This window comes from Thalassophryne amazonica, chromosome 7 (genome assembly GCF_902500255.1).
Source record: "Thalassophryne amazonica chromosome 7, fThaAma1.1, whole genome shotgun sequence".
NCBI lineage: Eukaryota > Metazoa > Chordata > Actinopteri > Batrachoidiformes > Batrachoididae > Thalassophryne > Thalassophryne amazonica.
Window position 1 is genome coordinate 96,390,987 of NC_047109.1, and position 72,089 is coordinate 96,463,075.

The 72,089-nt window shown below is 41.5% G+C and overlaps 1 protein-coding gene across 1 annotated transcript; it reads right to left on the reverse strand.

Annotated features, from left to right (window-relative positions):
* Positions 1-19,550: 19,550 nt before the first annotated feature.
* Positions 19,551-45,420, reverse strand: tcea3 (transcription elongation factor A (SII), 3). The gene is made up of 21 exons (XM_034173678.1): positions 45,194-45,420; positions 44,527-44,589; positions 39,623-39,728; positions 39,427-39,532; positions 30,171-30,692; positions 29,974-30,087; positions 29,713-29,808; positions 29,571-29,627; positions 27,355-27,456; positions 27,149-27,208; positions 25,484-25,543; positions 24,989-25,060; positions 24,788-24,850; positions 24,638-24,700; positions 24,462-24,536; positions 22,147-22,307; positions 21,990-22,047; positions 21,646-21,799; positions 21,414-21,560; positions 20,052-20,123; positions 19,551-19,960 (listed from the first exon to the last, which is right to left on the reverse strand). The coding sequence occupies exons 1-21, from the start codon at positions 45,260-45,262 to the stop codon at positions 19,952-19,954; spliced, it is 2,229 nt and encodes a 742-aa protein (XP_034029569.1). The 5' UTR covers positions 45,263-45,420; the 3' UTR covers positions 19,551-19,951.
* Positions 45,421-72,089: the final 26,669 nt, after the last annotated feature.

Here is a 72,089-nt window from a genome sequence, read left to right on the forward strand (position 1 = left end):
CATATGTAAAAACTGGCTCATCTTACCCCAGTCACGCCCATCTGTGATTTTGATTTGTGTGGTGTCATTTTGAAGTTTCTTCGTTGCTTGTTTTGAGTTTAGTCAGTAAGTACTTTATCTAAAGTCTGGGTCTTTAGTGAAGCTTAGGGCTAGTGGCCGACGATCACCTTATTATTTCTTTTGGTTTCCTTGTTGCTAAATGCTGATAAATTATACTGTATTTGTTGTCTTTCTGCTGCCTGATTCTGTTTTTTCTCTCTGTTTAAGGTGCGGCTCCATCCAGAGATGGGAGTGGGTGTTTTCTTCTGTGAGCCTCCCGTCTTGTGCACCAGCATGGACTCCCAAAATCTCCCCAAATTTCCTGTATATCCTGTATTGTCTCTGTATGTCGGTAGCATGGCCCAAGCAGAGATTCACCCCTTTGAGTCTGGCCTGCTTGAGGTTTCTTCCTCAAATCATCAGAGGGAGTTTTTCCTTACCACTGTCCCCTGTGTGCTTACTCTAGGGGTTGGTAAGGTTAGACCTTACTTGTGTGAAGCGCCTTGAGGCAACTTTGTTGTGAAATGAAAATAAATTGAAACTGAAGTCATGAAATGTGCTAATTAAAATGAGAAAAGACTAAGATGAAAAAGAAGGGGGTAATATAAGATGATATAGGAGCAGAAACAAGAGTGGAAACAGAGAAACGGAAAAAACATAACAGAAGATTGGTGGAGGACTTCTGTGACTGGAAAGACTAAAAAAAAAAAAGAGTGAAATGTGGTTGTCAGGGAAACGACAATTTTGACCCCATATGAATTCTTTCTGAAAGAACAGAGAAGGCTGAATTCACCATTGCACATTGGATGATGTCTTAAACATAACCTACATCCTTAAGATATGCATTTATATGGGTGGGGGGTGGGGGGGGCACAATAATGGTATTAGGGAGGAAAAAACATGTAATACAGATATATCTCTGCTTATATTCATTAAAAAACGGCAGTCATTCCTAACATTTCATTATCAAACACTTACAGGAAGTAAATGTGCTTGAGTATAATGCCATATACCAACACAGTGCAGAGTAGCTACCTAAACTCTGTAAGGGAGATAGAGTATCTCGTCAATAGTTTTACATCCTCATTGAAGACAACTTTGGATGCTGTAGCTCCTCTAAAAAAGAGAGCTTTAAATCAGAAGTGCCTGACTCCGTGGTATAACTCACAAACTCGTAGCTTAAAGCAGATAACCCGTAAGTTGGAGAGGAAATGGCGTCTCACTAATTTAGAAGATCTTCACTTAGCCTGGAAAAAGAGTCTGTTGCTCTATAAAAAAAAGCCCTCCGTAAAGCTAGGACATCTTTCTACTCATCACTAATTGAAGAAAATAAGAACAACCCCAGGTTTCTTTTCAGCACTGTAGCCAGGCTGACAAAGAGTCAGAGCTCTATTGAGCTGAGTATTCCATTAACTTTAACTAGTAATGACTTCATGACTTTCTTTGCTAACAAAATTTTAACTATTAGAGAAAAATTTACTCATAACCATCCCAAAGACGTATCGTTATCTTTGGCTGCTTTCAGTGATGCCTGTATTTGGTTAGACTCTTTCTCTCCGATTGTTCCCAGCTATCTTAGCTAATTATAGGCCAATCTCCAACCTTCCTTTTCTCTCAAAAATTCTTGAAAGGGTAGTTGTAAAACAGCTAACTGATCATCTGCAGAGGAATGGTCTATTTGAAGAGTTTCAGTCAGGTTTTAGAATTCATCATAGTACAGAAACAGCATTAGTGAAGGTTACAAATGATCTTCTTATGGCCTCAGACAGTGGACTCATCTCTGTGCTTGTTCTGTTAGACCTCAGTGCTGCTTTTGATACTGTTGACCATAAAATTTTATTACAGAGATTAGAGCATGCCATAGGTATTAAAGGCACTGCGCTGCGGTGGTTTGAATCATATTTGTCTAATAGATTACAATTTGTTCATGTAAATGGGGAATCTTCTTCACAGACTAAAGTTAATTATGGAGTTCCACAAGGTTCTGTGCTAGGACCAATTTTATTCACTTTATACATGCTTCCCTTAGGCAGTATTATTAGACGGTATTGCTTAAATTTTCATTGTTACGCAGATGATACCCAGCTTTATCTATCCATGAAGCCAGAGGACACACACCAATTAGCTAAACTGCAGGATTGTCTTACAGACATAAAGACATGGATGACCTCTAATTTCCTGCTTTTAAACTCAGATAAAACTGAAGTTATTGTACTTGGCCCCACAAATCTTAGAAACATGGTGTCTAACCAGATCCTTACTCTGGATGGCATTACCCTGACCTCTAGTAATACTGTGAGAAATCTTGGAGTCATTTTTGATCAGGATATGTCATTCAAAGCGCATATTAAACAAATATGTAGGACTGCTTTTTTGCATTTACGCAATATCTCTAAAATCAGAAAGGTCTTGTCTCAGAGTGATGCTGAAAAACTAATTCATGCATTATTTCCTCTAGGCTGGACTATTGTAATTCATTATTATCAGGTTGTCCTAAAAGTTCCCTAAAAAGCCTTCAGTTAATTCAAAATGCTGCAGCTAGAGTACTGACGGGGACTAGAAGGAGAGAGCATATCTCACCCATATTGGCCTCTCTTCATTGGCTTCCTGTTAATTCTAGAATAGAATTTAAAATTCTTCTTCTTACTTATAAGGTTTTGAATAATCAGGTCCCATCTTATCTTAGGGACCTCGTAGTACCATATCACCCCAATAGAGCGCTTCGCTCTCAGACTGCAGGCTTACTTGTAGTTCCTAGGGTTTGTAAGAGTAGAATGGGAGGCAGAGCCTTCAGCTTTCAGGCTCCTCTCCTGTGGAACCAGCTCCCAATTCAGATCAGGGAGACAGACACCCTCTCTACTTTTAAGATTAGGCTTAAAACTTTCCTTTTTGCTAAAGCTTATAGTTAGGGCTGGATCAGGTGACCCTGAACCATCCCTTAGTTATGCTGCTATAGACGTAGACTGCTGGGGGGTTCCCATGATGCACTGTTTCTTTCTCTTTTTGCTCTGTATGCACCACTCTGCATTAATCATTAGTGATCGATCTCTGCTCCTCTCCACAGCATGTCTTTTTCCTGGTTCTCTCCCTCAGCCCCAACCAGTCCCAGCAGAAGACTGCCCCTCCCTGAGCCTGGTTCTGCTGGAGGTTTCTTCCTGTTAAAAGGGAGTTTTTCCTTCCCACTGTAGCCAAGTGCTTGCTCACAGGGGGTCGTTTTGACCGTTGGGGTTTTACATAATTATTGTATGGCCTTGCCTTACAATATAAAGCGCCTTGGGGCAACTGTTTGTTGTGATTTGGCGCTATATAAAAAAATTGATTGATTGATTGATTGATTGAGTCTTGATGTTTTACATTTTAAACATGAATCTTATTTAAAATAACTATAAATACAACCAACGTATGTCACGCTGCCTTCACTCAGATTGGCAGTTACCATGTTGCATTGCTCAACATTTGTTAAAATAAACTCCTCATCTATTTTGGCCCTGCCAAGCTGTTGGCATAGTGACCACTTGTCTCTTGTTGTCGTAAAATGCAGACTTTGTTTGAAAATGAATGGCAGCGTTTCCTTTTCCTGTGTCTCTTATGGGGTGATTAGGGTGCTGGCCATGCTTGACAGTACTGTAAACAATACTGTCACAGCGCTGTCTGTTGGGAAAATTATTTAATTACACCATATCCAACAATCAGTGTTTTTCTGCATTTTTTAAAGAAGCGATTTGATCATCCTGCCTGAAAATCAAATATTCATCTAAAACCTCAAAATAATCATTCTCATGTGCATAGTTTCCAAGTTGGAAAATAAATAATTTAAGAAGCTGAGTTTTCCCACACACATTTCCTACAATTTTACCAGAGTGCCTCATGTGGTGTCAGAAATCTGGTCACTTGGCCCTCAGTATACTTCTGTGCCATCCAGTCATAATGCCTGTCAGTGCAGATGGCTCTGCGTCCTGGTTCATGCTGATTTTATCTTTGAAAAGCCCTTTCAGTCTATATTTTGTACTATATTTCAGCTCATAAAAAAGCCACTTCTAACAGGACTTTGACCTTGAAAATGTTTTCCAAGGTAAAAATGTGCAGAATTGGAAACTAGTGTTGGTGGAGGTTTGCGCTCTACGAGTTGTAGTTATTAATTACACCTGTGCTTTTCCTGCTCTTGGATGTAAAACTCTGCAAATAAATAGATGGTTGATTCTAGAAGAAATCTGTAACACAATAAATTATTATTGGAGCTGCTGTAGCACTGATGGCTGTGATTTAAGCTGGTCTGTATATCGACAGCAGTTACAGTCAGACAGTGACCTTAACCGGGCGTGGTGGAGACAACACACACAATTCAAAATCTACTTACACCTTCAGAGTAAAATGCCATCGGGGTCTGAATCTGTTCATGCAGAGAGCTTCAGAAAGTGATCGTCAGATGTGAGTTATAGCTTGTGACGGCCGCTGTGTTGGCATTTTAGGATTTTTAAAGGCCACTCTGCCATTCAGGCTGAACACTGTTTGCCTATTAAGAGTGACCAGGCGGTAACCTGATGACCTGCTGCCTGGCTCAGCAGCCGTCCACCGACAGTTAGCATTCTGACATGTTCCACTGCTCGTGCTTTCATGGCTCATCGCCAATAAAGCACCACCTCAATAATTCAGCCATCTTTAAGGTCACTTTGGATGCAGCTGTCACACAGCTATTAATTACATTAATTACATTAAAAACTATTATTACAACTATTATTACTCCACCCAGACTTTTTCAGCTAAATAACATCCAAATACCCAATACAACAATACACAATTAAAGGACATTTAGTTGCATTATGGCGCCGTATAGCAGGACTTTAAAAAAGGTGATCTGGAACTGGGCAACCGTCTGTACCTTTTCTGCTCCCTGCTTTTGGGTTCGTCCTTCATCCACGCCGAACCATAACACAAACCCCATTAGGTTTGTTTACCTCTTGTGCTCAGTGAGCTGTGAAGAGGTGAGGAGGAAAAAGTATTCCATGATCTGTGATACATCAGGTTAATGAGGCCAGATTAACAAATGTAAATGTGAACAATATCAGCTATAATCTAACTGCAGCTACAGTATATTTACCTCCACCAACAAACTTGGAGGAGGTTATGTTACTGCTCCTGTTTGTTTGTTTGTTTGTTGTTTGTGAACAGCCTGGAGCCCACACTTTTTCATATATTGTTATGAAATTTTTATTGAAGATTCATATCCTGATAGGCAAGAACTGATTCTATTTTCAAGGTCATAGGTCAAAGGGCAAAGTCAGGAAAAAATTTATAAATTGGCAAAAATCCCTGTATTTACTGTTGTGTGCAAACGTTTGGGCACCTCTGATAATTTTCATGATTTTCCTTAAAAATCATTGGTTGTCTGGATCAGAAATTTCAGTTAAATATATCATATAGCAGACAAACACACTATTTGAGGAGTGAAATGAAGTTTATAGGATTTACAGAAAATGTGCAATAATTATTTAAACAAAATTGGGCAGGGGCATATATTTGGGCACCCTTGTCATTTTATTGATTTGAATACATTTAACACTAATTATTGGGACACAAAATTGGTTTGGTAAGTTCAATGACCCTTGACCTCCTTACACAGGTGAATCCAATCATGAGAAAGGGTATTTAAGGTGGAGATTTGTAAATGTTTCCTCTCTTTGCATCTCTTCTCATGAGTGGCAACATAGGAGCCTCTAAACAACTCTCAAATGACCTGAAACAAAGATTGTTCAATATCATGGTTTAGAGGAAGGATACAAAAAGCTATCTCAGAGATTTCAGCTGTCAGTTTCCACTGTGAGGAACATAGTGCCGAAATGGATGACCGCAGGCACAGTACTAGTTAAGGCCCAAAGTGGCAGGCCAAGAAAAATCTCAGATAAGTTGAAGAGAAGGATGGTGAGAACAGTCAGTCAACCCACAGACCTGCTCCAAAGACCTACAACATGATCTTGCTGCAGATACAGTCTCTGTGCATCATTCAACTATACAGCGCACTTTGCACAAAGAGATGCTGTATGATGCTGTAATGCAGAGGAAGCCTTTTCTGCGTACACACCACAAACAGAGTCGCTTGAGGTATGCTAAAGCACATTTGGACAAGCCAGCTTCATTTTGGAATAAGGTGCTGTGGACTGATGACACTAAAATTGAGTTATTTGGACATAACAAGGGGTGGTATGCATGGTTGAAAAAGAACACAGCATTCCAGGAAAAACACTTAAAATCTGGAGGTGGTTCATCATGCTGTGTCTGTGTGGCCAGTGCAGATACTGGGAATATTGTTAAACTTGAGGGTCACATGGATTCCAGTCAATATCAGCAGATTCTTGAGAACAATGTTCACGAATCAGTGACAAAGTTGAAGTTGCACTGGGGCTGGATCTTTCAACAAGACAATGACCCTAAACACTGCTCAAAATCTACTAAGGCAATAGTAGCAGTAGTAGCCTACTTGTTCCATGCAGAGGAACAAGTACAATGCTCTGGAATGGTCATCTCTGTCCACAGACCTGAATATTATTGAAAATCTGTGGTGTGATTTTAAGTGTGTTGTCCATGCTCGGAAACCAATAAACCTGAGATGTTTTGTAAAGAAGAATGGTTCAAAATACCTTCAACCAGAATCCAGACTCTTATTGGAAGCTATAGGAAGCGTTTAGAGGCTGTTATTTCTGCAAAAGAAGGATCTACTAAATATTGATGTATTTTTTCTGCACACTTTCTGTAAATCCTATAAACTTCATTAAATATCACTGAAATTGCTGATCCAAACAACCAATGATTTATAAAAGAAAATCATGGAAATCATCAGGGGTGCCCAAATTTTTACATACAACTGTAAGTGGGAATAAACACAGTTTGACCAATTACAGACCAATCTCACTGCTGCCTCAGTTCTCAAAAATTATGGAAAAATTATTATCCCCTAGACTTGTAAGCTTCATCAACAAACATCAATTAATAAATGAAAGCCAGTATGGCTTTAGGTCAAATAGAACCACCTCTATGGCAATAGTTGACGCAGTAGAAGGCATAACAAATGCACTGGATCAAAATAAGCTTGCTGTTGGTATCTTTATCAATTTTAAAAAAGCATTTGACACAATCAATCACTCTATTTTAATAAGCAAATTAGAGAATTACAGGATCAGAGGATTAGCTGGGAACTGGATCAGAAACTACCTGACTGGTAGAGTACAGTTTGTGAAGATGGGTGACTATTCATCTGAACTTCTTAGCATTACCTGTGGTGTCCCCCAGGGGTCAGTATTAGGTCCAATCCTGTTCAATCTGTACATAAATGATATATTTAATGTATCACAGTCATTAAAATTAATTCTCTTTGCTGATGACACCAATATTTTTTATAGTAGCTCAGATTACAATGAGCTTATGGATACGGTGAATGTGGAAATAAATAAACTAAAAAAAATGGATGGATACAAACAAATTAATTTTAAATCTAAACAAAACAAAAGTAATGACTTTTGGTAATTGCAAAAGCAATCCATACTTTCAAGTTATTATTAATGGTGTACAAATTGAAAATGTATTTGAGAATAACCTCCTGACTGAAAGGAAAAATACCTCTGGAGTCTGCGAGAGTGGGGGTGGAAGATGACTCATCGGCGGACCACATGGTAACGAACTTTGCAATGGAAACGACAATGATTCAAATGTTCAGCATGGCAGGTGACGGAGTAGCAGCTCTGGCAGGACACAAGCTACAAAGCTCCATCTGTGGCTGGAAAAAGATAACATCAGAGAAGGGACTCAAGATCCATCAGGGAAGGAAAAAATGCTTGAGAGAGCTTGGCGAGGGGCCTCGCATTGACCACTACTTCCTTAGAGGTGGGGCAAATCAGTTGATTGAAGCCCAGCGGCAGGATAATCACCACAGACCACAGGGTATCAGAACCCCAGACGAAGCTCAACCAAGCATGGATCCACCTACAGAGGTGAGCCCGGAGCCCATCCAGCCACAGACGGCAGTAGAGAGGAAGATGGAAGGGTGAAAGCCTCAAATCTTGTGGCCTAAATCTAGCCAGAAAAAGGAGTGGGAAACCATCAACATAGACATAGTCCATCTACTAGAGGGGCTGAAAGGAGGTGTAGAGAAGAAGCTGGACAAGATTGGAGAAATCATCTACAGCTATGGGGCAGAGAGATTTGGGGTGAAAAGCAAGCACCATAAGGTACCGAAGGAACCAGCTCATGCCAAGTCCAGGAGGCAAAGAGAGATTGAAAGGCTTGTGAAGGAAAGAAGGTGCCTGAGAAAACAATGGAAGAGGGCCGTGGAAGAGGAGAGGAAAGGACTTGAAGCACTGCAAGGTGACATCAAGCAGCGGCTGGCAACGCTGAGAAGAGCTGAATGCCTGAGAAAGCAGCACAAGAAGAAGGAGAGAATGAGGAGTGCCTTCTATAGAGATCCCTACAAGTTCGTGAAAGCCCTTTTTGTCAATGAGAAATCTGAAACGCTCAAAGCACCCATGAGGGAACTAGAGGAGCACCTGAGGAAGACCTACTCCAACAACCAGAGGCGCGTGCCAGCCAGCATTCCGGGTGACATGCCACCAATCCAACCAGCTGAACACCAGATGGAAACAAGGCCCCCTACATGGAGCGAAATTGAGAGCACAGTAAAGCGGGCAAGAGCAGCATCAGCCCCTGGGCCCAATGGCGTTCCATATAGGCTCTATAAGAACACGTCGGGAGTCTTGAGGTACCTCTGGAAGCTGATGAGATTGGCATGGGAAAAAGGAATCATACCAAAGGCATGCGAAGGACGGGAGGGATCCTGATTCCCAAAGAGAAGAATTCCTCAACCACCGAACAATTCCGCCAGATTAGTCTCCTGAATGTGGAAGGAAAGATATTCTTCAGTGTTGTGGCTCAGAGGCTCTCAGCTTTCCTGCAGAAGAACAACTTTGTTGACACCTCAGTGCAGAAAGCAGGGATAAGTGGATCCTCAGGCTGTCTGGAACACACAAATATTCATCTGGCACCAGATACAAACGGTGAGGAAGGAGAAGAAAGACCTGCATGTGGTCTTCCTAGATCTCGCCAATGCCTTTGGATCCGTGCCTCATGAGATGTTGTGGGCAGTGTTTAACTTCTTCCAAGTACCAGAAGCCATCACAAGGCTGGTCAGATCTCAAAGACTCAGAGCAGGTGGAGCAATTCAAGCAGGATACCATCAGTGGCCTCAAGCAAATCAACAGCACTGCTCTCCCTGGAAAGCTGAAACTGTGGTGCTTTCAGTTTGGACTGCTGCCCCGTCTCATGTGGCCAATTTCCATCTATGAGGTCACTTTATCCCATGCCAACCAGCTGGAGAGACTGGTGAACGCGCAGGTGAGGAAGTGGCTTGGACTGCCCAAATGCCTTAGCAGCATAGGCCTGTACGGTAATGGATCCCTCTCCCTCCCAGTCTCAAGCCTTGTGGAGGAATATAAGTGTGCCAAAGCAAGGCTGGAAATGACCCTCACTGAATCCCAGGATCCATTTGTCACAGGTGCGGCTCCAACACTAACAACAGGAAGAAAATGGAAACCATTGGCAGCAGCTGCAGTGGCAAAGGCCGCCCTCAGGCACCAGGATATAGTAGGGCATGTCCAGCATGGCAGGAGTGGTTTTGGCATGCAAGTAACAACACCCACATGGCAAAATGCCAATCCAAGTGAACAGCGGCACATGGTAGTGGAGGAGGTGCGCCATCAGGAGGAATGTGAAGGTGTGGCCTGTGGAGGTGGGTTTCAGAGGCTTTGTGTCCAGAAGTACAACAGGACTGCTGAAGGAAGTTGGCATCAGAGGGCAGGCCCAACGGAGGGCAATAAAAGAACTGTCCGCGGCAGCTGAGCAAAGCAGCCACTGGTTGTGGCTCAAGCGCAGGGACACAATGTGGGCTGCCAGATGACCATGTGGTGCCGCCGTGCGACACACACCCAGGTCTGATCAGCCTGTGGTGGGCCAACCCTGGCAGAGGGTGTCTTGTGAGGAAATGGCTGAAACACCCGATGATGCCAGGGTACACAACTGATGATGTGTTGCACAGGTGGCGCCGCATGGTCATCAATGTCAAATCCCACTCCACCGTCACCTATCATGAACATGGAGGGACTTAAACACCTAGTCCTATAAGAAAGTCTAGGTGTAATTATGGATAGTAAATTATCGTGGAAAGTTCATATCAGTCATATAAAAAACAAAATTGCCAAGAGCCTCTCAATTATAAATAAAGTTAAACGATATCTTGATCATGACGCTCTGCATATGTTATACTATTCCTTGGTGCTCCCCTACTTTACATACTGTGTTGAAGTATGGGGCAACAATTTCAAATGCTCATTAAAACCATTATTTTTACTGCAAAAAAGGGCAGTGCGAATCATTCACAAAGTTAGCTACGTAGAACATACTCATGATCTCTTTATTCAGTCCAAGTTATTAAAATTGTATGACCTTGTAAAATATAATACACTCATCTTGCTCTTTAAATCTTTTAATAATCAACTACCGAACAACTTGCAAAAATGTTTTGCTCTTAAAGAGAACATTCATAATTTGAGAGGCTATGGAGATTTTGTTCTGCCTAATGTTAGAACTATTCGAAAAAGTTTTTGTGTGACAGTTTGTGGGGTGAAATTGTGGAATGCTCTGGATTTACAGCAGAGGCTCTGCCGAAACATTCACAAATTCAAGTCCTCATATAAAAATGCGGTTTGGTCTGTATACAGAGAGAATGGAATTTAATGTACTGTTCTTTATCAGTGTTGTGCTATACCTTACGATTCCTTATAATTGTTGGTATGTGATATACAACCCCTGGCAAAAATTATGGAATCACCGGCCTCAGAGGATGTTCATTCAGTTGTTTAATTTTGTAGAAAAAAAGCAGATCACAGACATGACACAAAACTAAAGTCATTTGAAATGGCAACTTTCTGGCTTTAAGAAACACTGTAAGAAATCAAGAAAAAAAGATTGTGGCAGTCAGTAACGGTTACTTTTTTAGACCAAGCAGAGGAAAAAAATATGGAATCAATTCTGAGGAAAAAATTATGGAATCACCCTGTAAATTTTCATCCCCAAAACTAACACCTGCATCATATCAGATCTGCTCGTTAGTCTGCATCTAAAAAGGAGTGATCACACCTTGGAGAACTGTTGCACCAAGTGGACTGACATGAATCATGGCTCCAACACGAGAGATGTCAATTGAAACAAAGGAGAGGATTAAAAGAGGGTAAATCATCACGCAATGTTTCAAAAGATGTTGGTTGTTCACAGTCAGCTGTGTCTAAACTCTGGACCAAATACAAACAACATGGGAAGGTTGTTAAAGGCAAACATACTGGTAGACCAAGGAAGACATCAAAGCGTCAAGACAGAAAACTTAAAGCAATATGTCTCAAAAATCGAAAAATGAACAACAAAACAAATGAGGAACGAATGGGAGGAAACTGGAGTCAACGTCTGTGACCGAACTGTAAGAAACCACCTAAAGGAAATGGGATTTACATACAGAAAAGCTAAACAAAAGCCATTATTAACACCTAAACAGAAAAAAAACAAGGTTACAATGGGCTAAGGAAAAGCAATCATGGACTGTGGATGACTGGATGAAAGTCATATTCAGTGATGAATCTCGAATCTGCATTGGGCAAGGTGATGATGCTTTTGTTTGGTGCCGTTCCAATGAGATTTAGAAAGATGACTGCCTGAAGAGAACATGTAAATTTCCACAGTCATTGATGATATGGGGCTGCATGTCAGGTAAAGGCACTGGGGAGATGGCTGTCATTACATCATCAATAAATGCACAAGTTTACGTTGATATTTTAGACAATTGAAAGGATGTTTGGGGATGATGAAATCATTTTTCAAGATGATAATGCATCTTGCCATAGAGCAAAAACTGTGAAAACATTCCTTGCAAAAAGACACATAGGGTCAAAGTCATGGCATAGGGTCAATGTCAACGAGCAGATCTGATTTGATGCAGGTGTTAGTTTGGGGGATGAAAATTTACAGGGTGATTCCATAATTTATTCCTCAGAATTGAGTGATTCCATAATTTATTCCTCAGAATTGAGTGATTCCATATTTTTTTCCTCTGCTTGGTCTAAAAAAGTAACCGTTACTGACTGTCACAATCTTTTTTCTTGATTTCTTATAGTGTTTCTTAAAGCCAGAAAGTTGCCATTTGAAATAACTTTAGTTTTGTGTCATGTCTGTGATCTGCTTTTTTCTACAAAATTAAACAACTGAATGAACATCATCCGAGGCCGGTGATGCCATCATTTTTGCCAGGGGTTGTACTTATGTACATGTGATTTCCTAGTTTTTTTTTTCCAATAAATTTGCAAAAATCTAAAAAAAAACAAACCTTTTTTTCCACATTGTCATTGTGGGGTATTGTGTGTAGAAATTTGTGGAAAAAAATGAATTTCATCCATTTTGGAATAAGACTGTAACATAACAAAATGTGGAAAAAGTGAAGCGCTGTGAATACTTTCCGGATGCACTGTATGTGTACGGATCATTGCATTCTTTTATTACATTTGCGTTTTCCTTCTCATCTTAACTTTTTCTAATTTGAGGTTGTATTTTATATGACACTGTATTAAAAACACAGTTATGTAACAGGGGCGGTGGCCAAGTGGTTAGTGTGCTTGGGTTCAGTGTAGAAGGTTCTTGGTTCAAACTCCATGCTTGGTTTGTGCGCTGTGGGACCTAATATGTAGACAGGTGTGTGTCTTTCCAAATCATGTCCCATCACCCCAGGTGGACTCCAATTAAGCTGTAGAAACATCTCAAGGAAGATCAGTGGAAACAAGAGGCACCTGAGCTTAAGTTTACAAACCCTACCCCTGCTGCATTTCTCCATGTAATGTGGATTTGCATCAGGAAGAGCATCCGGCGTGAACTTGTGCCAATTCAACATGCAAATCTACCAAATTAGGATCTGATGTGGTGACCCCAAGTGAAAACGAGGGAGCAGCCAAAGGGACTTGCTGTTAAAAAAGACAATCTTTTCCCCTATTACAAGTAAAGCTCATAAGAATAGAGAAATTATATTCCAGTTTTAATGCCAGTGTTCCACCCGACAGTGTGGAAACAAATGCATGAGAATGTCAACCACAGATGATATTTAAATTATACATAATTATTTTAACCTGTAATCTATAATCAATTATAACAAAATAAATATTTATGAAATCTAAAGTAAAACTAAATAAATTATGCAAATGTTTTTCTTGGCTGTGCAGTTTCATGTCATATTCTGTAACATCATATCATATAACGTAACCAGATAAAATAACCAAAGACTTTACCGGAAATATGTTATTGCAGAAATAGCACCAAAGTTTCAAACGCTATAAGGGAAAGCAGCTCCTTTGTTTTTCTACTATACCAGAATCTGAAGTGTAGCCCTCAGTGAATGCAAAGTGGCTTATTAACTCTGCTGTGAATGTGAAATGTTCCTCTGGGAGGAAATAAGTAGAACGACTCACCAAACACCACAGCCTAGGTTTCTAAACCTCCCACTCCAGTCCAACCTTTAACAAGCACCTGCTATAAGATTCAGCCGGACAAGTTGCCTGCTGAACTTAATTACGAATATCCTGCGCTGCTGGAAGTATCCTTGTTCACTTTGTATTTTGGATAATGGTAGTTACTTTTGAGTACTCGCACAGAGATTCATTTCTATTAAAGATAAAGCAGTGCCACTTCTCAAAAATTCTATTGCTGTGTCTTATAGTGTTTGCCCCTCATCGTCGCCTGAACAACATCCTGTGACTCTTGTACATTTCTGTGTTAATTAGCTCTGAGAGTATGCTCTTCTACCAGTTATCTGTCTTAACCCTAGCGCTAATCCTGGCAACTGCACCACATTCATTATATAGTGCATAGTGTGTTAATGATAGTCAATTCGGAAAGTATTCACAGCCGTTCAATTTTTCCACATTTTGTTATGTTACAGCCTTATTCCAAAATGGAGCTTGAGAGGTGCTGCGAAGAGGTATGGGCAAAACTGCCCAAAGATAGGTACGCCAAGCTTGTGGCATCATATTCCTTATATTGTAAGGCCTTGCCTTACAATATAAAGCGCCTTGGGGCAACTGTTTGTTGTGATTTGGCGCTATATAAAAAAATTGATTGATTGATTGATTGATATTCAAGAAGACTTGAGGCTGTAAATGTTGCCAAAGGTGCATAAATAAATATCGAGCAACGGGTGTGAATACTTATGTACATGTGATTTTTTTAATAATTAGCAAAATCCCCCCCCATTTTTTCACATTGTCATTATGGGGTATTGTGTGTATAATTTTGAGAAAAAAATTAATTTCATGCATTTTGGAATAAGGCTATAACACAGCAAGATGTGGAACAAGTGAAGCGTTGTGCATACTTTCTGGATGCACTTCATACTGAATTCTGTGTGAACTGACAGTGTGAACCAAAAATATTCATTCAATAACATGCCCATATATAGAAGGGGTTCAGTGGGTTCAAACGACCCCCCCCCCCCCCCCCCCCGAGAATTCTGCTGATTTTTTTCTGCTGATTTTTTTCTGATCTGGATATCAACGTTATGTATTTTCTTTTCATTGATAATAAGCAATAAGCACTAACTGTTACACAGCTATTATCACACACCCTCAAGTTTCAATTTCCTCTGCCAGAGTAATCCCTTAAGTGATGAAAGGGGAAACTGCTAGATAAACGTTTCCCATGGGGGGTTGAGAATTTTTGCTCCCTGGTCCCTATCCTCCTCTGATATCAAACAGATTAGTAGGCTTGTAAATACCCATGTAGACACACAATTACACTTGTCTGGTTTGTAAAAACATGTTTGTATGTATAAGCTGAGAAATAAAGCTTCTCCTTCCTGTTGCAAATACTGTAAAGGTGCAAATATTCACGTGGGATTTATTATGTAAATTTCGCGAGTTAAACAAGGTCGCTAAATTAAATACCGCGATTTTAATACATAACGTACATATACGTACATATTCATAATGTAAACACGAATATTAATACCGCTAAATACGAGGTCTGCTAGAAAACTATCCGACCTTTTTATTTTTTTCAAAAACTATATGGATTTGAATCATGTGCGCTTGCATCAGACAAGCTTGAACCTTCGTGCGCATGCATGAGTTTTTTCACGCCTGTCGGTTGCATCATTCACAACCGACAGGCAGCTATGAAGTTTGCATTAATGTTATCTTTGTTCTTCCTGGGTGGTTCTTATGGCAACTGATCCAATCCCAAGCAAGGACTATTTGTATCTACGTAAAAATGTATTTCCTAAAATGATACATTTTGGGTTTCAAATGAAATTTATGTAGCTTTTTACCCCTCAAAATCCTCAAAAAGCTTCTGCTTCGGGGGGCTTCACCCCCCTGAGCCCCCCACGACGGCATTGCCCCTTGACCCACCGGGGGCCCTGCGGCCCACTGGACCCCCATCTCAAGGATTTGAACCCCCCCTTTCACATTCCTGTATACGGCCCTGAATAATATTCATGGTTTGTGCCACCTGCTTTTCATGCCTCCAACACATAAAAAAACTGGAGCACCGCACTCGTAGTGCGCAAACCTCCACCAACACTAGTTTCCACTTCTACAAAATTTTAATTTGCAAAAAAAAATTGCAAGGTCAAAGTCCTGTTAGAAGTGGCTTTTCACAACCTAAATTAGATGTGATCAAATATCAAGAGTATGTATTTAGTTCAGGCACTTGAATCAAGGTTTTTTTTGTGTGTGTTATCAGGTTGGTTTTGTTTTTTTTTTCCCAACTTCTTCAGTTTCTGAATTAAGTATAATTTTCGCAGAACATTGTTATGTCTGCTATGCACAATTTGTCATTGCTTTTTGGCACTTGGTTTCTGACTGATAACTGGAAGACAGACAAACAGGCATAAAAGTGGAACCTCCATCCAGTTTTGGTGGTGGAGGTAAATTCATAACAGAAAAATGAGAGTGATTGAGGCACTTTTGATTGAGATATAATGCAAAATGTACATCAAATGGGCTTTTCAATATTAAATTCAAATGTCCACAAAATCCACAAACTGGATCAAATCCAGATCAGAGTTTATCAGGTGATAGTGAGTGTGAATTTGCACCTCACTTTCAAATCTGAGAGTGCTTGGGGCACTCTTGATTAAGATGTAATGTAAAACATGCATTAAATGGGGTTTTCAAAGTCAAATTTAAATGGCCACAAAATCTGTAATTTGTATCAGATCCGGATCAAACTTTGTCTGTCGATAAAGGATGTCATCCTGCATAACCTTTGACCTTGAAAACTGAATCAGTTCTTGCCTATCAGGATATGAATCTCAAGTAAAAATTTCATAACGATATATGAAAAATTGTGTGCAAACAAACAAACAGGGATGAAAACATAACCTACGCTCAAGTTCTTTGACGAAGGTAAAATTTGGGTTGGGGCACGTTATTGTAAATATAAACATTAAATTGTCATTTTTCAGACATTTTTCTTGAGACTAGTCAAGGGATGGATACGTGAACATTTTCAAGTCACTGAATATGTCTTACATCGATCATTAAGAAATAAAAACAGAATGGTCCTGTGTATTAAATCTGTGTCAAGCAGGAGGTTCTCAAAAACTGAGAAAACATTCTTTTATTGTTATCAACTTTATAGTTTAATTATAAATCAGCAATATAATCAGTCACATAATCGTCACATGTGTGCGTGTGTTTCGCGTGCCCCCCCACGCATGATGTGTGTGTGTGTGTGTGTGGTTCCCTGCCCCCGGGCAGGCAAGGCGCCTCTCATCAGATCACAGAGTGACACCTTGGTCTGTGTGCTGAATGGACGGGGGTGTGGCTGGCTGTCAACAGCTGTTGAGACATCTCTGGTCCTGGATGTCACAGCTACAAAACATGTACATTTTGATGGACACGTGTGTGCTTGCTGTCCTCACATGGAAATGCAGAAAAACATATATCGCTTTTGCGACGGGCTGGAGAAATGGACCGTCAGTTCATGTGGCCACGCAGCAGGTGATCTGAATGTCACGTCTATCAGGCCGGACATATGCGCAGGCCCGGCCTGACACGCATGTCCTGTGAATGGCGCTGGACTATATGACGAGCCAACAGCGCGACAAATATGCCACTTTCAGTCACATATCAGCAGAAATACACCGTAACAAATGTCGTTTGGTCAGTCATCACGGCCCTTTTTTCTCTTTTTTTAAACAATACATTTATTTGCTTGTTGATTTTAGCCATTTCACATTCCTGTTCTAAGACAGTGGTTGTAGCACAGTGGTAAAGTTTCCATCTGGTAATCAGAGCTTTTGTAAATTGCAGGTTTGAATCTCGTGAGTGGCATTTATTTTTTATTGAACCAGGGTTATTTAACCGCGGGGTTCTCTGTATTGCGTCCCCTTTTATTTATTATTTATATCAACCCAGTGATATTCACTAATTATACAGCTGGTTTTATTTTGCTCCACATCAGTGGCGCAATGTGGTGCACCACGTTCCAGCTGCTTGCACTGTGCTGTGCTCGCACAGCACCATCGCGTGCACAAAACGGTCGCAACGGGTTCATTCACACCTGCCCACCGGCTCTATGTTATCATGGTTCACTCATATGAGCTGTTCTGCCATGTTCTACCTTCCCGAGGTTAGAAACTAGTGTTTGTTTTTCTGCAACATTTCTCTGAAAATTATTGAGCCATTTACCGAAGGGGGAGGTTTCTGTCCTCTGTGAGTTTGACAGGTGGCCTGTCCCAGTCAAACTCCTCACCTGACACTGTCCCCGGAGCCGGACACACTCAGCAGGACCAGGCGCTTGACACCAGAAGTGACAGCTGCTCAGATCACCTCCTCAGACTATAGTGGACCCCCCCCCCCCCCCCCCCCCAAAAAAAAAAAATTTTTGCGGTGATAGGGTTTGCGATCAAGTTTCCTGTAGTAATTGACCCATAAACTGAAACACATAAACTACGTAAATTGAAAAAACATATATATATTATGAATCACGTTTTGTGAGACCCGCATTCACATTTTGTGATTTATTTTTTCAGTATTCACATTTTGCAATTAACGGTTTGTGGATAATTCACAATTTGCAGCTGATTCACATTTTAGGGGTTAACACACCTGCCGCGAGAGGATCGAATGGGCTCTCACAGACCACTCTGTCTTTCGGCCGCTGGTGTGTGCGAATAGTTGTAGCAACAGGTGTACGAGGCGTTAGAGGCAGCTCTGATTTTTCATGACTGGCATGCAATTCTTCCTTCATGCGCTAGTCAGCTTCAATCGTGTTATGTGTGAAGGGGCCCTAACCACCGACAAACTCCTTCAGAGTTGTCTGAGTGTCTTGGTGGCTTCTCTCATTTGTCTCTTTACAGCATGGTCACTCAGTTTTTAAGAACTGCTTTCTTGACCAACCCCCCCATTCAATATTGTCCAAACCTTTTTTGATTTTGGGTTGTAGAGACCATTTATAATGATCAGGTTGATCTAGAGTCTGAGGTGGAGGATGTTGAGGAAAGTGCTCAGCATCCAGGACAGCACCTCCCACCCCCTGCATGCCACACTGACGTCCTGTCAGGGCACCTTCAGCCACATACTAAGACCATCAAGCTGCACCACAAAACATCACAGGAGGTCTTTCCTACCTGTGGCAATCAGACTGTATAATTCCTCCTCCCTCTGCAGGATGAATACATAATGAGCAGAGTTATTCAGTTACTCAGAGTTACGTGCAATATTGTCAAACATCTTGTGCAAATGTCTTTAAAAAATTGTTCATTGTTTACTGTCACCGTTTCAGTACTGTGGCAAAATAATTTCCTTTGGGATAAATGAAGTTGATCTTATTCTTATTTTGATGATAATCAGTTTTTGTGTTTTGCCTTCATTCATAGTTCTACTTGCTGAAGACATCCTTGAGGAATCCCAGAGGAATTAATTTGATTGATTTAGAGGCAGCTCTATCCCGATTTTAGGCTGATGTTTGACACAACATATACGCAGTAGTACATCTTGTCATTTTTTACCTCTCTATTTGTTGAACACATGGATAATATTTGTCAGATTCCCACTGAACATTTTTATCCACAAACTAAATGCTGAAAAAACATGGAATAGAGACACATCACCCGTCACTGCAGACAAATATATATTTCTGTGACTACAGTGATTCAATGACAACAATACTAATTTTTCAACCGTTTTAATCGTGCAAACCTTCACCAGCAGTGTGCTCACTACCTGGCACTAATGCGCACACAATGTGTGCTTGATACCCGCGGGTAGGGATTAACGTGCATGTGGAGTGATGCATTGTTGCCATCTGGTGAATATTTGCAGACTTGCATCAGAAAAATTATACCCTTCATTCAACTGTCATTAGAAACATATTTGGAATTTTTAGCTGAAAGCAGAAAAACAGAAATTCAAATTGTTATACTACATAGTCTAAAGTTATACTGAATAATCAGACCGTCAAGAAATGCTTTTATTTCTGACATATGTTTTGTTTAAGCTGACAGTGAAGATTTATTCAGTTTTATTAGCATTAGATACATATATACACACACAGCTGTAATATGATACATTCACATGACTGAAATCTTTCCATCACGAGAACTCCAATATCATATTAAATCATTTTCCAGCTGGGTTAATTTGAATTATTCAGTCAAACTCATCTTTACTTTCAAACCTTAAAAAGCAAATCCTGACTATTGGCATGCAATAGCAAACTTCTTCAAGTAAAAATTTAATAGTATTATTTTTTGAAATCACAAACTGCAATAATTTATAAAGCCCACCCCCAATTATAGAAAATATTCAGGTCAAAATACTGTTTCACCTGGAAGTCTTTAGCAGAACTGAAATTGAGAAGAAGAAAAAAAAGATATTTAGACATTTAAAAAAAAAAAAGATAAATAATGTTTAATGGTATTGAGAAGCAGCACTCACTTTCCAGCGGTTACCGCACTCATTGCACAGGACAAATGTCGTCATTGGCTCATCAGCACTGCGAGTCTGCACCTAAAAATACAAGCCGGACACTTTGTGATGTAACCCTAAAGACCTCTGACATTATTCAAGCAACATGCAGACTGTCGCACTTAATGAAAAGGCGTCATACTATCTTTCCTTCAGCTGTAAAGATGCTACTGTGATTTATATGCTGTGAGTAAGGATAAAAATAAACTAGCATGTTTCCCGTGGGGATCCACGGGCTTTAGATTGGGTAGTGTTTCTAAAATAGGTAGCTGACATTTTTCAAGGGTGGTAATAAATTAAGCAAAGTTTCTGTAATGAGCTGGAGTGTTGTGTGAGTCCAGAATTTTTTAAAAAACCTTTAGACCTCAACAATTTTCTTTTTTTCCCCTGTTGATTCCATAATTTTTAAAAATGCTAATTTATTGTCTTAATGTATTTATAAAATGTTTAGGTTCTTGTTATCATATACACACTATTATTATTATCATCATCATCATCATCATCATCATTATTATTTTATTATATTTTATTATTACTTCTATTTTGTCATTTGATTTTTAAGTAGACCACAATGGAAATAAGTGTTCATTTTCTTGTGTAATTCATGTATTTGTAACATATTTACAATCTATTTAGAATTTGCTTTCATTGCAAAAATTTACTGTTGCAAAATTTTAAAAGCTGCATGTTGAATATTCTTAAATTTTAAGAAACGTTTCTTTATATGAATTACTCACACATTAAATGTACACAGATACGCTTGTTCTTGTCAAGATGCAAACCTTTATGGCTCAAGATTCTTGCATAAGTTTCAACATGTTGCAATTAGATGTGCAAACATTAAATTATAACAACACACTTAAGAAACAATAGAAATGAATAACAATAATGGTAAAATCCACCCCCACCTCCCACCTTTTTTGTACCGTAGAAAAAGGACTGGCCATTTTTGCCTTTTTTTTTTTTTTTAGAAGGAAATTACTTTATTCTTTTGATGCTCCACAGAAAAACCATGGGTCTAATTTGCTTGATTAAAATTTCAGATGATCTGACGAGAACACCAGGAAGAGAAGCAGTCTGAAGTTTTGACCCAATTTCAGCAATTTCTGCTTTCTGTTCAAACTGTGGATGGAAATTCACAAAAAAAAGCCTGATCACTGGAATAAGGAATAAACTATTGATATGTATATGGACAGGACACTTCATCTGCATTATCGCAGTCCACTCAGGTAGACATGGGTTCAGTTTTTACTTATTTATTTTACATGCACAAGTTGAGCAAATCTGCAAGTCTTTGATTAAAGACCCAGTGTGTGTGTGCATGTCTCATACCTGATTGTAGGTGCAGTTCTTCTTCTTGCACTTGCTGCACTGCAGCAGGTCGGTGGTGGTGCCGCCCGTTTTGGCCATCTGATGTTCCCTGATGGCCTCCTGCGTGAGAACATTCCTCAGCTGTTTCAGCTCATCGCTCGCCATTTCCTACATGAATAAATGTGAGTAGAGGGAGAAGAGAAGGTAATGAAGTGAGGAGATGGAGGAGAGAACATGCTACCTTGCACCATACCTCTGCGGTCATAGAGGCGATGCGGCTCAAGTCGATGCTTCCAGCAAGCACGTTTCTGCGAAGCCCGGGGTTCTTGGGGTCCTTCAGGTTGCTGATGCGACTTCGGACTCTATTTTTATATTTCATGTCCGTGGCTTTGATTTCCTGGTAGATAAGTGCGAGCACTGAGCTAAGGAGAATTCATTCTGTTGTGATATTCTGTATTGGCCTGAACATATTTTCTTATGCATTTCTGAGGGGACAAAAAATAGTCTCATATTTGGGTTGTATGTTAAATGTTAAATTCTGTTAAATTATCTCTTGAGTTATCTTTGAATTAACTTCAGATTACTGACTGAAGGATATAATCTTCGATCTCTGCAGCCATCCCATCACAGTTGGCTCCAAATTCTTTATAGTCATCTGAAGAAGAAAAAGAAAAAAAAAGAAGAATCATGTTTCATGCAGGTTACTTTGCGTGGTCGTTTGTCAGCCATCAGTGTGTTTTACTGTCAGCCTCACTGTCTGTGCGCAGCGCAGCAGCCAGCATCTCAATGCACTTGTCCCTGATGGAGTCTCCTGTGGACAGGTGAGGGGACAGGGGACCACTGGAGGGACTGAATGTGGGGGACATGGGGCTGGTTGGAGTGGTGGGGGTTTTAGGGGCTTCACTTTTAACCTTTCTGCAGGAAGGAAGAAATAAGAAAGGGTTACCACCTGTGCACTTGGTATGGTCACCCTCAGTGGGTCACTGCCTTGCTCATGGACACCATGGGTATGAAATAGAGAGGATATTCCCGACCTATGCCTAAGGTTTGGTTAAAAAAAAAAAAAGGTCTGTCCTTTTTGGAATAAAAGCCACTAAACTGTACACAGAGATTCAATACAAAAAAAAAATAAAAAATTTAATCAGATCTGATACAAAAAAAATTCACAAGACCCTGTATGTTTAGAATTTATTTCCCCCCACTCAGAACTGTAACTTGTGCTTGTCAAGATCAGTTCCATCATCCCACAAAACATTCCATGTCCTAAAATCAATTTATATATATATATTTATTTATTAATACTGGGAGGACCACACTCTGCCCGCCAAAAATAATCATGCAATTTATGACATTTATGAATGTCTTTTTTAAAATAATTTTTTGGTGTTTCAAGTAGGAAATGTATAGAAGCCCTGAAATGCTCACCCACTAGATGGCGACAAATCCTGCTCAAATGTGCAGCAAGGTCTTGACTGTTTCTTCATTTCAGAAATTAACTTTTGCTGAAAATGAAATGGGTTGACAGCCAAAAGTCAACTTACAGTTGTGTCCCTTGTGTGTGTGTGTGTGTATACACACTTTAGAATAAATTTAAGGGAAGCTGAGGCAGGACTTCTCAGGGTTTGGTTGAGACTGTTGTTGGGTTGAGGTCTCAGTAGTTTGGTTTATTTAACACCAGGATCAGGTTGGGGTTCATTTTAGGTGAATGTCAAGGGTGGGGACGTGTTAGTCTGGTTAAAATTGTGGTTTGGTTCCGATTCCAGATATTTAACGTCTTGAGCTATTCACATCGTTCAACTAACTTTAGCGGTCATATAATTTGCTCTGAATGATGTAATGTTCCCACGTGTCCTTCATCAGTCTCCCTAAAAAAAAAGGCACATCAAGAGGCTCTGCCTCTTTTGCTGGATCCACCTCAAAATTTGATGACATCTATTCCAGGATCAGCCCAAAGGTTTCATGATGTCTCCTAAATTATAATTTTATTAACACTCTTAAAAAGCTAATATTTTAACACTATTGAAGGTGAAACCTTAACCTTGAACTGGTAAGAATTATACAAACTCTTGAGTGGTGTTTCTTTGAACACAGAGTTAAATTAACACTGAGGATTTCCCTGTGGTGACATTTGAGTGTGTAAAACAGTTCACACGTCACTGCAAACCATACACTCAAAAAACAGACAACCAGACTGAAACATGACAACAAATATAACAAGTGAAACAAATATTTCATGCATTTGGACAGTTTTGTATTCCAGGTTAAATTTTATCAGCGTCTGTTAGAATATGTTCATATGTTATTTTTATCTAATCCTTGTGTTATCACACTGTGGTGAGATTATTTTTTTTAAAATCTGTCAGCAGCATATCTGAAAAATGCACAAACATATTTCAGTGAAATTTAGGGAAGTAGGTGTCGGGTTAAAGAAGTTTTTATTACATTCTGTTGTGTATGAAAATGAAGGGATACAGTATATCTTGCTTTTGATCAATGATCTTAAAGCTTTAATCCTGATGTCTTCTATCCTGGTGATGCTTTTGATTCTCTAATCAGGATTGCTAATCAGGTCTGCAGTTAGGATCAAAGGTCACAATCCACCACTTGATCCTGATTATAGGATCAAAGTAACAGACAATATATGTAATAAATAAATAAATAAATAAAGCATAACTTCTACCAAGGAGTCAAAGTAATCATCAATCAGGATCAAAGTGATCAGTGTAAGACATCAGGATCAAAGTTCAGAATCAAAATTGAGAGTTTAGGAATTGGGAAGATTGGGATTCAAAGTCAGAAAATAGGATCAAATGTCAGGAAAGGTGATTTTGCAGGATCCAGTGGTTGTCTACAGGAGCACTTTAAATCCAGACCTGGAGGACAAAAATGTATTTTCTGACAGAGGTGGTCCAACACAAGATTGGGACAGGGTTAGTGGCTGTTTTGGGCACTTTCACACTGGTTCCAGGAACTTTATCAGCATTATTTTCTCCAGACGTCATCCTCACTAACATATCAGTGAGACTGAATTTAAAAGATCATGAGTAGAATTCATGGACCTTCACTGACCTTTCCACGCTCTCGGTTGAGAGCTTCCTCTGCAGAGCTGAAGGCTGAACACTCTTAGAGCTGTGAGAATCTCTCCTGTAACATAAAGCCAACTCTGGTCATCTTCAAGCTTTCACAGTGAAGAAAAAAAGAAAACCCAAAATCATTCAAGAATATTCATCAAAAAGCTTCTTCACCTTTCATCGGTGAGCTTCTTGGCGGGGGGTGAGATGCTTTTCTTTGAATCAGTAGATTCTCGTCTAAAATGTTTAAACTCATTCAATCAAACATTTAACTGAAAAACATTTTTAAAATTCTATATTATAAATGTTTGAAGTCCGTGCTACCGTTTGGAATCAGCTGAGTGACGATTCACCGGCTCACCAGACTTTGACTCGCAGGGGTCTTTCCTGCAGGAAAACATCCATATTAACACAAACAGCCCATTTCTACTCTCTCACACACAGTTCTGTTGGTTGTGATGACTATATATATATATATGTATGCATGTGTAGAGAGAGAGAGCTCATTATTCTGCTCCTGCACACCTGCTTTTTTCTTTCCTCACATCCAAACTGGGCTTTTTGGAAGGTGAGAGTTTGGATTCAGGCGAATCGTTCCTGATGAAAATAGAGATTTTATCGCATATAAGGAAATGAGCTCAAGCATAGGTTTTAGGCAGTTTTGAAAATATAGTACACAAGAAAAATGTATAATCCTTTCGCATCATTATAAATACTTTTTTCCCCCCAATATGGAACAAATACATGAATTATTTTAGTTAGTCTTCTGAAATTTATAAGAAAATCAGATTGAATTGTATTATATTGTTGTATAATTTTTTTATGCAAACTACTTCAAAGCATTCACTTTTTAAAGGTTTGGAGCTTTGTAATTGATAAATTGCTTTTCAATAAAATCTGATCTTTATTGAAATATACTGAAATTCTGAAATTAGGGTTTATTTATCTGTTTTTGTTTGTTTGTTTTACACACTGATGGAGGATGAATTCTTGTGAGACAGAATTCTGATTGTATCTAACCTTTCTTTTTTGGCTTCCAGCAAGTGTTTTTTAGAAACTTTGCCATCTGATGAGTCTTTCCTGCAAAAGAAAAAGAATATTGTTACAACCAGAAAAAACAATTTTCAAAAGTGATGTTTTGTTTAAGGTAAAGCTGCAAATCAATTCTGATGATGACATTCTTTGTAACACCTCATATTTGCTTTCAGTGAACTTGTTTTGCTGGTCCTGCAACTTAAATTAACACTAATGTGTTGCCGGTGGGGATCCACGGGTTGTAGACTGGGTAGTGTTTGTAAAATAGATAGCTGACATTTTTCAAGGGTTGTAATAAATTACGCAAAGTTTCTATCATGATTTTAACTGAAAGTGCAGGAAATTAAAATGAGAATGTTTTGGGAATTAATTAATTAATTAATTAATTAATTAATTAATTAATTAAAGTAATTGCATTTATTATTTGGCAAATGTAGCTGATGTCATGTTTTACAACTGGCAAGGTTGGGAGATATATATATATATATTGGGATATTTCTTTTGTTCAGGGCTTGTGTGGGTACCAGGGACTGATTAATGGTAATATTGCATGTACACACGCACACACACACACACACACACACACACACACACACACACACACACACACACACACACACACACACACACACACACACACACACACACACACACACGCACACGCCACTTGGCTTTTAATACATAGAAATGACTTGTATATGAAAAAATAGTGCATTGTCATCTATGGCTACAAGATGGCAGCATCTACATGCATGACAAGATTCTCCTTGTATACTGACTTAAAAGCATTACTGAGATTTATACTCCAGAGCAGAAGATGACAGTAATGCACCATTAAGCTGGATATCATCCACCATAAAACAAGAAGATCTGAGAAGGATGTGCTGGGTCTCAGAATGAATTAAACTAATAAATCATGTTGTTCCTGAATAAAGTGATGGAATAACCTTCATACTGCTTGCCACTCCACTTGTTTGAACTGTGTGGGATCACCAGAACAGCCATGAAGAGGACAGCTAGGCTAAGGTAAAGCTAACTATGTTTTAAAAATGTACAGAAATTTTAAAATGTTTAATTACATTTAGTGAGGTAAACATGCACATGTTTAGCCCTGAACAGATGTTTTCCTGTGTTCGCTGGTGACAAGGAGCAGTTTACTCTTGAGTTCTTTAGTTTTATTTATCCCATTAGCTTCTGCTTACTAACACAATGTTTGCATTAAGGAGGCACTGATTAAATTAATTTTCCTTCTTATTGCATGAAGATAAATGTGACTTACAGACGGGCATCCAGTGTGAAACATGTGCCAAATCAACATGCAGATCCTCCTCTGATCTGCTGTGGTGACCCTGAGTAAAAACAAGGGAGCAGCCGGAGGGACTTACTTATAGACTGATGTGACATATGCATCACATCATGATGCATTTTAGGACAAATGAGACTAATACTCCAGCGTAACATATAGTACAGAAAATACAATAACTCTGCCTTTATTGCAATTAAAACATTTCCAGAGATTTCCGTTTGTAAGTCTTTTGCGCTCCAGTCCTCAGGAAACATTTCTGCAACAATATTACAAACCAAACCACAGATTTCAGTCTAACATTTATCACCAGAGTGAAATTATACAATTATTCCCACATCCCAGACCTTTCTTTCTTTGTGTGATCTGTCATCTTCTGAGAAGGGTTAGATTCTGATGACTCCTTCCTGCAGTGAAAACAACACACCGCTTCAATGTAGAAGTTAAAATAAAATAAAATAAAATAAAATAAACAAACAAAAAACTCAGACGCGCGTGCAGTGGTCATACAGAATCACACAGTCTGTACAAAGCATGCACTGATGATCCAGACCTTTCCCGTTTCCCGTCCAGTGAGGTACGCTTTGGAGGAGGAGGGGGATGGAGGTGAAGAGGGAGTGGAGGAAGAGGAGCGTTTGGATCAGGAGGCTCCTTTCTAAAATGAAATGACACTTTTGAGCAGAGCTGAGTCACTGAATTGAGTGAATTAAAGGGGTGATATTGTGCAAACTCAATTTTTAGCAACCTTTTATAGAATAGTTACATATGGCTGGAATTTGATGCTAAACATACACAAAATTCCACAATCCTGTGGAGACACATGGAACAAAATCCACCTGCTACAAACATTCTTGAGGCTAAAGTGGTTTGTATTAGACATATGTAACATAAGTTCATCTCTGGGCTCATGTTGGCTCTGTGGTCTGCATTCAGTTCGCTGGTCCAGATCTGTGTAATACACACACATGGTTCATAGAAGGAGAGATGCTGTTTTTCCCTACAGTTAAGATTGTGCGGCAAGTAGCAGCTCCTTTAAATTTAAAGCTATAGAGAAAGAAAAAGTGTATTTGTTGTTTTGTTTCAGATCAGTGTCTGGGGTATTTCTGGCTACCAAACTGTTAATACACTTGATGACAAGGTTCAAAAAGTGTAACATGATCCCTATAAAAAAAAAACTCCTTTGTATCAAGTGTGACATTTTGTTGTACCTTGTTTATGTATGTGGTAAGAGTTATGACAAATTTTATATAAGACACTCTTTTGAAAACATCAGAAAATAGGTTTGAGAATTCTAACCTGTTATTTAAAAGTCCAGTACTTTAAAATTTTAAAATACTATATAAGTAATAATTTTGAAAACATTTTTGAGCCATATAGAAGAACCTTCAAAAATGATATCCTGGAAGAACTCTGTTATATAAAAACAACAGGGTTGTACATTTAGGACCTTATTTTACACAGTCTAAACCTGGGCCAGCCCAGCCTATAGGCAGTATAGGCAAATGTTAAGGGCACCAGGGGGTGCACTATGGAAGGAAAAAAGTAAAGTCAGGTACTTTCACTATTCTTATACTAAAACTAGTTAAAACTATTTATTGTTTTAATATAAAATAAATAGAAGCCCATATTGATTTAACTGCACAGCAAAGCCTATTAAATAATAATGATGATAACAGGGTGGCGAGGTACAGTACAAATGATGAAGCGATTGCCTTGGCCAGTCGCTACGACTGTAAATTGTTGTGCTGCAATGCATTATGGGACTTCACGGTTTGGGGGGTTTAAGTGTTGTTATTGTGGTTCATGTTAGTTTAACAGTGTTGTTGGTGCTGTTGATTTATTGTGTTTTGTAGTTCAATTGGTTTAGTCAGTTTGGTTGTGTGTCATGTTGCTGTTACCATAAGTGTAAAGTGTAGTGTGTTTGATGACTTCCACCATTGTCTCAGTGTGTAGAAATAATAGCATCTCATTATGGCTAAAATGCAGGAAAGACAAAAGCTCTGGCTTGGCCTTTGTTCTTCTATGCAGCTTGCGACAATAATATGATGAATTATTTTTTCTGTTGCATTGCATCAGGTAGTTAGCAGTGTAAATGTGTCTTCATCCATGGTTTGCTAATTCCTATAAGGTATTTCAGGGTGACATTCCCTTAAACTGACCTACCCAAAATAAACTGTGTTTCGTTGGGGTGGGAATAGTTGGCAGAGGCTTTGATTGGAGTTTCTACCTGCCATTTTGACATGCATTGATCATCAAGAGGAATATGTGTGTGTGAGGGCCAGCACCGGTCTAAACCCAATACCGGGAGTAAATTTGGGACATGTCGAGCGCCAGTTTGCTATTGCCACCTTATACCTTCCCCAGATATTAGTTGGGTACTCCTTTTGCTGCTAGGTTGCCAACAAGCGGGCACTGGGTGCCAGTACAAGCTGGGCCTCAAACTGGTGAACTTCAGCACAGAACACCAGTGATCTAACCACTGAGCCATCACATCTCTGTATTCTATATGTAAAACGGGGATGAACTCAAAGTCCCCAGGATGGGAGGGCAGAGCACAACACCATCTTTCGGCCTTGGGGAGTGAGGTTTAAAAAAGTCTTTTGCACAGTGCCACCTGCTGGGCTTCATTACATATAGGCTGGATTAAAGTAACCAATGGGTCCAGTTTATTCCTTTTTTGGTCTAGACTGTGTTAAAATACATTTTGGGTTATTTCTGTCAGTATTTGGATAGTCAGTGATATGGGTGAGGAGAGGTGAAGAGCTTGACCTTGGGGGAGGAGGATGAAGGTAAAGAAGAGGAGCAACTGGGTCTGGTGGAAGTTTCCTGATGGAAAAATCAACATGAGCAGATTTTCAAAATCTCAAAATCTTCTACACAGCCTGAACGTCATTGTGGCATCATGTCTGACCTCTCTTTCTTCAGTTCCGGTAAAGGTTGCTTCACTGCTGGAGAGGTGGACTGATGTGGAGAAGGATGGTGGGAGAAAGAGTCTTTATCATCCTTCCTGAAGAAAAGTCAGGACAGTGCCAGTCAGAGCATGCACGTGAAGAATGCTGCTCATGGCAACATGCAGCCTGCACAGCAGGCGCTCAGTTAGGGCCATTAGCATGTTAGCATGCTGTGTATGTCAGCTGTGCATGTCACAAACAGGCGGCAAAGCGTTGCTGACCTTTCTTTTTTCTGGCTCACAGGGGGGCGTTTGGTCGGGAGAGGGGGGCGAGCAGGTCGAGGAGGGGAGGGGAAGCGGGTGGGGTAGAGAATACTGCTGTCCAACACTCCTCTCCTACAAGGAACAATTTAACACACCTGAAGGTTCTGCTGCGTCTCTCAGATCGGTAACAAAACACGGTCAGATCAGATGCTCACCTTTCAAACAGCGGTTTGTGAATTCCAGCAGGTTTCTCCCTCTGAGCTTCACACCCTCTTTGCGTGATGTTTGCCAGCCTTTCGTTCCTCCCTTCTTCCCTGTGTTTGTCCTTCCTCGTGTCCTCCATGGACGTTTGCTTCTTGGCCTCCTCGGGATGTTTCAACTTTTTAAGCTCTTCCACGTGTTGCACCTTTTTCAGCTCTTCCAATGATCTTTCTCTTCTTGCATCCAACTTTCGTTTTTCATTTTTCGCCTCCTGCACATGCTTCTGTTTCTTGTTATCTGCTTCTTCTTGCAGATCTTCTCCAGCTGGTGATTTTTTGGAATCTTCGAAATGTTTCTCCTTCCTGATTTCTTGTGCATGGTCTTTGTTTTGTGGGGCCTCTGGAGGTTTTTCATCTCTGGGGTCATCTCTGTGTCTCCTTTTGCTTTGGGGCTCCTCATTAGATTTTTCATTCCTGTTTACATCCCAATATGTTTTCTCGGGATCTAAGCCACATTTGGGTTTGGCATCCAGCCTCCTGTGACTCGCAAACAAAAGGAAGCATCAATTGATTTTATCTTCACGCAAGCAACAGAAAACATTTTTTGATTCCAGTTTAGTCACGGTTCTTGTCATTATGCCTCATGGAAAAGAATTCTATGATTTAGTTGACAACTGTTCACGTATTTAAACATTGATAGATGACTCTTTAGAAGTACTGTATTTCTGTATTTGTCAAATGCCTGGTTTCAAAAACAGCCAAAGTAACAGAGGACACAGATTCTTCCCAGAACCTATTATTTTGATTTTCATTAACATGCTGGAGGGTGAGTTTGAGGATTTGCTGCAAAGCACTAGAGGTTTGTTTAAAAATAACTGCACACACAAAATGTTCACCGCATGCATTTTGTATTCTTTAAAAAGTTATTTCATTAGGCACACTTTCCATTTTGTATTTTCAGGGCATGTCAATAAACAAGACTTTAAATCTAAAAGGTAAAATGTTTCATCTGTTGAAAATAATTAATTAAAAATATGTATGTAAATTGAAACACTAACGTAACTTCTGTTCAAAGCGTTCTCTTGCATAATGTCGTTTTGGCCAACTCTACATTTTTGTAGCACTGTATGCTCCAACATCTTGGAGGCATCAAGCTGACTTCTGACTTGTGGTTCTGTGTGCAAAATGAAATGCATTTTATGCATCTATTCTACTGTATATATTGTTATTCCACTCAGAACTAGACTTCTGTATTTTGGTCATTATTTTTCTTCTACCTTATTTTTGCATACTTGCACTGTTGTTCTGTGACTGTCCCTGTGCTGCTGCAACATTGTAAATTTCCCTGTTGTTTGGCCTATTAAAGGATTATCTTATCTGGTCTCCTTTTTCTTATCTCTTAAGTTGGGTGTGACACCATCCCCAATGTGACTTCTGACTTCTGAGGTAAATGGAATGCAGCATTAACTTCAAAGTGATTCCTATTGTCTTGTAATTATGAAGCACTATCCATGGTGCTGAAAATGGTCTCCAGGTTGGTCTTGGAATTTATTTACCTTAATCATTAAGAAAAATAAACATGTATGGTTCAGCATGTGTACCTGGTGGCACACCAGACAAAAGTTGCACTATGAACTAGAGCCCAACCGATATATCGGCCGGCCGACATTATCGGCCAATATAAGCCCTTTTCAAAGTACTCACTATCAGCCAAAATTTTGCTGATAGAACGCCAATAATTTCTCATAAACATACCAGTTACTGAAATAATGTTTGTGTTGGCAATGTAAAATGTCCTTGCACTGTTTGTCCAGTAGATGAAGCTCTGACTCCATTCAACTGAGAGCTGCTTACGCCCCTGCTTAAATGTGTTCATCACCGGCCCCCGTAGTTCACCGTCACACTGCACTGATCGGCTGACAAAAGCATACAAGTAAGTTTATAAGGATCTATATGTTGTGTGCTGGGGGGCTGGGGTGGACATGGTTTTTTGGATGTGTGTTTATTTTCCTTCCTAGGTGGTTTGGAACTGATCTCTGGGAAAGCTGTGCTGCAGAAGAGTCTCTCACCTTTATTATGATGATTGGCTGCACCTGCTGTGATCTCGTGCGGCTCTCCATTAGGAGGAAGTTACGACACCTGTGATATTCACGTGCAGATCTAAGGGCTTTCAGCTGGTACCTATGTGGTAATGAGAAGCTGCATTTAAGGCAGCGGTGAGTTGGACTGGATTGCCGGAGAATTGAACTTTGTTGCATTCTTGTGATGAGTATGTGAGGACGCCGAGGGCTGCTCCAGAGGCTGACATCACGTCTGTGAAGGAGGATGAGGGTGAGAGGCAAGCGCTGTCAGCCCACGTCAGAGGTGATTATTCCTAAAAGCTAATTTGTTCCTATGTTGTGGCGTTTGACGCAGTTAAAATTAAAGAATTGAAGATAATTGTTCTGATTGCTCCTCACGGCTGTGGTGAAGGGATTGATGATCTTCCACTCGCTGTGAGCAGCTGTTTGTGTGAAGTAGGTCCGCAGTAAGATCTGAACGTGTTGCTGATAAGTGTGCCTCTGTGGAGAAAATTGTGGATAATGATGGTATGAATAACCTCACTTCTGCTCCTCCTTCACAGAGCATTGTTCTGGAAAGCCACCTTGGGGGGGGGGGGGGGGGGGGGGGTGTTGACGGAACGATTGAGTCCAGAAGATTCGGGCTCGGATCTGTTGTGGCGCTGAGAGAGTGCGCCACTTGTCCACCTCACCAGACTTTTATTATTTAGATTTTATGTACAGCACAGGGTGACAGTAATAAATCTGTTTTTCTTTCTGGAGCTGCTTCTGGTCAATTAGTGCTGGGTTCTGTTGGACTCTGGGCCGCTCCTCGGTCCGCGTTCCTCACATAACAGAATTCTCCGGCCATACTTGGTATGGACCCAGCGACCGAAGCGGCTCCGTTTCAGGAGAAAGTCCAGAAACACCTGGAGCTGATCTGGGAGCAGGTACAGCACCTGTCACTCCAGATTAAGCAAACTGATGCTCGTGTGACGGAGCTTATAGCGCAGGCTGCTCTGCTTCCCACGGCTGCAGGCTCGGTTCCGTCGCGTTCGGTGCAGACTAGATCGTTATCTGACGATTCGGCTCCTGACTCGGTTATGTGCCATCCGGAGCCTTTTTCTGGAAACGTAGAGGCTTGTGCTCCATTTCTTATGCAGTGTTCTTTGATGTTTGCTCAGCGACCGGCGTCTTTCTCGTCTGAGAGCAGCCGTGTCGCATACGTTACTAATTTGTTGCGGGGTGATGCCCTAGTGTGGGTAACCGCGCTATGGAGCAAAAAATCACCTCTGCTGGAGTCGTTTGACGATTTTTCTCGTGAGTTTCGTTTGGTTTTTGATCATCCGATGGAGACAAAAACTAAGATCCAACGATTGTTGAATCTCCGACAAGAGCAACGTAGTGCAGCCGATTATTCGGTGGAGTTTCGAATCGTATCAGCACAGTCTGGTTGGAACGTGACTGCCTTAAAAGGGGTGTTTGTAGATGGGTTGAATGAATCTTTGAAGGACGAGTTGGCAGTCCGTGACGAACCTAAGGAGTTAGATGAACTAATCTCCTTGGTTATTCATCTGGATGATCGGATTAGGGAGCGTGGACGTGAGAGGGGGCATGGGTCTGAGCGGGGTTTTGTGTCTCGTGGTTTATCCAGACACAGGTCCAGACCACCTCTTCCACGTTCCAGTGGCTCTCCTCCGACGGGACCTCTAGCTCCTCCTATTGACGAACCAATGCAATTGGGCAGAGTAAAAGTGGCCATCTTGCCCCGGTCAAATGAGCGGCAGGAAATTGTGTAGTAGGCGTGCTCCAGGTGTTTTTGGGGCTTAAGTGGGATTGAGATGTGTGTGGGTAAGCTGTTTTTTTTGCACAGCACAGTATGTGTAGTCTGGTGGGGTGAGCAGGTTGGACAGAGTCTGTTGACTCAGTCGAATGGGAGTTTTTGTTTTTTTTGTTTGGGGTTGGTTCATTTGTGTTTTGGGGGTTGGGTTATTTTGTTTTGGTTTTTCTTTTTCCAGTCCCCTAACCCCAGCCTCTCGCGCTTCGGGCCGTCTGTCTTTGGTGTGATGGGGTGGTGCAGGTTGGCTGTGCTGGGCATTCCCATGTGAGCCTCTGCGCCTGCGGGGGGGTTCAGGTTTTTTCTGGGTTTTGTTGTTCCGGGTTCCGCTCCAGCCCCGGCAGGCCTCTGACCGTTCGCCATTGGCTTTGCTGGGGTGTCGGGCAGTGGGGATGCACTCTGGTCGGAGCGGTGGGGCCGATCTGTGCCGTTCGCCTTTTCCGCTGGCCACCCCTCCTGATGGGCTGGAGTGTAGTCGTGGGGTCGACACCGGCCGTATTGCCGGTTTCTCCCCTGTCCTTGGGGTTGGAACTGGGTTTCGTTTTTCCCGTCATCCTCTCCGGCTTGTTGGACTTGGGCCGTTTGCCGTGACGACATGACCGATTGGCTCTGGGGGGGTGTTCCGGGGTCTTTTCGGTGTGCTGGGGGGGACTACGGGGCGCTTCTTTGTTTTGTTTGCCCCTGGGGTGGTTTTTGGGGCCGCCTGGGGTTTTTTTTTTGGTCTTTTTGGGTTGCTTTTGTTTCCTCCTGCCTTCCCCTCTGGGGTTTGATGGGACGGTCCTCTGGGGGGGGGGGTTGCCTGTGGGGCCGGCTGGCCGCGTTGGCTGGGGTGGGGGGTTCTGGGTTGTGGGGGTGCCCCCTGGGGTTTGATGGGACGGTCCTCTGGGGGGCGTTGGGTCTCCCGGATGCGCCTGGGGCTTCCTAGATGGCCCCGGCCGTGGTTATAGTTCCTGGAGTTGACGAAGGGGTCCTCTGGGTGTTGTTGGGCTCTACAGGTTGGGGGGGGTGTGTGTTTTTTTTTTTTTTTGTTTCCCGCAGGCCTTCCGGCTGCTTCTCCCGGCCCTGTGGCCTGTTTTTTGTTTTGGGCCCCGTTGTGGGGGTGGGTTTTGTTTCCGGCTGTGCGGTCGCCGGGAGGCTTCCCGTTGATGGGGGGGTACTGTTGTGTGCTCGGGGGCTGGGGTGGACATGGTTTTTTGGATGTGTGTTTATATTCCTTCCTAGGTGGTTTGGAACTGATCTCTGGGAAAGTTGTGCTGCAGAAGAGTCTCTCACCTTTATTATGATGATTGGCTGCACCTGCTGTGATCTCGTGCGGCTCTCCATTAGGAGGAAGTTACGACACCTGTGATATTCATGTGCAGATCTAAGGGCTTTCAGCTGGTACCTATGTGGTAATGAGAAGCTGCATTTAAGCCAGCAGTGAGTTGGACTGGATTGCCAGAGAATTGAACTTTGTTGCATTCTTGTGACGAGTATGTGAGGACGCTGAGGGCTGCTCCAGAGGCTGACGAGGGTGAGAGGCAAACGCTGTCAGCACACATCAGAGGTGATTATTCCTAAAAGCTAAATTGTTCATATGTTGTGGCGTTTGACGCAGTTAAAATTAAAGAATTGAAAATAATTGTTCTGATTGCTCCTCACGGCTGTGGTGAAGGGATTGATGATCTTCCACTCGCTGTGAGCAGCTGTTTGTGTGAAGTAGGTCCGCAATAAGATCTGAACGTGTTGCTGATAAGTGTGCCTCTGTGGAGAAAATTGTGGATAATGATGGTATGAATAACCTCACTTCTGCTCCTCCTTCACAGAGCATTGTTCTGGAAAGCCACCTTGGGAGGGGGGGGGGTGTTGACGGAACGATTGAGTCCAGAAGATTCGGGCTCGGATCTGTTGTGGCGCTGAGAGAGTGCGCCACTTGTCCACCTCACCAGACTTTTATTATTTAGATTTTATGTACAGCACAGGGTGACAGTAATAAATCTGTTTTTCTTTCTGGAGCTGCTTCTGGTCAATTAGTGCTGGGTTCTGTTGGACTCTGGGCCGCTCCTCGGTCCGCGTCCCTCACATAACACTATATCCTTATCCTGAACCTATGGCTAAGTTGCAGCAACAAGAGGTATAAGATCAGATGTATTTCACAACTCTTTTTAAGGATATGTATTTCCTAATTTCACAAAGGTTTAATTCTTGATTGCATTTTTGAACTTGAAAATTCTTCTCTGCTATGAAGTTAATCAATATGAGGACAAAGCTTCAGCTTTTAGCTCATACCTTTTTGTTAAGGGTCCAAAAAAGAACATTTTATTCATTAAAAAAAAATAAATATTGGCTGATTTATCGCTATCGGCAAATCAGCCGATTTATCGATCGGCATTTTTTTCATCCAAATATTGTTATTGGCATCGGCCTCAAAAAATCCATATCGGTCGGGCTCTACTATGAACAGTTTCTCCACAGCCACAGAAACCTACAACTCCTGCAGAAGTGTGATGGGGTCTTGCCAGCTTCCCTCACTGGTCTCCTTATTGAGACCTGCATACTCAAGATACATTTTCCATACAGTACTGTACTGTTTGTACTTCTTATCTGATGTAAATGAAGTCCAAGACGTATTCAGTGACTTGGAAAAGTTTGCATATCATTCCCCTGACGTGTCTCAAAAAATTGTCTAAAGAAGTGACGATTTGTATTAACAATAATATTTATAGTTTGTCCAATTACTTGTGAACTCTAAAACTGGAGGGAATGTGTATCAAAATGGCTGTAATTTCTAAATAGTTAATGTGATGTTTTTTTTGAACACCTTTAATTAAAGATGAAAATTTGCACTAGAAGCACATCTTGATTTCCATTTCAACTCCATTTGTGGGGTGTACGCAGTCAAAATTATAAAAATGGTTACTGTCCAAATACTTATGAACCACTACATTCTTGAGTGTTGAGATACTGGATAAGTTGTCAGGAAATGAATTTTACAAATATGAGGTGTGTTCTACTGGGTGCTCTTCTATATAATAATGTGATAATAGACCATGAAGAGAAAGGTTATTCATTGAAGAAAACCTCAAGCAGAATGTTGGCTACATGTTCACCTGCATGTAGCGGACACACACACACACAGTTCATTTATTCTTTTTCATTTTTTTAATGCATTTGGTCAAAGTACTTTTAATCCCTAAAGTTGACCTAATTTAGAAGGTGTTCATTTAAATACAAAGCATATTTCATAGCAACAGTTGTCAAAGTAGGTATACGAGTAAACTGCAAAACATATATTAACCACGGTGTAGAAATCATATATCAGTAAATGCTGCTGTGTTGCCATTGGATCACTAGTGATGGGGTTGTAGGAGCTGTAGGTATTGCGATTCTGACGTGTGTGTGACTGTGTTAATGCATGGACCAAACAGGTTTTCAGTGCCACCTGGTGCCCAAACAACAGATACAATCCAGTCTCAGTACATCTTCACCTCCACAAAAATGGTATGTATGGTAATGCATACCAGTAATGTATGCATTATTGGGGCAAACGCATTCCTTGTGGCATCTCCCTTGTTTCATTCTGGGTCACCACAAGTGATCCAAAGTGGATCTGCCTGCTGATTTGGCACCAGTTTTACTCTGGATGTCCTTCCTGATGCAACTCCTGCCTACTGCCTGAGTTAACAGTGTTTTAAAAAGGAACAGTTAACATAATCTACATGTTGAGGGATTACATATACCTTCTAACCTTGTTTGATCATTACTTACAATATAACACAGTTAAAACGATTATAGTTATTAATCCTATTGCCTCAACCAATAATTTGGATCACTTTTTACAAAAACTGGAGCAATTTTTAACTTTTGACCTCTATACAAACTGAAAATGATCTTTGTCACCATGTTTGCAGTTTTTACCCCATAACATTCTGTCATAGTCCAATCTATACCTTTTTTTGGAAACTTCATCTTTTTGCAATCTTTTCAATACGATAGGGGCATTTTATCAATTTTGACCCCAGTGTAATCCTACATTGACCTCTGCCTGGCTATAGCTACCACCCTGGGATGGCTCACATACAGCTTTTATATAGGCTCTGGTATAGTGGTGGGCGATACCAGGAATTTTGGTATTGATCCGATACCAAGTAAATACAGGCCTAGTATTGCCGATATCGATACCGATACCAATACTTTTTCATATTTAAGCATCATAGAGCCAAAGGATCCAAAAGACCTAGGATAGAATTTCGCCAAACATTGTACATTGTTGTGTGTTGGGGGGTGTGGCTGGATGTTTTGGTGTTCTTTTCTTTTCTTTGCTCTTCAGGTGGCATGGAAACTGATTCTTCTGTGGAGAAGGTGCTGGCTGAAGAGTCCTCACCCTCATCAACATCATGTGAAGCACCTGTGACTGGTGCTCACATGCAACCTTAAAGACTTTCAGCTGAAGCAGATAATTGGATGGCGTTCTGCATTTAAGGCATGTGTGATTCAAGCAGAACTGCCGGGAACTCTACCTTGTGATGTCCGTTTGTGAGACGCTGAGGACCGCGCCTGGGTTTGACACATTGAGCCCGTGAAGCAAGGAAGGGTGAGGACACTTGCTGTCAGCACACATTAAAGGTGATTAAGTGTTCGACTAATTGTTGATAGTAACTTGGTGTTTTGTTACACAGTATACTGGAATTGTGATGAGAATTGTGCAGTTTGCTTCTCACTGCTGTGGCGTAAGTGATCCTCCACTTGTTGTGAGAAGCTGCTCATTTGCATAAAGTTAAAAAAGATACAGACCTGAATGTGTTGCTGATAGCGTGTGTCTTTTGAAAGATATTGTTGTAACTGCTGACTTACCTCACCTCTTCTTTGCTTCACAGAGAGTCAGTTTGTCGTGTCCACCTGGGGGGTGTTTGGTGGTGGTAGTGAGTCCAGGAACGCCGGGCTTTGATCCCTGCGGGCGCTGGAGAGCGTACCAACAGTCACTCCACCAGAGGGACGCTGTTTTTGCTCTTACACCTTTTATGCACAGTGGGGGTAATAAATATATTGTTTTTGGAACCGCTTTTCTGGTTATTTTTAGCGCTGGGTTCCGTCTGACGCAGGTCCGCTCCTCAACCCGCGTCGACACATAACATACATGGCAACACAATACTTTATTATCACAAAATAAGCTTGAGTATCAATCTTTTTACGCGAGGATCATTCAATATCAATACCAGAGTTGGTATCGATATTATCGATAATTAGGATCGATCCGCCCACCTCTACTCTGGTATACTGAGACTGGACTGGAAGGGTTTTTTGGGTGCCTTAAGTGGTGTCAATTATGTCAAAACTGCATTCAGACTCCTGGACTGTGTGCATGCATTTAGTTTTAAATGTGTGGTGTTGTGCTCAGCAAGTGGAACGCACGCACCTGCTCTGTGTGTCAGAAGGTGAATTGTTTGGAGATGTTGCTTTCCTGCTGCAGTCCAAACCGTTCTTCATTTCAGTGGCTTTTTGGGAGTGAGAACACCCAGACTCTGTGTGACATTGGTGTGGTGTCAGTTAGTTTGAAGCACAAACAATGATTATGTAAATGATAGAAGTTGTGTATTTCTAACATCAAATACCCAGAAGTCTCTTCCAGTCTTTGATGAGGACCTTTGCCAAAGCGATAACTTCCTCGTCCGTGCAGTGCTTTCTGATCCCATTCACAGACATGCCAATCCTGGTTTCCTGAAACAAATACCTGATCATTACCTCCAACAAGAATTTATTTGGTAGCTGTAAATATTTGGTGTCAAAATATTTGGTGTCATAGACGTATGGAACTATTAAATTTTAGTGATGATCTAAACATATCATTCACAAAACACAAACCACTGGACTGTTTTTTTTACCTTCTTTTTCTTGAGGTTATGCCTTTATTCCCATAAATATGACAGATAGATATCCACTTCACAACAGAGACATGGCATTTAGCAGGCATATAAACTCTAGTGATTACAGCACTAACTTGCTATTATTTTTTTTTAATGATGTCAATGTGGTAAGAACAACGTTTAGGTATTTTTCAGTCATTGTGAGTGTGGCAGAATGTTTCCCTGTTATGTGGTGTTATAAGCCAATGCACAGTCCCCTAATACAGTTTTACCATTCTATAAACAAGCACCAAATGTCTAAGATCCAGGCTATTGATGGCTTTCTGGACTTGGAGATCAGAAGTGTATCTGTGTGCTGTGAAAGTACAGAACATCTAAACAGATTCACTTATCTCGGCAGTGAGATTAATGTTTACATTAAATCCTTGTGTACCCCTGAAAGGACTTTGTGTCAAATGAAAAGTTTCTCAGGGTGGCTCAGATGAGCAGTATCACTTGCATTGTTAGGGAGTGTCAGCTACATAAGAATTTGGTAATCTAGTGCATTTATCTGGACATGTTCTACTGTATCAAATCAATCAAATCAAATCAATTTTATTTATATAGCGCCAAATCACAACAAACAATTGCCCCAAGGCGCTTTATATTGTAAGGCAAAGCCATACAATAATTACGGAAAAACCCCAACGTCAAAACGACCCCCTGTGAGCAAGCACGTGGCGACAGTGGGAAGGAAAAACTCCCTTTTAACAGGAAGAAACCTCCAGCAGAACCATGATCAGGGAGGGGCAGTCTTCTGCTGGGACTGGTTGGGGCTGAGTGAGAGAACCAGGAAAAAGACATGCTGTGGAAGAGAGCAGAGATCAATCACTAATGATTAAATGCAGAGTGGTGCATACAGAGCAAAAAGAGAAAGAAACACTCAGTGCATCATGGGAACCCCCCAGCAGTCTAAGTCTATAGCAGCATAACTAAGGGATGGTTCAGGGTCACCTGATCCAGCCCTAACTATAAGCTTTAGCAAAAAGGAAAGTTTTAAGCCTAATCTTAAAAGTAGAGAGGGTGTCTGTCTCCCTGATCTGAATTGGGAGCTGGTTCCACAGGAGAGGAGCCTGAAAGCTGAAGGCTCTGCCTCCCATTCTACTCTTACAAACCCTAGGAACTACAAGTAAGCCTGCAGTCTGAGAGCGAAGCGCTCTATTGGGGTGATATGGTACTATGAGGTCCCTAAGATAAGATGGGACCTGATTATTCAAAACCTTATAAGTAAGAAGAAGAATTTTAAATTCTATTCTAGAATTAACAGGAAGCCAATGAAGAGAGGCCAATATGGGTGAGATATGCTCTCTCCTTCTAGTCCCCGTTAGTACTCTAGCTGCAGCATTTTGAATTAACTGAAGGCTTTTCAGGGAACATTTAGGACAACCTGATAATAATGAATTACAACAGTCCAGCCTAGAGGAAATAAATGCATGAATTAGTTTTTCAGCATCACTCTGAGACAAGACCTTTCTAATTTTAGAGATATTGCGTAAATGCAAAAAAGCAGTCCTACATATTTGTTTAATATGCGCTGTGAATGACATATCCTGATCAAAAATGACTCCAAGATTTCTCACAGTATTACTAGAGGTCAGGGTAATGCCATCCAGAGTAAGGATCTGGTTAGACACCATGTTTCTAAGATTTGTGGGGCCAAGTACAATAACTTCAGTTTTATCTGAGTTTAAAAGCAGGAAATTAGAGGTCATCCATCTCTTTATGTCTGTAAGACAATCCTGCAGTTTAGCTAATTGGTGTGTGTCCTCTGGCTTCATGGATAGATAAAGCTGGGTATCATCTGCGTAACAATGAAAATTTAAGCAATGCCGTCTAATAATACTGCCTAAGGGAAGCATGTATAAAGTGAATAAAATTGGTCCTAGCACAGAACCTTGTGGAACTCCATAATTAACCTTAGTCTGTGAAGAAGATTCCCCATTTACATGAACAAATTGTAATGTATTAGATAAATATGATTCAAACCACCACTGTATCATACAAGTGCCTCAGTGTTGAGGACCACAGAACCTGGAAAATGCCAAGGTGATGCCCATGTTTCAACTGGCTGGGGGCATATTGATGGTTACTTTAGAGACATGTAGATGTACTGTCTGTCTGAGTTGTTACCATTCAGGACCCAAGCCAGTTCTGTAGTCTTAGCAAATGTCTCAAGGCACTGTGTGCAAAATGAACCCATAACCAGTGAAGTGATGGGGGAAGGGGGGTTTCAAAAAATTACCAGTTTCTGTCATTACTGGTTTAAATGGAATTTAACTGCAGCCTAACATGGCTTCACTGTAAACCAAAATAGTGAGTATCAGGTGTAACAGAGCAGTTGAACACCATATTTCTATTCAATACAACATGAGCATCACTCACCGGCACTGAGTTTGTCCCGCACAGCAAGCAGGAGTGCAGATATAGACTTCTGTGACGTATGTCACGGAAGTCTGAAACTAGCATTTTCAGGCCTGAATTGTGCTTACAGGAAGAAAGTTTCTATACACACAGATATGAACTGTGAGAATGTTTTACACAAATCTCTGATTGAATGTAACTGCTAATAAAAAAAACAAAACAACCATGAACATGATTTTGCACAGTAATGAGCCTTTCACACTGAACATGCCGGACGCGTCAAATGCGTCAAAAATCAGTCTAAAAAGCATTATTTTCAATGAGACGCGTTGCTTTTTAGATGTGTCAGAAGCGCCACGTCAAAAGCCAAGCTAAACTGACGCTTCTGACGGGAGCGTGCACTGCCGCTTGTCGGCAGGCTGACACGGTCAAAGTTCAACCTAATCCAACTTTCGACGCTCTGAGCTGTGACGTACCTTCGCACTGTCCAATAGGAACGACGCATCAGGCCAAAACACAGAAGACTAGTGGCAGAAACCACTGATCTGTACAAAACAGATCAGTGGTTTCTGCACCGATCTGTACGAAACAGAAATGTCACAGGACTGCTCATTTATAGAGCAGTTTTCTGAAGAAAAATCCTTGGAAATGTTTTTTTTGTTGTTGTTGTTACCTCAAATTTTCTGATTACTGTTAAAAGTTTAGAACACTTGTAATTAAAATAGCTAAATAAATCAATAAATGGTTCTTTAGAAACCTTTCCGTAAATTAAAACCACCTGTTATTTCATATTAGATAATTTCTTGTTTAACATAAGGAACTTCAGACATTTTTTAGACAAATAAAATAACATGGAAATTTGTGCATTTTTAGGTCTGGTAGATTATTTATATCTCATTTCAACCAGAAAAACAGACACTGTACATAAATACAAATGTTTATTATAAATGCAACAGGAAATAATTTAACAATGACTGCAGTGTGATTGTAAAGTAGGATTTTTGTGACATAAACCTCATGATGAATTTTTTAATGGTCATTTCAACTTGTAATTTCGTCAAAATATGTAACTGCCTTTAATGTTGTTATCAGGACAGAGTCATTTCTAAAATATGAATTTGAGCACAATAAGTGGAGAGCTTCTATCTGTGCAAATGTCTTTTGACTGATTCGTGGACATTTTTAATGATCTGTTCATTTATTGTTAAAATATAAAATGAAACAGCTTTTTAAAAAATAAAAAAATAGTTGCTGTTGAAAGAGCCTTTTATTTAGAAGCAGGTGATTCTCGGGACCAGATGAAGGTCTCTTCTGCAGCTTTGAACGCTGGTGGTGTTGCTGAAGACACTTTTCTCCTATTTTGAAGAGCAGAGATGTTTTCTTTCGACTGGACTTCGTGGTGTTCAGCTCATCAATGGAAGTTTGGTTGTCTGCACAGCAAATGTTCCTGATTAGGACAAATAAAAATATTTCTTTAAATATAAAGAAACACTAAACAGTTTATATATAAAAAAGGAAAAAAAAAAAAAACAGGAAAAAAAATGATGGAAAAAAACGCCCGAAAAAATAAGTTATTTAAAGTTGAGCTTTTGTAGTGTCTGAAAAAAGCTGTAGCTTTATTTGGTAAAAATAAAAAAGACTGAACCATTTACAAATTAAAGCGTTCACTCAGATCAACTGTGCTAAAAGGCTAAGCTAACATTAGCAATCAATAAACCTTCACAGCAGTGCAAATGTCACGTTTTATTTTAATATTATTCTCACCTCGATAAAGCTGCAGAACTAAACTCCGTTGGGCAAACTGGGACTTCGCATATATCCAAAAAGTGGGAGATTTTGGACTGAGTGGTTTCCTCCATCCCCCCGGCTGCCTGCCTCGGTCTGCCCAGGGATGATGCCTGAAGGCCAGCTTCTCCGTCACCAAGTCGTCAGTCCTCCCTCGGTCGGTGTCACTCTGAAAAGTAGCTGGAAAAAAGCTTCTCCCAGCAGGGTGATGGAAAAATCGTTCTACTGCTGTTTTTTAAAGCTTTATTGTGATTCAGGCGACGCAAATTCAAGATGGCGATCGCTGAACTTTTTTCAGGTTGTGGAAACAGCCAGAGTGTGACGTAGCAATCTCCGCCCTCTTGCCACTTCCAAAGCGAAGCATCTGACGTCACGACGTGTTGGAAACGCATCCAATGGATTGGAAAGCGTTGACGGATTGTGTTCAATGTGAAAGGCCCATAAGTGTCTGTACATTCTGGTGCTACCTGAAGAAGTTTAAGTGTCATGTTGAAATTCTTCAGTTCCTTCAGTAGATCCATGGCTCCCTCCTGCACACACAAAGGTCACAATTATCAATGCAGTGTTATAAAATATGTGATAACAGCGCAAAATGAAAATCAAAATGGGGGGAAATGGGCTTTAAAAATATTTATAGTTTTCTCATTTTTGTAATATTAATAATTGATTCAGCATAATTAATCTTTTAAAATTAAATATATCACTATAAACAATTAAGTGTGTGGTTGGTGAGTTTTTAAATCACATTTTAGTGATAAATCAGGTTGTTATAGCAGCTCTCCAAACTGTGCCATGAAACACGGTCCTGCACTTTAACCCAACAATTACGTCCACAAGCCTTTTTTTTTTTAAATAAAAATCTAGACGTTTATGTCAAATGAACCAAGCCTGAGTGGTTCGGCACTGCGCACACACAGACTGACGCGTCCTGCGTGCGCGTCCGTGCCAAACACCTGTTGAACATTTGTCCGGCTCGCGTTACAATTGTGCAGACTTTCTCCGTGCGCCGATACCGACTTATTTCAACGAAATCAAACTTCTCCTCAACGCAAAACTGGAAGAGAACAGCGGACAGGCTGCCCTAGGCCGCGTGCGCACAGCACGCCACCTGTGGGTGTCAAAATCCAGGCTCACCGTGTTATTTCCAGACACCATCTTGTCTAGTTTTTTCGCGATCCGGATCAGATCTTCCTCTCGCGTCATCGCCACATTTAGTCGACTCCAGGCCGAATCGATGACGTTAATTAGATACTTGTTTTGATAAAAAATAAAACAAACAGTTTAGATCGTGTGCGGGTCGGACTTTACGCACGGCGCAAATCCATTCAGCCAAAGGGGCGTGTCCTGCGCGAGCCCAGCTGACCACACAACACGTGACAGCAACTAAATATAGACCCTGTAGTAGACACACACGGGGCAAACAAACTCTGCCGTTTTAAAGTTGATCGTAATATTTATCGATCTTTTAAAGTGAACACTTCTGCCCACGAGAACTCTTTGATAAACTTTACTGGCTGCAGGCTGAAGCTGATATTTTCCGGATTTTAATATCTGGATTGAATATCGACAGCCGTGAGTATTGTTGGTTGTCCACGCGAAGGAGGTCATTGTTTAATAATTAAAGGGCGTGCAGTCGGGACGCAGCGCGCAGTGACACAGAGCGGCCCGACACACTGCCAGTCTGTTAGTTAAACCCTCAGCGTCAACACATTATAAAACGCGCTCTCAAGTTTCTTATCTGAGTTTACAAAATCAAACAAAAGCAGGAAAAATAAAAAAGAGGGGCGTTTCATCGTGGAAACTTTTATTCATGTTAGCCAGCAGAGGGTGCTGTGACGTAACGCAGCAGTGCCAAACGAATAAATGTTATTTTTCTAATTAAAGTTTTTTGTAATTTTTATTTAATTTAGATATGGCCTAGTTCAAAAATAATGAAGCCAAAGTGTGACATAACCATCAAAATTTAAAAGTGGTATTTTAATTTTTAGGTATGGTTATACACTCACAGAAATATTTAACCCTAAGTTTTAAGATTTATGTAATTTTATTACATGACAAATTCCCATTTACTTTTTTTTTTTTTTTTTAGATAATTTTAATACAAACCTACCAAATAAACCTTACATGATGCACATTCATTACTGTAATAAATCTTATTCATTTGAAATGCATAATCCTCAGCTTTATGTATTTCATTTTAATAAAATATAATGACTCTAAATCAATAGTAATGACAGTATTTATTTAAAATTCATAAAGTATATTGTTTGAATTGCATAATAATTATGTTACCCATAGTTAACATAATTATTATGCAGGTAGGTTTGTATTAAAATTATCTAAAAAAAAAAACTAAATGGGAATTTGTCATGTAATAAAATTACATAAATCTTAAAAGTTAGGGTTAAATATTTCTGTGAGTGCAGAGTTTCAATATTTCTATTGGTCTCGGTTCAGTCACTGCTAAAAATGATCAGTGCATATATAGTATAATGTGTGAGAGCGTAACCCTTGTGACAACAGTTGGAGGTATCTTCTTTAGTCTGCAGAAGCCTGAAACAAAGAAATTCTGTCCATTAGTTCCTGGTATTATTGAACAAGTAATATAAGTATTCTATTGAAGCAGAGTAGGAGATATAGCTAAGGTTTTGACACAAATAAATCAAGGACTTATTCTCAGCGTTACGCTTGCGACAGTTTTACCTTGCTTTAGAAACATGATGTTTTTTCTAGGAAATGACATTTCTACCTTTACAAAAATCTATTACTGTGTGTTAGTATGAAGCAGAAACAAACAAACTGACAAAATACAAGGTTATTTCTTTAACATTCAACTTTAAATGATAATGCTAAATATCAATCTCACACAAAATTGATGAAAAAAGTGCTATTTGGGGTAAATTTCATGCATATCTCTGGAACAGTGCTGAATTTTTCCATGAAATTTTCAGTACCTGTCAGAGAGACAATAGGCAACTCACAGGTAAATCTGGATGGTGCTAAATAAAATAATGGTTTGTTCATGACAAATGCAATGCAAATCAGCAGTTAGGCTTCATTATTTTTGAACTAGGCCATATGTTTGTATTTATGTTTGGTAAGTTTGAAGGAGGAGACCGCTTCTCTAAAACTAAAATTTTAAAATTCATGTTTTAATTTGATATGTTACGTAACTGTGTGCAATGTTTTAAGTTGTTTTGACTTTTCTAATGTTTCCATTCACAGTGGACGGAAGTTAGCAGTCTATCGTGCACTGGCATTATTATCAAGGAAGGGAGGAAACATTGGTGCTGTCCAGTTTTGCAGTGAGTCATCGGGCCAACACAGTGAACTACTTTCTACAAATATTTGAAGAATTAAATAATCTAATATTGCCCGTGCACATGCTGTCAGTATTGCTGGAACAGTCAATATAAGTGATAAATCAGTCAAAAGCAATTTCTCAAGTATTTTGCTGATCATTTAAGTTATATATTTAATAATAAAACTTACAGCTTTTCTGTATTTACTTTCACATGTTGACTGTTAGTGGAAGGGAATAGATTATTTGAAGGCATCACAGTGGACTCAGGGAAGCGATGATGATGTTTAAACGGTTTTGTGACATTTAATGGGTTAAATAAGTGTTAAAGTAATTAACAGATTACAGTGGTGTAGTCAGGGGTGGTGCTCGTGGGCTCCTTCAGTCTAATCAAACTCACACATGAACTTCTCTTAAAAGCTCTGGGCTATTTTGATGGTCCACACTGAGATGGAATGAAATTTCTATTTTTATAGAATGGATCATTACATGAGGAAACTGAAGGATAACTTCAGAAGTTTTGTCATCATTATGATCTATTTTTCAATAGTGCTGTTGTTTTTATCATTTGCATATTTCCCAAAACCATAATGTTAAAGTTTTGAGCAGCCTGAGGAACTCTGGTAGGGCCTGGTCCATCCAGTGGGTGGGCTTGTGTCCCACTGGGTGCACAGGTTGAGGGGTGGAGTCAAGTGCGTCCGTTGCTTTTGTGAGATGGGGCCTTGGTGCCAGGGCTGGTCTGGGTGCATCCTCTGGCAGTCAGTGTTGGACAAGTGCCTGTGGGCATGGTTCTGGCAGTCTAGGTGGCTACTCATTCTGGTCAGGGGGACCTTTAATACTTGGGAGTGGTTGTGTGCATGGTTTGTTGGGTGGGAGTGGTGGCTGCCCCTTCAGGGTAACGTGGGTCGACCTTCACAAGCCTGGTGGTCCAGGTTGCTTGAGTGCATGCCTGATGTGGTTTGCTGGAGATGACCTCACATTGGCTCGAGCACTGCTTGCTCTTGTTACGGTGGGCGGTGTCGGATGGTGCTCTGGCAGGTCCACTTTGTACACACTGGGGCCCAAACTCTTGTTGAGGCTGGGGGTCTGGGTACTGTATTATGTGCTGACAGGGCTGGTCTCCACCTGCATGTGAGCTGGTTGGGTGGCTGTCTGTCTATTGTGTGACTGCTCCTGGTTTCTTGGGATCACTTCTTTCTCCTGCCAGGTCACCTCTCTTCTTGTTATATGTGTTCTCTCCCACTGTGGGACCCTGCCTGCAGTCTGGTGGTAGCATGGCACGGAAGCAGCCCCTCACATTCATTCACTTTATCACATATGTCATATCTATCACACTGCACATAGATTTTTAGCTACCACATTAACATACACTCAAACAACAAGATGGAATGACCATCCTGAAAAGTAACACCGAAATAGGAGGCAGATGAAAATAACACTTCGAAGATCTTCTCAATCATAAAGCTGCCACTGACAGAAACCTGCTTCTCATGATTCCAAATGAAGCTAAAGATGATTCTCTTGCTCTTTGAAGAGGTCAGAAATGCCATCAAATTGATGAAGAACAACAAAGCAGCAGGTCCTGATGCTGATGCTGAAGCTGAGATCTACAAATTTGGAGGTGAATCACTCCAACATCAGTTCCACCAACTCCTGATCAAAATTTGGATCATTGAAGATGCACCATCTGATTTCGGAGATGCCAACATCATTACCATTTACAAAAGCAAAGGTGATTGATCTGAATGTGGAAATTACCACGGGATCTCCTTGTTGGCATCTGCAGGAAAGATTCTTGCACGCATCCTGAACAACCGCTTAAAAATGCTGTCAGAGAGGATCCTTCCTGAGGCACAGGCTGGCTTCAGACCATCACGAAGCACAACCGATATGATTTTTTCACTGCACCAGCTGCAAGAAAAATGTCGTGAACATCACCAACCACTCTACATGGCCTTTATTGATCTTTCCAAAGCCTTCAGTTGTGTCTCAAGAGAGCTCCTCTTGGAAATACTCGCCACATATGGATGCCCTGACAAATTCATCTTGATTCTCCGATTGTTGCATGACAACATGCAAGCCAGAGTTCAGACCAATAGGGACAGTTCTGAACCCTTCAAAGTCACCTCTGGAGTGAAGCAAGGTTGTGTGATAGCACCCACTCTCTTCACCATCTTCATTGCAACAATCGTGCAAATCATAAGCAATGACCTTCCACCTGGCATCGAGATTTTGTACCGAATGGACATCAAACTTTTCAACCTTGCTCACCTTAAAAGCAAGACAAAGACAACAGTGCGAAGTCTGCTAGAATTTCAATATGCTGATGACAACTGTGTAGCGGCTCTCAATGAGAATCATCTCCAACAGATACTGAATGCTCTCCATCTTGCATACACAAAACTTGGGCTGAGCATCAACATCAAGAAGACTCAGATACTCTACCAACTGCCTCCCAACCCCTGTGTTGACAATCCACCAATGATGAGACTTGACGCAACACCACTGGAAAATGTAGAACACTTCTGCTACTTGGGAGCCACCTGTCAGCAAATGCTGACCTTAGTGACGAAATACAACATTGACTGAAATGCGCAGGGACAGCTTTTGGCAAACTTCGAACAAGAGTCTTTGACGATCGGGACCTCCGGAAAGAAACCAAACTCATGGTGTACAACCTCTGGCAAAAATTATGGAATCACCGGCCTTGGAGGATGTTCATTCAGTTGTTTAATGTTGTAGAAAAAAATCAGATCACAGACATGACACAAAACTAAAGTCATTTCAAATGGCAACTTTCTGGCTTTAAGAAACACTATAAGAAATCAGGAAAAAAAATTGTGGCAGTCAGTAACGGTTACTTTTTTAGATCAAGCAGAGGGAAAAAAATATGGAATCACTCAATTCTGAGGAATAAATGATGGAATCATGAAAAACAAAAGAACGCTCCAACACATCACTAGTATTTTGTTGCACCACCTCTGGCTTTTATAACAGCTTGCAGTCTCTGAGGCATGGACTTAATGAGTGACAAACAGTACTCTTCATCAGTCTGGCTCCAACTTTCTCTGATTGCTGTTGCCAGATCAGCTTTGCAGGTTGGAGCCTTGTCATGGACCATTTTCTTCAACTTCCACCAAAGATTTTCAATTGGATTAAGATCCGGACTATTTGCAGGCCATGACATTGACCCTATGTGTCTTTTTGCAAGGAATGTTTTCACAGTTTTTGCTCTATGGCAAGATGCATTATCATCTTGAAAAATGATTTCATCATCCCCAAACATCCTTTCAATTGATGGGATAAGAAAAGTGTCAAAATATCAACGTAAACTTGTGCATTTATTGATGATGTGATGACAGCCATCTCCCCGGTGCCTTTACCTGACATGCAGCCCCATATCATCGACTCTGGAAATTTACACGTTCTCTTCAGGCAGTCATCTTTATAAATCTCATTGGAACAGCACCAAACAAAAGTTCCAGCATCATCACCTTGCCCAATGCAGATTCGAGATTCATCACTGAATATGACTTTCATCCAGTCATCCACAGTCCACGATTGCTTTTCCTTAGCCCATTGTAACCTTGTTTTTTTCTGTTTAGGTGTTAATGATGGCTTTCGTTTAGCTTTTCTGTATGTAAATCCCATTTCGTTTAGGCGGTTTCTTACAGTTCGGTCACAGACGTTGACTCCAGTTTCCTCCCATTCATTCCTCATTTGTTTTGTTGTGCATTTTCGATTTTTGAGACATATTGCTTTAAGTTTTCTGTCTTGACGCTTTATGTCTTCCTTGGTCTACCAGTATGTTTGCCTTTAACAACCTTCCCATGTTGTTTGTATTTGGTCCAGAGTTTAGACACAGCTGACTGTGAACAATCAACATCTTTTGCAACATTGCGTGATGATTTACCCTCTTTTAAGAGTTTGATAATCCTCTCCTTTGTTTCAATTGACATCTCTCGTGTTGGAGCCATGATTCATGTCAGTCCACTTGGTGCAACAGCTCTCCAAGGTGTGATCTCTCCTTTTTTAGATGCAGACTAACGAGCAGATCTGATTTGATGCAGGTGTTAGTTTTGGGGATGAAAATTTACAGGGTGATTCCATAATTATTTCCTCAGAATTGAGTGATTCCATATTTTTTCCCTCTGCTTGGTCTAAAAAAGTAACCGTTACTGACTGCCACATTTTTTTCCCTGATTTCTTATAGTGTTTCTTAAAGCCAGAAAGTTGCCATTTGAAATGACTTTAGTTTTGTGTCATGTCTGTGATCTGCTTTTTTTCTACAAAATTAAACAACTGAATGAACATCCTCCGAGGCCGGTGATTCCATAATTATTGCCAGGGGTTGTATAATGCTGTCATTATACCAGCGCTCCTTTATGCATCTGAAACCTGGACTCCGTACCATCACCACCTGAAAATGCTTGAGAAATTTCACCAACGCTGTCTTCAGAAGATCCTCAACATCAGCTGGGAAGACAGGAAAACCAACATCAGTGTACTACAAGAAGCGAGAACTACCAACATTGAAACCTGCGTCATTAAGAACCAACTAAGATGGAGTGGTCATGTAGTACGGATGCCTGATGAACAGATCTTCTATTCCCAACTCAAGAACGGCAAGTGTTCAAGAGGAGGTCAAAAGAAGCACTTCAAAGAAACCTTAAGAAATGCAACACTGATTTCACAAACTGGGAGGAAATAGCAAGAAACAGACCTCTCTGGAGAACCACCATCAGAGAAGGAATGGTGACCTTTGAGTCCAAAAGGTCCACAGAGTTGGAAGAAAAAAGAAGACAACGCAAAGAGCACCAACAAATACCTCAACACACATTTCCTCCTGGAACCACATGCCCACACTGCCACCGATCCTTCCAAGCTAGGATTGGCCTTATCAGTCACCTACAGACCCATTAGTGACAATATGCGAAGACTGTCATCCTTGACCCTGAGGGACTGCCACGACGATGACATTCAAACAAGTGAATGATGTGGATTATAATAACATGTAAATAAACCCTTGTCCTTTGATTGGTGGATTGTATGTCACATGGCATTGATTATTTGTCCCAATATTATGAATGATGTCATTTTTCATTCAGTTTGTGTCCATTTATTGTTCATTCTTATCCGATACGTTTTGCTCTACTGAACGACTCCACTACATTTTTTTGTAAAAATGTGATACAAGTAAGCTAAATCCACTGCGCCATAAACCAATTAGAAGCCTGTGCCATGTTTTTTTTGGTTACATACATCTTTAGCGACTAGAAGCACTTTCAGATGAAAAATTAGACAAGTTCTAATTGCCGATTTCCACTGGATTGAGGAAAGTAGTTGTGTGCTTCCACACACTCTGCTTTTGTTATCGGCGGCTCTCGCTGATCTCAGTGGTGTGTCAGGAGCTCACCTGTTGGGCACACTCAACTGCTGTGTGGACCCTGAGCTGTCTCTGCCCCACTACCAAGGTTGGGTAGGATTACTTTGAAAGAATACATGTGGATTACATGTATGTATGTACATACATTTGGATTACTTGTAATCTGATTACTTTTGGATTACATTTCAAAGTAATCCTACCCAACCTTGCCCACCACTTACAGCTCCCTGTTCCGAGAAGAAATGCGTGTCTGATTTAAAAAAAACATCAAATGACAAGGATCTATTTAGATGTCATATAAAACAAATAATGAATGTCTTCCATTTGTGCAATGGAAAAATATTTTTATTAACTGAAAGATAAAATATTGTTATGTGTCGGACGCAGCTCGGAGAACCGACCAGCGTTTGAAGGACCCAGTATGAAATAAGCAGAGCACGGTACAAAGGCTAACTGAATTTAATACATAACAGTGAAGTGATACAAAACAACAAAAGAATGTGCGGTCTGGCGTGGTGGTGATACGGTGCGCTCCCAGCAGCGCTAACGGTCCGGAGCCAGCAGCCGTTCGGACCCAAGGACCCCGCCGACACCCCCCAGGTGGCCGCAACAAACCGAGTCTGTGAAAGAAGGAACCATTATGTGAGTCCACACTCTACACACAGAGAGACCACTCAAAGGTGTACATAAACAGCAAACACTTCCTGGCTTAATTACTAACCAGCTTCCCAACCTGCAGGCATGGAACATCCAGTTCACAAAACTCCACTGCAGTGGAAGCCGATACATGACTAACGTACAGCTCAATATAATAAGGTGTGAGGGACACCACATTTACTGACTGTATAAACGTTAGTCACAAAATCTAACGTACCTCAGGAAGTGTGCTGACGAGCGTGAGACCTCACCCCCTCCTCCTTCACAGACCGTGCATCAAACCCTGGACGTTCTCTGCATCCACTGATGATGAGATGGCTCCCGAGACGACGATCTCACCCGTCTGGTCACAAGGTCGAGTCTCTGGCAAATACACACTGTATACTCCAGTCTTAAATGCCACCATGTTCCAATCCATATAGATGCACCACAGCTGTGAGTCCTGACGAGCCGCAGGTGATCAGGGTGAGGTCCTGATAACCTCAGCTACACAGCCACTCAGTCCCAAATGCAAGCCACCTGGAAGGAAAAACAAAAGACAGAAACAAAAAGGCAGCCAGGCCCCCCAGCCATACAACAGTACCCCACCCTCACGGGAAGCCTCCCGGCGACCACACAAACCTGGCCCAGGAGAAACACCCCCCTCCAGGGACCATGGCTGGAAACCGCATCTGCATTCGTCTTCCAACAGAATGGTTGATGTCCTCTCCTCTGGCTGCATCCTTGCCTTTGTTTCAGTCAGTCACTTAGCACAGGTGTGGCCAGGAGTTCTTAAACCTGTGCGGTCAGCCTTTATCCAACCATGTGCGGTCATTAGTCATAAAACAAAAAAGACAAACACAAACAACCAAAACACCCCCCCCCCCCCCTCCCCAGGGGACCGTCCCATCAAACCCCGGGAAGAGGAGAAAAGAAAAAAACCAAACTTAAGCTTACAAATAAAAGTGCTAAAACACCCCCCCCCCCCCCCCCCAAACGACATGTAGGGACCAACACCCCCCAGAGGACTTCCCGCCAGCTCCAGGAGTAATAACCACAGCCGAGGTCCCTCTGGGATCCAACGTCACCTACGGGGACTCCCAGCGCCTCCCAGAGGACCACTCGTCAACCCCAGGAGACGCTTCCCCTCATGAACAACGGACCCAGCCCCGGCCGTCTATGGCTAGATGGACCCACAGCCCTTTCCCCCCCAGAGGACACCACAGTCAAACCCTGAGGGCGGAAACTGGGGGGAAAAACAAGAAGAGAGAAAAAAAAAATGTACAAACAAAACAACCCCAACCCCACCCCCTTGGCGCAGTGGAAACTGGAAGCACGTCCAGTGTCACCAACCGTGACTATACCCCAGAAGCCAACCGGGAGGAGTGGAACAGCGGTTATGGCAAACGGCACAAAACGGCGCCACTCCTCCGACTTCTACACCAGCCACTAGCTGCGGGTATATCCCACTGCCCCAAACCTCAGCCACGCCGATGGCAGACGGCCAAAGGCGTGCCGAAGCCGGAGGTGGAACAGGGAATCAAACCCCCCCCCAGGTGCAGAGGTTACCCGGGAAACGCCCAGTATAACCAAACTGCACCACTCCAGCAACGCCGACACTACGGCTCACCCGGCTGGAGCCAGAGGAGAAGAGAGGGAAGAAAAAGAAAATACCCCAAACCCCCCCCCCCCCCTCCCGGGTGCAGAGGCTACCTGGGAAATGCCCAGCACAACCAAACTGCACCCCTCCAGCAACGCCGACACTACGGCTCACCCGGCTGGAGACAGAGGAGAAGAGAGGGCATAACAAAAACAAACAAAAAAAAAGAAAAAAAAAACCCAAGTACCACCCCATCACCCCCCAGGGGACCGTCCCATCAAACCCTGGGGAGGTGAAACAAAAAGAAATAAAAAGAAAGACTAACAGACCAACATACAGTTGTTTGGGTCCTTTTTTTTTTTTTTTTTCTTCTTAGACAGGCTGCAGGGTCACAACCCCAGACACAAACAGTGGACAAAAAAATTAAATCCCACACAAAAACCAACTCAAAAAACACCCACACGAAATGAACTAACACAAAACAAATCAGTGACGTATACCGTTAAGCTCAAACAAATCGAACACACCTGTTCTAATTTAAGAGCTTAACGGTAATGTGACTAAGTCACCAAAAGAGGGAGCCAAAGTGCTAAAAATGAAAAAAACCCCTTTGGTGACAGAAAACAAACGAGCTGCATCTCCGTGCGCAGCTGTGTGCAACACACAACCAAAATGTGCTCAACTAAATAACGCCGGAGCTGATACCACAGACGCAGTAGTTATCTTTATCCGGGGAAACGGGGCTACAACTGTAACACAGGAAGCTCAGCGACCCGTGCCACAGAGCTCCGCCGTACGCGTGCACCCATTACAGACACACTCTTGCAGCTCCCGTTTAAACCTCTTATCCGGTCGGAGCGTGACGCGAAGCCGTCGTCAGTCACACTCCACCACGACCCACGGATAAGGCACAACACAGGAACACGGCTGCAAGAGAGCACAAATCAGTATTCAGCAATGGGTCTCAAACACGCACCATCCGGGCGGAGAGCACCCGCAACTGATCCGGATAACTACTGAACGTCTGCTGCCGCCTTCCCGGCGCGTTACCGTCTCTGCTACCGCTGGGTCCGTGATGTTTGGCCAGAGACTACTGTTATGTGTCGGACGCAGCTCGGAGAACCGACCAGCGTTTGAAGGACCCACTATGAAATAAGCAGAGCACGGTACAAAGGCTAACTGAATTTAATACATAACAGTGAAGTGATACAAAACAACAAAAGAATGTGCGGTCTGGCGTGGTGGTGATACGGTGCGCTCCCAGCAGCGCTAACGGTCCGGAGCCAGCAGCCGTTCGGACCCAAGGACCCCGCCGACACCCCCCAGGTGGCCGCAACAAACCGAGTCTGTGAAAGAAGGAACCATTATGTGAGTCCACACTCTACACACAGAGAGACCACTCAAAGGTGTACATAAACAGCAAACACTTCCTGGCTTAATTACTAACCAGCTTCCCAACCTGCAGGCATGGAACATCCAGTTCACAAAACTCCACTGCAGTGGAAGCCGATACATGACTAACGTACAGCTCAATATAATAAGGTGTGAGGGACACCACATTTACTGACTGTATAAACGTTAGTCACAAAATCTAACGTACCTCAGGAAGTGTGCTGACGAGCGTGAGACCTCACCCCCTCCTCCTTCACAGACCGTGCATCAAACCCTGGACGTTCTCTGCATCCACTGATGATGAGATGGCTCCCGAGACGACGATCTCACCCGTCTGGTCACAAGGTCGAGTCTCTGGCAAATACACACTGTATACTCCAGTCTTAAATGCCACCATGTTCCAATCCATATAGATGCACCACAGCTGTGAGTCCTGACGAGCCGCAGGTGATCAGGGTGAGGTCCTGATAACCTCAGCTACACAGCCACTCAGTCCCAAATGCAAGCCACCTGGAAGGAAAAACAAAAGACAGAAACAAAAAGGCAGCCAGGCCCCCCAGCCATACAACAAATATTCCATCTTTAAACTCATGGAAATATTCTTACACTCATAATCGTTCATTATTTGTATACTATAGTTTACTGTAATACTGCTGAAGAAAAGCAGAAAAAAGGAAGAAGACAAATGTCCATTTTACTGATTAATCAATACACAACACTGGTCCAAGAGTGCAGTCATAAAAATTAGTTTAAATCTAATCTCTGACGGGTGAAACCATATCAGATTCAATGTGGGGAATCATTATCAAGAACATTTATTCATCTTCAATATGTCTGAGACATTATGTTCTTCAGTTTAAAGTCGTCCATCGTCTGCATTAGTCTAAGGACAAACTGTCAAAGTTTAAACCTGACCTGGACCCGGCATGCAACCGCTGTAAACAGTCACCGGCCTCACTGGTTCACACATTTTGGACCTGTCCAAAACTACATGGTTATTGGCAATCTGTTTTCAAGACACTTTCTGCAGTTTGTGGTAGGACTGTCCATCCATCTCCACTGACCTCTGTTTGGTGTTGTTCCTCTGGAGGCCCTATTCAGTAAAAAACAGAAGGCTATGATTGCGTTTTGTTCTTTGTTGGCCAGGAGACTCATTCTCTGCCAATGGAAGAATCTACATCCACCTTCATATGGTCAATGGATGAGAGAAGTTATGTATCATATTAATTTGGAGAAGATCAGATATACTGTAAAAGGATCTGTCAAGGTCTATCTTGATACATGGCAGCCATTTCTATCTTATTTTGAGAGCTTACCTGCAGATGTTTTAGTTTAGATACTATTAGGGTCTGTGATGCATACTAACATGTGGTACTTAAGATTGCGTTTGTGTGTCCTTAGATGCCTGTACAGTTTAGTTATCATTATAGTTGATCCGGTTTAGAAGGGGTGGGGTGGGAGGGTTATTTTAAGTTTGTGTTCATTGTTTGCTTTGTGTATAAAAATGGAAAAAACTAATAAAAATACTTTGATCAAAAAAAATCTAATCTCTGACAACTTTTTTAAATAATCTTTTACAGTCTCTCTCTCTCTCTCTCTCTCTCTCTCTCTCTCTCTCTCTCGTTTTTTATTTATTTATTTATTTTTAGATTTTTAAATGGATTCTAGAGGAAACATGCTCCCAGACCCTGAATGCATTGTGATCTGCTCCCACAGCCCAGTGGGAGTGGACAGCACTGATCTCAGAAAAGTCCCATATCTTGTGGGAACTAAAGCCACGAGAGATGCAAGTTGCAAAAGTTTCTTGTTGAAGTTAAATATCAGTGAGATGTAGATTTGAGGTTTTGGTTGGATTTCTTGGTCTGGAACTGCAGCAGTACTGAAGCCCAGCAGTTTAGATGGACATAGTTTATGCAGATGGGAATGCTCCTTAACTTAATTGTATATCATTTAAAACAAAAAGCATTGGCTGGAAAAGTTAAATGAAGACACATAAGTATTCTGAGGTTTTTATACAGTCGGAGGTATGAGTGGTATCCTGTAATTAACAAGCACAATGAGACATTTGTGTTCTTGCAGAAGCGATTTGATTACTGATGGCAGGTGAAAGTACACGCTTGAGCAAAGAGTATTATCTTTGTACGCTGCAGTTGTGCAACAGGCTGAACGTCACCTGTCACTGTCTGTTGGGAAGTGGAACAGTTCACAGAGATAAATGAGGAAGCAGGTCAAAAGGAAGAACCGGTCGTCAACAGCAGACTGCAAACACAGGTACCAGTTGACTTTGAGTTGTGGAAGGAATATTACCCTGTTCACACTTTACTTCTTTATTTATTATTGTCAGTGCTTTTTTATGCCTAATAGTCCACATCCATCCTGAGCACTGTGTACAGAAATGTGTGGTCATTTCAGCCGCGTCAGTGGTGCTCAACATCTGTGAGCGTGCAGCCCACGTGGTATTCACTCGCAAAGCTTTGCATCTGCAAGGATCGCGCCAGTGTGTGCTGCGTGCCATGTCAGTGGCTCTCACGTGGTGTGTGTGTGGACTACTCGTGGCCGTAATTTTCACCGCCAATTCGGACAGCATTTGGTGGACGGTCGGCCGTCATGCTTGCACGTATCAGGAGGACCGGTTCAGTGAGATTCCACATGAGAAAGTTATCACCTTTTTTTTTTTTTTTTTTGCGCAATTTTGTGTCCCCGCTTCCTCTCCACCAGTCGTGCGTCAGCGAGATACTAGCCTCAGGAAACATGCCTGAGACTTGTTGAAAATGACAACAAATGGTTGCAGGCTACTGTCCAGAAAAAAAGACACAATTGACTACTGGCACCGGTAAGGGCTAAAATTTTGACCCTGGTAGCTTTCGATCCTTGTGAAATTATTTTGCTTCTGTGTGCAAAGTAAAAAAAAATCATGTAAGCATCCAAAATAAAACTAGGATGTTTCGAAATGCTGTGTTGAAAATTCCTTGCTCTGTTACAAAGCACTATGGAAAAATTTGAAGCAAATGTTAAATTTCATTGTGGGGTAATAATTTGTCGTCATCTGTAAGTGTATATTGATGGAAAGCGTGCCTTCTCAGGGAAATATGAGTCCATGCATGACATGTATGATGCCACTCATCATATATATATATATATATATATATATATATATATATATATATACACGAGGTCTATTAGAAAACTATCCGACCTTATTATTTTTTTAAAAAACATATGGATTTGAATCACGTGTGATTACATCAGCCAAGCTTGAACCCTCGTGGGCATGCAAGAGTATTTTCACGCCTGTCGGTGACGTCATTCGCCTGTGAGCACGCCTTGTGGGATGAGTGGTCCAGCCCCCTCGTCGGAATTCCTTTGTCTGAGAAGTTGCTGAGAGACTGGCGCTGTGCTTGATCAAAATTTTTTCCAAAACTGTGAGGCACATCCGAGTGGACACCATTCGACAAATTAAGCTGATTTTCGGTGAAAATTTTAACGGCTGATGAAAGATTTTGGATTGTTTCTATCGCTGTAAGGACTTCCCACAGAGCGGGACATCGCGCAGCGCTCCGAGACGATGTCGTCATCCTGTTTCAAACTGAAAACCTCCAAATTTAAGCCTCTGTTGATCCAGGACGTCGTGAGAGAACAGAGAACTTTCAGAAGAGGTCGGAATCAGCAGTTTAGCTGGACATTCCACTGTTAAAGGAGATTTTTTTAATGAAAGATGTGCGGACGGATTGGCGCGTCGGCTCGCAGCCAGCGCAGCGCGCCCGCCACAGGAAAAACACCTCTGTTGGAAGCCTTAAGGACAAGTTGGAACATGCCCTGCTGTTAAACAATTTCTCAGATACTCACTCAACTGAAAGCCACCAAAAGCCGCCTGGATTTTACAAATGGTTATCAACACAGAGGTGTTTTTCCTGTGGCGGGCACGCTGTGCCAGCTGGGAGCCGACGCGCCAATCCGTCCGCACGTCTTTCATTAAAAAAAAAATCTCCTTTAACAGTGGAATGTCCGGATAAACTGCTGATTCCGACCTCTTCTGAAAGTTCTCTGTTCTCTCATGACGTCCTGGGTCAACAGAGGCTTAAATTTGGAGGTTTTCAGCTTGAAACAGGATGACGACGTCGCCTCGGAGCGCTAAGCGACGTCCCGCTCCGTGGGAAGTCCTTACAGCGATAGAAACAATCCAAAATCTCTCATCAGCCGTTAAAATTTTCACCGAAAACCAGCTTAATTTGTTGAATGGTGTCCACTTCGATCTGGCTCACAGTTTTGGAAAAAAATTTGATGAAGCACAGCGGCAGTCTCTCAGCAACTTCTCAGACAAAGGAATTCCGACGAGGGGGCTGGACCACTCCTTCCACAAGGCGTGCTCACAGGCGAATGACGTGACCGACAGGCGTGGGAAAACTCACGCATGCGCACGAAGGTTCAAGCTTGGCTGACGTAAAAACATATGAATCAAACCCAGTTTTTTTAAAAAATAAAAAGGTAGGATACTTTTCTAATAGACCTCGTATATATATATATATATATATATATATATATATATACACACACACACTATGGGCCATGCCAATCAGAACGCTTCCCCTGTGACCCACATATGCACACTACCTAAATCTGGTATTAAAATGCACAAATAAATTTATTAAATTTTATGTGTTTCCCGCATTGGGAAGTGGAGCATTTAAAAAAAATAGTAAAATCAGTGAATAAATATATTATCGAAACACATTTCAACCAATTCTCCTTTTCATCAAGATTTGGTGGCAACTATAATGCTGCCGCAGTTGATTTTTCCGATTGGTGGTTAAAATGTTTACCTCGAAGGATATCACCGAATGAACCAATCACGTGCGTCGTTATGTAGCAATACATAGTGAAAAGCAGAAAAAGAACAGCAGCTACTGAATCACAGCTGATACGAATTTCACAGCCTGACCAACCAGTTCTGAAACAGTGGAAAAAGTACCTGGCCAACTCGTTCAACAAGGAGCAACTTGTGGAATTCCTTTTCACTTCGTGGTCCCTTTGCAGTGATGATGAACTGAAAGGAACAAATGTGTACATCACTCATAGAAAGTTGTGTCATTCCATCAGCCCATCTTCAAACACTGGAAGAGTGGAAGTGAAGGAGATCACTGAGCTTCCATACAGTCAGGAGGAGGCCGATACAAGAATGCTGCTACATGCGAAGTTCATCAGCAATCAAGGTGCCCAACGTGTGATCATAAAGAGCCCGGATACTGATGTTTTCATCATTGGCATAGCACTTTCACCACACCTTGGAAATTGTCAGCTCTACTTCCACACTGGAAGAGAAGATAAGAAACGCACAATCCATCTCCAGGTCATTCTGCAACACCTGGGTGAACAGACAGCAGATGCTCTTATTGGCTTGCATTGTCTTACAGGCTGTGATTCGGTTCGTGCATTTTATGGCAAAGGGAAGGCGAGAGCATTCAAATTAGCCAAACATCTTGCCCATTTCCTGTCTGCATTGCAGATGCTTGGCAACAACTTCAACCCAAGTAATGAAGTTCCAGCTGTACTGGAGGAATTCATTTGTCATTTGTAAGGCCACAAGACAGACAAGCAAGTGCATGATGTGCGGTATTCATTGTTTTCATTGTCTACCAGGAACGAGTTCTCGATTCCACCAAACCAAGATGTGTTGCTGAAGCATATCACTCGTGCCAACTACCAAGCTGCCATACATGAGCTTAGTTATGACAGTCAACCAGAAATACCATCACCAGTCGGAAATGGTTGGAAACTGATCGTCAACATGCTGGGGATAGACTGGATGGACATGCAGCCAGGCCAACAAAGTATCCTTGAGCACAGAACTGTGTACTTACAAGAACTGTGAAAACACCATCCAACCAGATGAGGATGAGCCTGATGATGATGATGACAACTTTGAAGCTGAAGAATCTTTCGAGGTAAGTTAACAACAACTAATTAACTGATGAATTCTTTCTCAGCAGCCAGTAGTACATAGACACTAAACTTTTACACTAGTCTTGCTCTTAAATGAGAAAGCTTTTAATCAATATTATGCATTGAACGGCAGCACAGCAACCACAAATTTGGAATAATCTTAACTGTAATTCAGTTAAGAATTATTATGGATCAAATTTTTTTTCTGAACATGTTCCAATTAAGACCTTAAAAAGTATCAATTGTGACTTCTGACAAGTTATTAAGTTTGACAGTTGAAAAGAAATACGTGGACCAAAGTTTAATTAAGTCTTCCAACAGCAGCAACCTTAATATTGTGGGTGAATCAATTTTAGGCTTATAAAGATCTGTGGCTGATTTTCTTACCATTTCCATCCGTTACTGTTGCAGGTTTGATGACGTTAGTGATGAACTGGTGCAACCTACATACAGTTACCTACTGAGCTACTGATGACATCGGACGTGGACTCTTGCAAGCTGCAATGTGGCTAAATTGGACTTGGACATCTTACTGTTAGTTATAGTATTTGACACAATTCTAATTTCATGTGTAAGCATGCAGGTTCCAAAACTTTCAATGTGTGACACGTCTCCATCAGGTGGTACCACGATGGTTGAGCTTTGGCACCGTGAGCCACGTGAATAGTTTGGACACGTTGCTGTAGCAACCTACACTATTATGTAATGTAACTACTGTGTACTGGAACCCCAGTTCACTTCCACAGTGAACTGGGGTGCCAGTTCAGAATATGATGTTGTACACGTGTGGCACCTGGCATGTCTTGTGAGTGGCATGAAAATTCAGTAAGGTATATCTTATATATTATATTCCAATCTAAGGTGGAACTATGCCGGTATACAAAGGTACATCTAAATATCTAAAAAGGAAGAGTAAAATAGGAGAGCAGAAAAGAGTAGAGTAGAGCCACTTAGGTGCCTGGTCTTGAGAACCAGGGATGATAGGTTAAAAAGCTTTTTTATCCCATGGGAACTCTCCCTATCCACCCAAGCAGCTCAAGAAAAAGGTTTTATTGTGGGCAGTCTAAGGCACACCTGTGCACTAATCATGGTGTCTAATCAGCATCTTGATATGGCACACCTGTGAGGTGGGATGGATTATTTCAGCAAAGGAGAAGTGCTCACTATCACAGATTTAGACTGGTTTGTGAACAATATTTGAGGGAAATGGTGATATTGTGTATGTGGAAAAAGTTTTAGATCTTTGAGTTCATCTCATACAAAATGGGAGCAAAACCAAAAGTGTTGCGTTTATATTTTTGTTGAGTATAGTTGGTTCCTTTGTGTTTGATATCAATCTTCTCCTGTGATGTCTTATCCTTCTTATGTCTTATTACTTATATTACATAAACCTTTTTCTTGAGCTGCTTGGGTGGGTAGGGAGAGTTCCCATGGGATAAAAAAGCTTTTTAACCTATCATCCCTGGTTCTCAAGACCAGGCACCTAAGTGGCTCTACTCTACTCTTTTGTACTCTCCTATTTTACTATTCCTTTTTAGATATTTAGATGTACCTTTGTATACCGGCATAGTTCCACCTTAGAATTGGAATATCATATATAAGATATACCTTACTGAATTTTCATGCCACTCACAAGACATGCCAGGTGCCACACGTGTACAACATCATATTCCGAACTGGCACCCCAGTTCACTGTGGAAGTGAACTGGGGTTCCAGTACACAGTAGTTACATTACATAATAGTGTAGGTTGCTACAGCAACATGTCCAAACTATTCACGTGGCTCACGGTGCCAAAGCTCAACCATCGTGGTACCACCTGATGGAGATGCGTCACACATTGAAAGTTTTGGAACCTGCATGCTTACACATGAAATTAGAATTGTGTCAAATACTATAACTAACAGTAAGATGTCCAAGTCCAATTAGATCTTTGAGTTCATCTCATACAAAATGGGAGCAAAACCAAAAGTGTTGCGTTTATATTTATGTTGAGTGTATGAATGAAATCCATATAGTTTTTGAAAAAAATAAAAAGGACCGTTACTTTATTGACAGACCTCGTAGAATAGGTTAGTTACATCATCAGTAATTGCATTTACTTGTTTTTTTTTTGTTGTTGTTTGTTTGTTTTTGAGTAACCCTCAAGACCCTTTTCACTAATATTTTGTCCCGTTGGTAATTTTCCTATCACTGTGGGTTATTGCTGGCTCTCAGGCTTCCCCGGTTACATAAGTGCATCTGTCTGCATTCCCATAGAGCGCACTGAATTACACCGAGTCTCTGGTACTGGCTTCCTCAGTCTATCATTAGTCGCTTGGGTTTGACCACATCAAGTCCCATCTTGTCTTTTCTTGTGAGTGCAGCAGACACACTGCGTTGGTCTCATTCCCACACTGCAGCCGTCAGAGGAAAGTAGGCCTGCACCCGGTGCATCCCGCAGACGACAATCACACCGGGTTCCTACCCAGCAGTTCACCCTGACACGGGTGTCTCTGCCAGTCATAGACCAGAGACGCCAGTTTCTGGGCAATTATGGCAATTTTTGGATGACATCAGACCAGAAAATGAATGATTTCATTTAGCTGTCATTTTTTTCTGGATTTGGTGTCGGAACCTGTAATAGAGCGTGTCACAACACAGTGGGAGAATTGTTTAGACGTTCACATCTGCTGTAGGCTGGACGGTAATCCCAGCCTGGTGATGTTGGTATGTCTGCTAATAACGACCACTGTTTGGTGTTTGGAATCTTCCAAGGTAGATATTGGACCACCCAAAGAGTGTAAGAACATCTTTGTACATTCAGCTGTCTCTACGCCTAATGTGCCATAGCCAAAACTACTCTGGAGGTGCCACCATTATACTAAGTTTGTCCAAAATAAGTGATGGTGCCACTTTTAGACATAGTCCAATCAAAATAACTAAATAACTAGCCAAACTGCCTGTGAATTACACACCAAGAAGGAGATATTTGTACCTGCGCCTCAGCCAGAGACAGACGTGTCAGTACATTATGAACCGTGCAGCATGAAGAAGTGAGACAATGGTGCTCCATCCAACTGATGGTTGTACAGTAAATGCCTCACAGATGCCTTCAAGTGCAAGAAAACTGGAACTGGATATGTAAAATATGTACTATAACCTATCCAAAACCATTAATTACACACTGAGTCATTTGTATAGTGTGTCTGCAAAAAGATCTTGTGGTTCTACCCAAGGCTGCGATTTGATCTAAGAAGTCCTCTCATTTTTGCTTGAGCCTCGGCTTTATCCTCACAAACAAGTGCATAACCCCTTTGACTTAAGTTGTAAAAACATGATTTTTTTTTCAGTGCACTCTGTTGTTGCATTCAACACCTTTTTGATGTATGATGTACCAACATATGTGGTATAGTGTGCAGTATCTCTGGAAATTTTGAAGATGCATAGTGGAGAAATTATTATACAATTATATCAAACTAGGGCATTGCCCGTGGGGATCCATGGGCTCTAGGGTGACATTTTTCAAGGGTGTTAAGAAATTATGCAAAGTTTCTATAATGACTTGGAATGGCGTGTGAGTCCAGAATGTTTTTAGAACCTTAGACCTCAACAGTTTTTAGAGGAAGAACTCAACCGTTTTATTTCCTGTTAATTACATAATTTTTTTTAATGTTATTTTACTGTCTTAATGCATTTAGAAATTGTTTTGGTACTTGTTAGCATATGCCCACTATTATAATTATTATTATTACTTCTATTTTGTCATTTGATTTTTAAATGGACCACAATGGAAATAAGTGTTTTCACTTTCTTGTGTCATCCATGTATTTTTAACGTATTTACAATTATATTCCAGTGTGTGTTCCTGTGGATACTAGGCCATATCACAGACATACGCTGCGGCATCATCTTCTATACTGTAGTGTGCTGGGGCAGCAGGTTGAAGGCAGCTGACATGAACAAACTCAGCAAGCTCATCAGGAGAACTGGCTCTGTCCTGGTGGTGGAGATGGAGTCTGTGGTGGAGGTGTCAGAGAGGAGGATGTCGAGAAAATTGCTAATCATCCAGGAGAACACCACCCATCCCCTGCATGCCACACTGATGTCCTGTCAGAGCACCTTCAGCCAAAGACTGAGACCACCGAGATGCACCACAAAATGCCACAATCAGACTGTATAACCCCTCCTCCTTCTGCAGGATGAATGAATACATAACGATCAGAGTTTTCAGTTACTCAGAGCTATGTGTAATACTGTCAAACATCATGTGCAAGTGTCTTCAGATGATTTTGTCTCTCCTTCATGCATGTGATTTTCTCTTTTTCTGTTGGAGTCTGTCTGTTAGAGTCGGTGTTTACTGACACAAAAAAATTGCATTGTAATCCAAATAAGACCCTGGAAAGAATTTAAAACTGCTGATGTCACACATTTATCTTAACATAACAACAAAACAAAAAAAAACTAGAAGCACTCGGAGAGTGCAAACCTCCGCCAAGGCCATGGGGTCACTGATGCCATAACATAAGGGCTTAATTTGAGGGGGAGCAAGCCGGAGCGCACTCCGGAACCTCGGACGTCGCTTCACTCGCGTCGCTTCACTCGCGTCGCTTCACTCGCGTCGCTTCACTCGCGTCGCTTCACTCGCGTCGCTTCACTCGCGTCGCTTCACTCGCGTCGCTTCACTCGCGTCGCTTCACTCGCGTCGCTTCACTCGCGTCGCGCTGCGCGGTTTGGCGCCAAAACGCGTCCTTACATAGGGATTACATGGCAACCTGTGGCTGCAGTCGCTCGCGTCGCGCCCGGTGTGAACGCGGAGAACGTAACTCCCACGACAAACAAGGGACCACTGTACATCATTAAACAGGAATTTGTACTCTATCCAGATTTGGTGTGACTAGTGTTATTAATGCCCAGTTTATTTTCGGTGTGGCGCACAGCGTTGTTCACAAGCCCCCCCCCCCGCCTTTCTTTTTTTTTCTGCACCGGAGCCACCCATCCTCTGCGCTCTGGGACCTCCCACTTTACAAATTAAGAACTGCATAACATCTACATTCTGTGGAATCATTGAACCTAAAAAAGTCAAACAATGATGTTTGCTCACACTGTAAGAAAAAAATAGTTGAGAATACTTCAAATTTGCAGGCAAGTCTGCACTAAGACTTTTATGTTGTGCCGATGATGAAATACGTATATGTTATAGTATGTTGTGTGGGCCGCCAGAAGAGGAGGTACTGCTGGCCCACCACCACCAGATGGCGCCCTGCCTGGAGTGCGGGCTTCAGGTACGAGAGGGCGCTGCCGCCACGGACACAGCCGGGGGTGACAGCTGTCACTCATCATCTCATGACAGCTGTCACCCATCAACACTTCATCATGCTACTCCATAAAACCCGGACGTCATCTCCACCTTGTTGCCGAGATATCTTCGACCTGTGAAGGTAATACTCTCAGCCGTTGTTGTGCTAAAACACAGAATTCTCTGAGTTGTTGCAGGAGTTCCTGAGGAGCCTACTGTTAACGGGACGCTAAGTTTGGGGAAACGTGACAAGTGACGCACGTCAGACTAAGTAGCCCTCAGTCTCTTACTGTGTTAGAGGTGGAGGTGGAATTTCCACCTTTGTTGTTACTGGGTGTACACACACCCACATCTTATTGTCTCTGCTTCTCTCCAGCAGTACCAGATCCGACACTCGGAGACGGTGGCCACCTGGGGACTCGGAACTTGGTGGCTCCTGTATTCTCCAGGTTCGGTGGCGGAGGAAATCGTGTGGTTCCGGTTCTTCTCAGGACAGACGTCTTCTATCCTCGAGCCTACCCACACGTCACCTTTGTGATTGACTGTTTGCAAAATCTTATATTCCTCTGTATTGTGGTTGTGCTCATTCATGACAGTAAAGTGTTCATATTCGACTCTTTCATTGTCCATTCATTTACGCCCCCTGTTGTGGGTCCGTGTCACTACACTTAGTATATAGTTCATCATCGGCACAACATAAAAGTCTTAGTGCAGACTGGTGCCTGCAAATTTGAAGTATTCTCAACTATTATTTTTTACAGTGCAGTAGTAAAAAAAGTTTAATCTGCTGTGACTGGATAGCATGTATCCTTAGCGCAGTTTATTGCAACTTGCACTTGCTCACAGTTTATTGCAACTTGCACCTTTCCCAGAAGCTACTGTCATCTGAGCACTGATATTGATATTGCATGTGCTTATAGACAAAAACAAATAAGAGACAAAATTCAATTTATTATTCAACTAAACTGCAAATATATGAATTTTTTAACATTTATGAAACACTTCTATACATAAATAACAGTAAATTCTGAAATAGAACTATTTTTTAAGTGTTGCATGTGCTACACAAGGCCATAGGGTCACTGACCCTAAAGAGATTCCCTCCTTGGCACAGTGATCTATTTAACAATTCAGTGTTACAACCAAAAGTATGATACATACACTTTTCTTTCCTTTATATTTGACATCCTTGACCATGAAAACATACCACTAGAACTTGGAATCACTTTTATGTCTTTATTAGTTCAAAAAGTTATTGTATAAAAACGATTTTTCGGTAATGGCGGTTTTCTTCTGGATCTAGCTCCATAACATTTGAAGCTACATCAAATCTGATGACACCTTACTGAATCAGTACAGATTCAGCTACAATTTGGTGTTAGTTGTGCATCTCTAGCTTCATTTGTCACCTCACACTGACACATTTTCTATTTTCCCTATATTTTTGCATATTCTGGATCACCAGATCCAGAATCCGGATCCGATCATCACCAAACTTTGTTGTTTGATAGAACATTTGACTATGTTACACCCTAATTTTTTTTCAAGCCTTTCTGCCTTGTTTTTGTGGAGTTAGAAACTAGAATGTCAAAATTCCCCCTATCCCGCAATGGTGAAGAATCCTTTAAAACATTCTTGGATCCAGATTGTGATCCGGATCACCACTAAAATTTAATCACTTGTTCCTCTTGTCATTTCCAACCACTCCACCAAATTCCATCAAAATCCGTTCAAAACTTTTTGAGTTATCCTGCTGACAAACAGACAGACAAACAAACAAACAAACTCGACCGAAAACATAACCTCCTTGGCGGAGGTAAAAAGCGTGAGACTGGGCTGAACATAAATCAAGGCTCTATTTGTTTACCTCAGTGCCACAGAGCTTGGAAATATTCATTAATATGGTTCTTGTGATTCAAACCACTGAAACACAGTGAATGATTTAAAATCAAACTTGAAGCGTGTCGGGATGAAGATATTTACTTCTTCCCGTTGTGCACAGTTACACTCGGTGACACACACTCACAGGTGTGGAACAACCATAAATCACACAATTGAGAATGTTATTTACACATGGTTTTGCAAAGGACAAAGTTTTCCCAAAGGGTCCATGTGATTACACAAGAATTCCTCTGCGGTGACCTGGGTGACTTCCCTGGTCTTTGGACTAGGACACTAACCCTGACTTTTCATGTCTGCCTCACTGACAGATCACCTCTGGCCAACATGTGCGGCAACACTGCTGTACAGTTTTATGATGTAAGCAAGAAGAACCATGATGGATTGGATCCCAGGGATGAACATTTGACAGTTATCTAATCCTGATTTATAATTTTACATCTTTGCGAAATTGCTGAACCTCTCCTAGCTGCTAGTATGAAGGTTCATAATGGCGGGAGAGTTTGATTTAACACCATGTATGATGATCTGCTCATCAGAGGAAACATATCCATCAAGCTAATGTCATCACAAGAACAGAGATCAAATCTTCCCTGGAACTGCCAGCTTTGAGTGCAGCGCTCTTTAAACTGGACATTGTTTTGTTGACTAGGCACGTTTGGCTTCTGGCAGGGTGTACTAAAGAAAATGCTAACCCAGTTAGCATTAACATACACATGCATGGTTTAGTTTTTAGCTTTAGCCATCAGCCATCATGCTAACCACTGTTAATGCTAACTATGTACTTAAGGGTTGCCATCAACCATAGTTCATGGTGACAGCTACACTAATTGGTAATGTTTGGTTGAATATGCTAATCTTAACAAGAGCCTGAGGAGATGCGTTTTTGAGAGGCTGATACAATACTGATATTAGGGAGTAAAACTATTATGCTACCGATATTTCTGCCGATGTACATAAAGAATTTTATCAAACCCTTATAACAAAAAAATGGAATTGAGGATTGATGTTTTACAGCTTAAACATGAACTTTATTATAAATAAACCAAATACGAGGTCTGTTAGAAAAGTATCGGACCTTTTTATTTTATGCAAAAAATATATGGATTTGATTCATATGTTTTTACGTCAGCCAAGCTTGAAGGCTTTGTTGATCGGGGACATCGTCTGATTTTCACAAAAAAGCAGAAGGTATGGACATCAGCACTTTTTCGGCACATTCCACTGTTACAGGAGTTTTTTTCATGTAAAAAGAAGTGGATGAATGCGCCACCGTGCCGCTCATGGCGCGAGACAAAACCACCTGTGTGTTGGTCTCTCAGGACGGCTTTCAGGTGGCTTTCAGACGACTTCCGGTTGCTTTTCAGTCGTGTGAATATCCGAGAAATTGAGCATGAGCTGGACATGCCCCAACATGTCCTGTGTGGCTTCATCACGGCGTTGCTTTGCGCTATGCGGCTCCGCCGCGACGCGTGGGATTCCTCCACTCCTCTTTCCATGACAAAAATTCCTGTAACAGTGGAATGTGCCATTCATTTCTAAACTGGACGCTGTCTTGATCCGGTATGTCGTCTGACTAGCACAGGAATTGCGGAAAACGTGGACATCAGCACTTTTTCAGCACATTGAGACAGATTTGCGGAGGAATCCCGCGCGTCGCGGCGGAGCCGCATGGGGCAAAGCAACGCCGTGATGAAGCCTCACAGGACATGTTGGGGCATGTCCAGCTCATGTTCAATTTCTCGGATATTCACACGACTGAAAAGCAACCGGAAGCTGTCTGAAAGCCACCTGAAAGCCGTCCTGAGAGACCAACACAAAGGTGGTTTTGTCCCGCGCCATGAGCGGCACGGTGGCGCATTCATCTGCTTCTTTTTCCATGAAAAAAAACTCCTGTAACAGTGGACTGTGCCGAAAAAGTGCTGATGTCCACGCCTTCTGCCTTTTTGTGAAAGTCAGACGACGTCCCGGATCAACAAAGCCTTCACGTTGGAAATGATCTGGTTGTTTCAGCGGGGTTTGAGCTTGTCGATCGGCACTCGGAGCACGCCATGCTCTCAGCAGCTGTGGGCGGTCTTTAAACCGGCTGGACCACTCCTTAATCTGTGTAATCCCCATAAAATCGTCCCTGAAAGCCATATTAATTTTCTGAATGGTGTCCACCTGGAGGTCTCTCACAGTTTCAGGAAAAAATTGATGCAGCAAAGCTCCAAATCATTCCGCCATTTCCTTAACGACGAGAGGGGTGGACCAGTGCTCACTCAAAGCCTGCTCACAGGCGAATGACGCAACCGACAGGCGTGAAAAAACTCACGCATGTGCACAAAGGTTCAAGCTTGGATGATGCAATCACACATGATTCAAATCCATATGGTTTTTGAAAAAAATAAAAAGGGCCGATACTTTTCTCACAGACCTCGTACATAACAGCCTTCACTTGGATTGGCAGTCGCTATATTGCATCGTTCACCCATAGATGGAATTGTTTCTGTGAAGGCTCTCAGTTGTCCAGGTGGTTTCCATAGTAGAGAAGCTTGAATCTTCAACTGGACTGGGTTGCTTGATGCAAGGACGTTTCGCTTCAAATCGCAGAAGTTTA

Excerpts from the sequence above, each read along its gene's own strand:
- tcea3 (XM_034173678.1), bottom strand. The coding sequence starts at position 45,262 with ATGACGCGAGAGGAAGATCTGATCCGGATCGCGAAAAAACTAGACAAG. Across the intron at positions 24,701-24,787 it reads CACTCAGCTGATTCCAAACG|ACGAGAATCTACTGATTCAA; the intron begins GTAGCACGGACT and ends TAAACATTTTAG. Across the intron at positions 21,561-21,645 it reads TCGCCTCTATGACCGCAGAG|GAAATGGCGAGCGATGAGCT; the intron begins GTATGGTGCAAG and ends TTATTCATGTAG.